Source organism: Peromyscus maniculatus, chromosome 9 (assembly GCF_049852395.1).
Source record: "Peromyscus maniculatus bairdii isolate BWxNUB_F1_BW_parent chromosome 9, HU_Pman_BW_mat_3.1, whole genome shotgun sequence".
Taxonomy (NCBI): Eukaryota; Metazoa; Chordata; class Mammalia; order Rodentia; family Cricetidae; genus Peromyscus; species Peromyscus maniculatus.
The window spans coordinates 104,740,270-104,812,358 of record NC_134860.1 but is presented as its reverse complement, the minus strand read 5'-3'; the positions used below and the strand labels follow the sequence as shown (position 1 = coordinate 104,812,358).

Below are 72,089 nucleotides of genomic sequence, written 5' to 3'. Positions count from 1 at the left end.
ACATGTTATATGAGCTTAATGAACAGACATCCTGCAAAGTGGCTTTGTAACAGACTGCCAAGGTTCAGTCTTCTTTTCTCCTCAAAACTATTTTATGTGATGCTTAATCTCCAAAGGGAAGCACAAAAGAAAATTATGACAAGGTTTTTCACAACATACCACATACTGTTCTGATGTTTGAAAGAATATGTAAGTGCTACAAATTTTCACTTTAATTCTACAAATTAAAAATATGGGGTAGATTAGTTTCATTGTTGTCATTTGTTTGTTGACTGCCTTTGTTTTATGAGATCGTATCTAATGTAGCCCAGGGTGGTGTTAGCTCCTTATCCAAAATGATCTTGAACTTTTGATTTTACCCAGCTGTACAAGTGGCAGAGTTATGGGCATGTGCCATCATGTTTAATGTTTAATGATGGCACATGTTTACATAAGTCTATTTATTTTAATATTAATTTTCTTGCTTTCCTGCCAAGTGATATAGTTGGATGAATAAAAGAGAGATTAATAGGAAGTAATCATCAAATGTGCCAGTCATGATATTGAGGTATTTATCTTTGTAATACATTGCATAATGCAACATCCCTGATAACTTAATTTAATGCATAACAGAGACAATATCATGATAAGATAAAAATAGTACATAAACTTTATTTTTGTGAAGCAGAGTATCAAAAATATGCACTGATCAGTATTATTTCTCAGCCAGAAAGGGTGTATGTCCACAATAGATGTATTATTTTGAAAATACTTTCTTTTTCATATATATATATATTGTAATAACTTAGATAAAATGCAAATAATATTCAATGCAACACATCTATTTAAACTGTTGGATTTTATTGGTTTAGCCTATTCAGAGTTGTGCAAATGTCACTTTGATGAAATATAGAACAATTTCATCAACAAAACACAATAACAACCACTCTCCACTTGTTCCCAACAAGCCTAGCCCTCACAATCACTAACATGCTTCCTGACAATATGCCTTTCCATATTCTATACATGTCATAAGAATGACTATATGTTAACTTAGTGATTGGCTTCTTTCACTTAGCTTGTTTTCAAGGTTCAACAGTCTTACAGCATGTTGCAGTTCCTTTCAAAGACTAAATTTCATTTTATCCCTTGAATATGGCATAGTGCTTATCGGCTGAAAGCTGTAGATAAAAGTTTTCTTTCCTCTTTTTCTAATTTAGATTACCGTGAATAATGGTATCTTTTTCATCTGTATGAGGTGTATTAATAATAGTGTAATATCTGAGTCTTTGCTCTTTAATTTTTTTTTCTTTTTACAATACAATTCAGTTCTACATATCAGCCACGGATTCCCTTGTTCTCCCCCACCCTGCCCCCCTCCCCTTCCCCCAGCCAACTCCCCATTCCCACCTCCTCAAGGGCAAAGCCTCCCTGAGGACTGAGATCAACCTGGTAGACTCAGTCCAGGCAGGTTCATTCCCTTCCTCCCAGGCCGAGCTTAGTGACCCTGCATAAGCCCCAAGTTTCAAACAGCCAACTCATGCAATGAGCACAGGGCCCGGTCCCACTGCCTGGATGCCACCCAAACAGATCAAGCCAATCAACTGTCTCACCCATTCAGTGGCCCTGATCCAGTTGGGGGCCCCTCAGCCGTTTGTTCATAGTTCATGTATTTCCATTCGTTTGGCTATTTGTTCCTGTGCTTTATCCAACCTTGGTTTCAACAATTCTCGATCATATAAACCCTCCTTTTTCTCGCTAATTAGACTCCCGGAGCTTTGCTGTTTAAATTTTAAACAAATGTCAATGTTTTAAAATTGCATCATTTTATACTTCCAATAGTCATATATTTCCATTGCTTCAGAGTTTTGCTAGTGTTAAAGATTGTTAATAAGCCACATTTAACAGTTATGCTAAAGAGGGAAAAGTAGTTATCTCTTTATAGTTTAATTTGCAATTTCTGGATAGCTAATGATATTGAATATGTCTTCTTAGTTTACATTTCCTTTTACATATCTTCTTTGGAGAAATATCACTTCAGATACTGTGTCTTTTATTGTACTGTTACTGTTTTACTATGAAATTCTAGAAATTCAAGTTATAATTCCTGATCAATATGCTGATTTGCAAAGAATTTTTCTCATGATGTGGCTTTCCTTTGAAGCATGCAAAGGTTTTAATGAACATAAGTATAATTTAGTTTATTTTTATTCTTGTTTCTTTGACTTTTGTTGTCATTGATAAAGATGCAATATTCAATATATAATTTGATTAACATATGTACTCTCAAAACTTAAATATGTTAATGTGTAATATTCCAACTAAATTCTAACATGACTAGATTATGGACAAGGAGTATGTCCTTTTGTTGCTGTTATTGTTGAAAAATGTCATAGGAATTTTCTAGTGGGGTCAATTATCTATGCAGAGAGACTTCAAAAAGAAGGAATTTTCAGACTTATGTTTTGATAGTAGCTTTTAAACATAATGTAAAAACTGCCTGTGGCATCACTCAGCAGCAGCAAATTTTGTAAACCATTTGTTGGTTGATGGAGTGAATACTTTATCACTCCAAATATTTATCAATTCCTAATTATTTGTAAATAGCTTGACTAACAAATGCTGTTTTAAAATGTACACTTATTAATTAATTGGTTTTATAAATATGTGAGTGAATTTGCTTTCACTGTAAATTATAGGAACAATTGAAATATTTAGAGACCTTGCTTGAATTTTGTAAATAATTTTCATAGTTGTAAGATGACTTTGCTGATAAAATATCCTGACATAATAAAATCACACTTAGATTATATTTATAATGTAACCAAATATATAAACTAAGATATTTTAGCTTCATGTTAAAAGAATTTCTATTATTTACTGAAGTATAAATTCCAAAGCAAAAGCTATAAATAATATTGTTTAGGAAATGTAGACTTCCATAATAAAATGCTTTAATATGTGATAAATATGAATTTATATTAAGGTCTTCAATTGTCACCATGAATTTTTTTTATGTATTTTCCTTTCAAATCTCATTCAGTATTTTTACATTTATTACATAATATTCAATATTTTTACATTTCTGTTTTCTTATTGAAGAGTTTTAACTAAAAAAAAACCCAAGTTTCCTTTCATAAATTCATGTAATGAATAAGGACAACAGCAATAGATATACTAATGTGGAAGCTTCAACCATAAATAAAATGTTATCGTGAAGCTAGGAGGTGGTTGTAGGGAAAGGGGGACTGCTAAAGAAACCCACTCTGACCCTGGAGCACAGAACCACTGAAAGAAACACAGCCTAGATCTGGGACTTGAGCCAAAGAAAGAAACACTTTAACCCTGAATGCAGATTAAAGAAACATACCCTGACTCTGAAACCAGTGCCAAAGAAACACACTTTGTCCCTGGAGTCAGAGCCAATGAAAGAAATATGCCCTGGCCTTAGAATTATAGCCAAAAAGCTAAGAAAGGCCAGTGAAAGAAATAGTTTGAGATCAGGACCATCTCTGCCCCTGATCAACAGACCAGTGAAAACAACCAATCACAGATCAGGAAACCAACCAATCCCTGAGCACCCTGACCCTGAAACCCAGAACTAGTGAAAGCAAAACACAGCCTAGATCTGGGACCTGAGCCAGAGAAAGAAACACTTTATCCCTGAACCCAGAACTAAAGAAACATACCCTGACTCTGAAACCAGTGCCAAAGAAACACACTTTGTCCCTGGAGTCAGAGCCAGTGAAAGAAATATGCCCTGGTCTTAGAATTAGAGCCTAAAAGCTGAGAAATGCCAGTGAAAGAAACACTGTTTGGCTCTGAAATTAGGGCCATCTTTGCCCTTGACCAATGAACGAAACTAACCAATCCCTGAGCAGGAAAAACTAACCAATCCCTGAACAAAATATCTTCTCACTGGAAAAACTCCCCCCTTAAGAAACCCTACATAAACCACCTTGTCTGTTCAGTTCTTACCTGTTCTTTCTCACCCTGGTAGAGTAAGCCACTCTCCTGGACTTCTCTTTGCCAAATAAATCTTTCTTCAAAGAGTCCTTTCCCCTAGAGGTGCAACACTGGCTCCCTTACAGTGGTGGCACATCCCATTAATCCCAGCACTCAGGGCGGCAGAGACAGGAGAATCTCTGTGAGTTTGAGGCAAGGCCATCCTGGTCAACAGAGAAAGCTAGAGGACAGCCAGTGTGGTTACACAGAGAAACCCTGTCTTAAAAAAAAAAAGAAAGAAAGGAAGGAAGGAAGAAGGAAAGAAAAAGTTATCTTGAAACAAACTATTGAGGCTATTAATTGGAAGCTTGTAGAATCTTTCTAAACTGAAATTTCATTTGAAAATACTGAAATGGACAGATAAAAAGAAAAAGAAAAAACATATTAAAATAGGAATATTTTTAATCTTAATTTTAAGGTTTGAGTTATTAGTATGTTATATTGGTTTCCAGATGAAGCAATTTGACTAGATTTTACACAATATATTGCTATTTCCAATGAATCCCTGATACAAATTGGTCAAAGTGTGGCTCTCTAAGCTTTTTGATTACTCAGCCCCATGACTTTCAGAGTGCAGACCATGTTTTGTTTCTCACATTGTAGAAGCAGGCCTGTGGCAGTCTAAGTCAACAAGGCTTGCTTCTGATTCTGGAGTTCTAGAATCTTGGAGTTCTAGAATGTCTAGGATCTCAGAGAACCTGCATTTCCTGTACACTGCTTAGACACCACCCTAGTGGAGACATTTTGTGGTGACGCTGCAAGTGACAAGGCTCTGGCTGGGAAGGAGGCATCCCGTTATATCTTCTAAAGTCCAGATGGAAGCAGTTACATGTCCTGTTATGTGAAAGTTTTAGGGAGATTAGAATAAAATGCTCATTTATGTCCATAAGGGTGCTGGAAATAGACCAAAGACACTACTACACTATTGGTGAAATTATTAAGGCCACTCCACGTAGTTAAAAGGGAGGTTTATTTTGTGGGGTGACTTACAAGTAAAGGGATAGGTTACAGGGTCTGGACAAGGTATAGCGCATTCCGGCGGTGTTCTTAAGAACTCTACTCATTCTACTTCCAGCGTCCAGCGTCCAGGAACCATGAGAGCTGGTGAATCCAGATCTCTGATCTTCAGGGTCCTCTCTTGGCCCTGCCTACAAGGTTACTGAAGCCTCAATGGGGGTTGGAACTTCCAGATCAAGGCTGGAATGGCTACCCACTACACTATACCTAAGTCTAACTGAAGGAACCAAGAAGTTTAGTAGAGTCACTTGAAAGAAAATGGGTGATAGATTACTTACAGGAACATGGAAAACTCAAAAGGGAAGCACATCACCAAAAAGCTTACCCCAGCATGGGAAATGATTCATCAAAGCTGCTTCCTTCAAGCCTCTGAACAACTTGCAGATAGCTGTTCAGACTGTCAGCTTCCTGCCACAAGCATCCCCACTGAGATAGCCTTGAAGAGTGGTCTTGTGGGTCATGATTGCCTGGGTTCCCTGAGCTTTTTCAGTTACATGAGCTTTATTCTCTACAGAAGTGATGATTCAATTTCAGAAATTGGCATTAAGGCAACTCCCCAGTTTGTGTACTGTGTCTGTATTAGTCAGTACTACATGATACCTCCCCGGCTTGACACTATTCTTTCTGAAGTAGAATCTTGTACAGCACCTAAGACAGCAAGAGCCACATCTGAGGAAGTCAAGGAACACTAAAAGCAATGGATGTAGAAAGTGGAGTCAGAAGGCAGGAAGTGACACTGGAAGTCCAAATAATTCCCTGGTACCCTTGCTTGAAACCTTCTTCTGTGAAGGCCATGCCTCTCAAATCGGTGATGTGAGAGGAAGTTTCGGAAATCTCCAAAATGCCTTTGCGCTAATCATCTGTCATCTTCATAAAGAGTACACTTCTTCCATTATATTAGCCTCCCTTTCAAAGGTTTTCTCAGCTGTCCATTGGCATTCTCACCAAAGCAGACCTTTTCATTTTTCTATGGGGCAAGCACACGCATCTTTGATTCTGCTTTGATTTGGCTAACACAATCTTCCTTTATTTCATTTGATTCATTCTGAATGTTATTACAAGCAAGAGAAGTATATAGATGCTCTGTGCTGTTTAGGGCTTTAATCTTGTTAACATTACACTTTATCACTTTTAAATCTGTGATTCCAGAAACCAACAGACAAAATTTAGCCATTTCTCCACCATTTTCATAAACAAAAATGATTAATCTTTCCTCCAATTTTCAATAAAATATTCAAATTCTACCTTATCATGACAGTCATCACCATTCTTATTTCCACAGCATTTTGATCATGTCCACTTTGAGAATAAAGAGACTGATTACAGCTCTTATTCTCTAGACTCTCACTAGATTTCCTTTCTTTAATATTTGGTTGATAGCATTGTAGGATTTCTCTGGTGTTCTCTTACAGATTCTTCTTGCATCATCTTGTTTCCCAGTTGAAAAATGAACCTTCATTTTAACATCAAGTCTTCTTTCTTCTACAGTGATTTCTGCCTTTGTTCCAATCTGCCTCCATAGCATAATGTCTGTGGATGAGTGATAGACAAAAAGCAGGAGTTTATTTCCCACAGATTGAGAGTTAGAAATTTGGTTGCAAATCACAGTACTGGTCTCTCTGATGAAGACCATTCCCCATTTATAGTAAAGTCTAGCTGTCCTCAAATAGCCAAAGGTTAGAGAACCCACTATGTGTTTTCACATGGCCGAAAGTCGGTAAACAAACAAACAAAAATCCTGAGTAAGTTCTCTCCAGCCTTTCTGTAAGGAATTAATACCATCATGACATTGGAGCTCTTGTGACTGAATTACTTTCACTAGTCCCAAGAATTATTAATGGAGCACTAAAGGCTTTGTTACATGATTATTAATTCTATCAGACTACAGGAGCTGTGAAACCGTGTCATATGCTACTTTCTAATATTTCATGTTGAATTTTACTTAAAGAAGTGTGATTTATCTATTACACACAGAACACATTATTTTTTGAATTTTCTGTTGTGTGGAAGCCTTGATGAAATATAGAGAGGTGACTTATTTCATGTATATGCACATTGTATCTAGATTGCACTCCCTTCCCTAGATACACATTTGGAGTATAAATTTACGTAGTGTAACTGCCACAAAATCTTATATCTATAACAGTTATTTTATCACTCATAATGTAGAATATATCAAATAAATCAGAAAGACTACAAATAAACATTCCTATTAACTATTTGCTTTTTACTGAGCTTTCCTAAATCACATGACCATTAAATTAATGAGAATGGAAGCCCTCATATGTACCTTCAGATATCTCAGTGGAATTCTTCATATTGCATTAAATGTTTGGGAAATATTGGTAAACTACTGGGGAGAAAAATCTAGATGGAGTAAAAGCATTGTAAAACTCAAACTATATTTCTGTTCGTATTTTCTTTTTCTTCATATTACAGATATTTCAGCATTTGATCGGTTTGCATCAAATCATGGAGAATGCAATTTCATTCCTCCACAATAAATCTCATTAAGTAGAACCAGATACAGTTTCATGCAAGCTCAGAATACACTTGGATGTGCATGATGGTCTGGAGTTTCTGGCGGAAATTTGTTTTAAGCAGGTTGCAATAATCCAATTTTATTTTGACAAGTTTCTGCTAAATGTCACTCCAAAGTATTTCCAAATATTTTATTTTACTTCAGCAATACAATTTTAAAGTAAGAAATGATAGCATATATCATTTATGTCAAAACCATTCGTTCTAAGTCAGAAAAAGCTGCTGCACAGAGGGGGTAAGTAACATGCTTAGTGCAAGAGCTAATGGGGATAGGAAATTGGAAAATAGCTTTGATGTAGCTAAATTTTAGTATTTTAAATATTACTTTCCACCAAAGTCACATAAAGAGGAATTTGGAAGTAGAAGTTTCTTTTATGTGTAGGTCTAAAGGAATGTTTGTAGTGAAGTACAGGGATATGAAAAACTTCTATTTTCCTTTCTGAGTTTCTGATTCAGGCAGTTTGTCAGCAGTTCTTATACATCCATCAAGTCCAGATTAAAGGAAGCTGTGTGTCCATGGAGTTACTCAATGAATAATAATATTACAAATTCTTACCTAGTCATTAGGGAAGGCTTTGAGCTTGAGGGGCAATCAAAGAATAGCAATGAAGGAATATTTCTCCTCGTTTGTTTTCAGAATGCTCCTTTAGCTTCTGATACACGTAAATTGTATTTATGAAGGAAAATAATTGTAAACACAATGAAGAGGAATTATTTCAGAATTGAAACACTTCAAAGCTTGTAAATAAGAATAATTTAAGAATGGCCAACAAAGAAAATTTTAAAAATCAACAGAACTTTCAAAGTACGTATATATACAGAGAAAATGCAGATCATAAAATTTATGTAAATTATTTAAACACTTTTAAGATTTGTCAAATAAATAATGTAGGTATAAATACTTACATTTTATACTTGCAGTTATCTATTCCAACTAGTTTATTATATTCCATAGCTTACTAATATTTTGTTTATAATGTAGAGAAAAAATGAAGAAACATTATTTTCCTCAACAATTTCAAAAATGCATAGGAAATATTTATAAATAATCAGAAATCATAATTAGTTTTTTCTAATTTTTATAACTTCATATTTACTTATCTTTCATAAATATGTGTCTTTCTCTCGTTGTCTATATATGTATGTGTGCATGAGCCATGGTACAATGTGTAAGTCAGAGAAGCATTGAAGGGAATAAATTCTTTCCTTCCACAAGTTAGTTTCTGGGGATCAAACTCAGGTGTCATGCTTGGCAGCAAGCATCTTAATGCATTGAGCTATCGCACATATCTTATCATAAAAATTTTAATGAAATAAAGTGGATACTCTAAAGGATAAAATACAGAATAAGTGATAGACAATGTTTTTGATGAATTTTAAAAGCACAATGTGAATTTTCTTAGTATATTATAATAGTGGAAATCAACCTTCAATAGCATAGTCAATGTACTTTTGCACATTGTGGATAACAGGTAAAGTTCAGACATCTTCATAGACAAACCACAGCATTTCATCTTAAATCACATGTTTTTCTGAATGCTGGGAATATCTAGGACAGTTTGAATCTACAATAGTATCTGAAGATATTTTTGAAAATTTTTAAGTTGGATACATGTGATATAGTTTTTTTAAGATAGCTAAATATCAAAAGGGGGGTTAAATATTAAAAGGTAATACAGTCCACATTTTCCTATGGATTTTTTAGACCTTTTCTGATTCTGTTTCCCATTCAAAGCCATGACTGTAGTAAACAATTAGGACTTTCAGCCAATTTTAAATTTCCATCAATTCTTCCAGTCACTGTGGGCTATTTGTACTCTATTTGTTTCCTTTGGTCAAATTGTGTAACAGATTGTTACCAGATAGTCCTGTCAAGTACTGTCCCAGAAGCCAGATGCCATGATTATCCCAGATGTCACTTGCTAGTGCCAAGTAGCATGCATATTTTGTATGTGTGTTTCCTTTACAATTGGATTATTATTTCATGAAGCCTGTTAGAACACATCTCTATTTCTCCTCATAAAAGAGAGTGGTATACATATTCTACAAATGCCTTGAATTGCTGTACCTGGGATGCAAATAAGGTATTTTTCACACAATGAGGCGTTAAAGTAGGTATTCTATCACATGCTGATTTATGTTACCAAACCTTCTCATTTGTCTGTAAATTCATATCCATAATTTTAATAAAATATCTATTTTTGAATATTTTTACTTTTTATTTCCCCATAATTATTTTTAAAATGACATTCTGTCCTTACTTATTTATTACTTCAATATTAAAATATGCAGATATTTTGAAATAAGAAAGCATTACTTATTACTAGACATGTGAAAGACACAACCATTGTCAAATAAGTCAATCTTTACTGTGAATAACTTAACAATCAGTTATACAGGGTTGTTAGTAACAACCCTTGAGAGTGAGGCAAAAAATCTCTACACTATGGAATAAATAATTTTTGTGTGACTCCAAACATTGGCACAGTTATACATTCAGAGAATAAACTACATGGAAAAAATCCTTTTATTTATTTGTACCTAAATACATAGGAAACATGTGATCATTAGAATTGTTACGTGACTTGCACTTACAGCCTCAGACACTAAGATCCTTTTTGGTGATTTTGATTTTATCTTTGACATTTCATACAATGATCTTTGACTGTGTTCTCCCCTCCTAGACTCCTCCACATTCACTTCCCTAGACACCCAATTTTGAGTTTTCTTTAATAAAAAAAAAAAAAAAAAAAAAAAAAAAAAAAGGAAACCGATTAAGTCCAAATGTGCAGCTAACTATCCTTAAATGTGGCTCCTGATGTGACATGTCAACCTATCAGGTCACATCCTTAACAATATCTATATGTTGCTCTTCCTCTGCAACTATTAAATTCCAATAGCTAGTGGTAGGACATAATGACAACGTTCTCACTTCCATGCTCAGATTTTGTTTGTCTTAAGCTTATGTAGGTTGCGTGCACTCTCATGATCATTGTGAGTTCCAAGGTGCAACTACCTCTTTTATCTCAAAACACAGCCCTTGTAGTCATTCACATCATCTGGTTCATATAATCATCCTGCTCCTCTTCTATGAAGATCTCTGAGCTTTGGAAGGGAGAGTGCGTATGTATGTCCCACTTAGGAATGTGCACTGTTGCAGTCTCTTATTTTCTGCATTTTGAGGGTCTCTGTTCATTGTAATCTATTTCAAGAAGAAGCTTCTCAGATTAGTATTAGTAGATGCACTAATCTGCAGTTGAAGAAATAAGTAATTGAGAGCCATTTTATCATCATTTCCATTTATAAGAATGATGGTATTATATTCTTTCCTGGGGCCTATGACCAACTTGTAATTTTTCATAATACAAGCAGAATTCAGGCATGAACACCAAAGGTTCATTACTTTATTACAATGCAAAATAGATTCCATACATCATACAGAACTCCTTGATTCCAAACCATTTGACAGTTTCTCAGAAGTTCAAGTCAAAGGTCTCCTTTGAAGATATAAGGCAAGCTTGCTTTTAAAACTCAGAATGTTAGTAGTTGGAAGACAGAATAGTAACAGCGACAAGGAATAGAGAATACCATTCCCAGCCACAAAAGCAGTATAGAAAGAAACAGGGCAAAATCAAGACAAAAACTCAGCTGCTGTAAATACTAGATCTTAAAGTCTATGCAGAGCATTTGAGAAACACTGAACTTAAATACTGCCAGGCGAAGGCTTGGGCAGGCTCCTCCCTTTGACTGCGGTGTTTGTTGTCCACTTCCTTGGCTTGGTATAGCACATGACCTATAGCTTTCCGTGACAAATTTTGGGTATTCTGTTTGCCTTTCTTTCCCCGAGGGCTACCTTAAAACCTTTTTTTCTGTTTAGGTCTTCTCATCACAGTACTGTGGGCTTTTTACCTGTGAATCTGAAGCAAATAGCATACTCTTCCATTCTTTCCTTTGACATCTTAGGGGAAGCTGATATGATTCCATGATTCTTGCAAGTCAAATGCCTCTAAAATTTTCATAACATAGATGACACACACTTACTAGTAAATCTTGAACCTGTGAATATATGAGCTATGGCTGCAGGGATATTTAAATGTATTTCAGGCTGAAAAGGAGAAAATGTTCCCTGACATATTTTTGGACATGTAGAAAACCAAGTGAGTCTTTTCTGAAAGGATTCTCTGTAGAAACTCATTGAAAAGAAAACTCACATACTGCTTTTCTGAAGCTGTGATGGGTGAGTGATCTTACAGATTTCAGATATAAGCTGGACACATTTTTTTGCTATTTTCTGAATGTGTGCTTCCTCTTTTCAAATGATGATGCACCATTATTAATCATACCACAATAGTCCACATGGCCCCTCATGGGATGTTTTGTTGTTGTTGTTGCCTATCTTCACTGTAAATTCACCTAACTTAAAGCATTTTAGGCTTTGCCTAGCCTGCTTCTCCAAAATTTTAAAAATTCCTACCAAGTTTTTGGGCACAATTATAGTGATTGGCTTTACTTCCCTATACTAATTTCCTTTACTAGTCAACTTTCGTTTATATAATAAAATGCAATTGACCTATAAAGGGAAAGAGTTGATTTGGGCTCTTACCTTTTGAAGTTCTAGTTAAAGGTCATGTAGAGACATCCCTTTGCACTGACCACATTGCTGCTGTAGTCTCAGAGAGGCCTCTTGGCTAGTCGGGTGTGCAGACACTGGACTGCCACACATTCCTGTCTTCCTGCAGTCTCAACCTTCAGGTTGAAACCAGTAGTGTCTTTGATGGGTCAGATTCACAGGTTCATTATGGCCACGGGGAGATGCTGTCCTGTGATGGAGTTTATATCCCTACTGAAGTTTCAGATGTATCTAGAACTGTGCTTGTTGAAGGGCCCTGGGGCCATGGATGTAACTGAGCCTACTAGATGTTTACAGCAGAGAATCAGACTGCTATCTTCATGCCCAGTAAAGAAAAGAGAGAGGAAGATACTATGTAATTACAACATTATATGAATGAAAGACTTAGATGACCTAATGGTCTCCTAGGGTTACACCTCCTAAAGTTTTCCCCACCTCCCAGGGGAGTCACCCTGGATATATCCTGCCTCTAACATATTGCCCTTTGGAAAACAGTTATTCAATCCATAGTAGTGATTAAATAACCAATGCTGGAAACACATATACTCGATACAATTATTTATTTATCCAGTTTCATGTGTGTATGTATGTGTGTGTGTGTGTGTGTGTGTGTGTGTGTGTGTGTGTGTGTTTCATGCATATACTTGCAAATGCAAGAGAAGCCAGAGGAAGATGTCAGATAACTTATTTATTCGCCCACTGGCTGAAAGTATTGAGACTGGGTCTGTTATTGAAACTAGAGTTTTGCTGGCACACAGGAAACCCTGTTGATAATTATATCTTCCCCCATGAACAGTGCTGGAGTTACAAGTACTCAGTGACCAGGCCTGGCTTTTAATACGGGTGTCAAGGATTCAACCTCAGAGTCTAGCAAGCTCTCATAGCTATTCAGATAGCATATCAGTCCCAATCATGTCTCCTTCTAAAATATCTTTTGAATGCTCTGTATGTGTTGCTCTGATTGGTTGATAAATAAAACGTTGACTGGCCAGTAGCCAGATAGGAAGTATAGGCAGGATAAACAGACAAGGAAAATTCTGGGAAAAGAAAGGCTGAGTCAGGAGAAACCATCCTGGGGTCCAGGGAGCAGCATGTAATGACACACAGGTAAAGCCATGGAAAATGTAACAATTTATAGATAAACAAAAATGGGCGGAGATTAAGTGTAGGAGCTAGTCAGTAATAGGCCTGAACTAATGGCCAGTTTTAATTAATATAAGCCTCTGTGTGTTTACTTTGGTCTGAGCAATAATAAGACCAGACAAGACACAAAATTTTAAATGGCTGAGAGACCTTGGTGCCAGACAAACACAATAAAACTTTCAGCTACAATCTTTAGTGATAAAAATGTATTCAAAACGCAATAATGACATTATAGCTATTTTTAAAATATTTTTGTCATGATGTTTCATAGATAATATAAGTTCTCAAAAATAATGATTTTCAAAAAATAAGAATAAAAATTATTAACTCCAGTGGTAAAATATAAAAAGTACAAACCATAAGACATTAACATATTAATTCATTGAGATTCAACCTCTTCATTTATCTTCATTGTATTTACTCATGGATCTATAAAATTATTCATTTTTCAATCCATTACTATTTGTCATATCAATAAGGGTAATATCAAGAACATAATAATTGATGGGACTTTGTTTGCAATAATAAAGTGAATTCCATTAATCAATTTGGAACTCACTGTCATTTGCTTGTTGTGAATCCTCTTTTCCTCAAGTACATACCACTACAGTTTTACTAGTCTGACTATGAATGGATTTATTTTGTTAATTACTGCAATACAACTTTCTTTTTCTGGTTGTATCCACATTTCTCATGTGTGTTTCTGTGTTCTACTGTGTTGATTTGAACTTTCATTTTATTTTATTTATACTTGCTTTGATATTTTTGGTTTTTTGTTATTTAATTAGGTGTCAGTTATAACAGCTTTCTGTCTCTATTTTTTTTTTTAAATTTCATTCTATTGTTTTAGAAATGCTTTGCAGGCTAGAACTGGGTACAGTGGTAATTAAACACTTAAAGATTGAGACAGGTGGAGCTCCAGGAGTCCAGTTGTCTAGAGAGAGGAGGGATTATATGAGCAAGAGATATTGAGACCATGATTGGAAAAAGCACAGGGACAAATAGCCAAACTAGTAGAAACACATGAATTGTGAACCAATAGCTGAGGAGCCCCCATGTAACTGGACCAGGCCCTCTGGATAAGTGAGACAGCTGATTAACTTGAACTATTTAGGAGGACCCCAGGCAGTGAGACCAGGACCTGTCCTTAGTGCATGAGCTGGCTTTTTGGAACCCAGGGCCTATGCTGAGACATTTGGCTCAGCCTTGGTGTAGGGAAGAGGGGACTGGACCTGTCTCAACTGAATCTACCCAACTGAGCTGAATCCCCAGGGGAGAACTTGCCTTGAGAACATAGGGAATGGGGGGTGGATTGGGGGGGAAGCTTGGGGGGTGGGAGCAGGGAGGACAGGGTAATCCGGGGCTGATATGTAAAATTAAATTAATTCTAAAATAAAAATTAAAAAAAAAAGATTGTGACAGGAGAGATTCACAGCTCAAGGCTGACTTGAAATACATACAAATTTTCTATCTCAAAAATCTCACTAATTGCCCAGTTAATCAACAAAATACGCAGTTGGTTTAGTTCAAAATATTTTCAAATTCAATTTTTGATTATTCATTTGATCTACTAATATATGTGCTTCATGTTTTGTTCATTTTTATTTCTCTCATTGATTTCTAATATAATTTCATTATATCCAGAAAAATGTACATGACTTTAAACTCCTTAAAGTTTTTACATCCTAATCATATGATCTATGTTAAAATATAACTGATACATAAATGAGATATATATGTATCCTGTAGTCATTGACTTATTCCATGTGCGTCAATTGAGTTTTCTCATAATTTTCTCAAATTTTTCAATATTCTTTTTCAAAATTCAGATTTTACATAAATTACTAATACAAATTTCTGAAGATTTAACTATAACTATTAAATTTTCAAATCCCTTAGTCCACAGTTTGGTCATACTTTAGAAGAAATATTTTATACTTAATTTATTATAGAAGAAATATTATTCTTTTTATACAATTAGGAAATTTTCTCTCATTTTGTCAAATCATATAATTACTTTTTAAAAAATAATTCAGTAGATTACAGCTAGAAGTGATTTTGAGGCTATTTCACATTTTTGTCAACATAACCTGACACAATTGCTATATAAGTATTTTTAATTTAATTTATTGCTGGATACAGCTTTCTGAGTCATAAAATTTGAAGTGTAATTAGAGATCAGAGTGTATTACCAATTCCATATGTTGTTAACATATCTCAATATCGACATGCTCCTTTATGAAAGAAGGTCAGAATCCTGTTTCATTGAAATAAGTTTTTATTTTATTCTGTGGCATATATATCTTTCACTTGATTTTATGTTAAGAAAAATTCCTTAAAACAAATTGAATAATCTGTGCTTGTGTACTTTCTAATGCATTTGTAGTGTAGTAAACATCAAATGTGAATACAAAATGATACATTATAACATGCCCATGCATGCTGTGAAACTTGGAAATTCAGCCTAAAAACAAGTTAAAATTGTCCTTGGAGGGTTTTAACTCATTTCTCAAGCTGACAGTAATTGGCACTTAGTCCATTATTGTGTCTTCTCCCACCCCCACTTTGCCCCATGGTTGCAGTTTTGTATACAGTTTATAAAATTTAAAAAAGTAAGCAATATATATCTTTCAGTGAAGAAACTATTAAATAGATACATATGTGTGGTAAAAATATAATATTAATAGATGACAGTGCAGACTGCCTTTTATATGCAATGGTATAGGGAAAATGAATTATACTATAATTTTAATATATAATTATTTATATATTAAGTTATATATGTATATATGTGTATGTATATATGCATATACATACATATGTATATACATATATACTTATATATATGTATATAAAGTCATATGTTAACTGACTTCTTACCTGGGTAATTCTAAAACGTAGAAAAAGAGTTGAGTGATGTCAGAAAGATAGAAGTGTGAGATCTCAGTCATGTTTCCCCTCACAAAGAACAATCTGGCAGCTTTTCTGAATGAAAATAACTCCAGAGGTCTGCCATCCACTTAAGAAGGTGCAGTAGTAGTACAGTGGAGGAAACAGGAACGACCACTCAAGCAATGGGATGGAGAAAAGCTTCAATGCGCCTACATCATTCTGTCCTTTGAACCCAAGTCCTGCAGTGCAAGGATGAAACTCCCTAGGTAACTGCTACACTCCAGAGTACAAAGGAGAACAAAGAGTAACACAGATTGTCTTCAAGTTTGGGCCATTACTCCCATGACCAGTCTGAGCCTAACCTAGCCTGATACATGGAGAGAATTGCTCAGCTGAATTGCCTAAAGTAAGATAAGAAAAAGAACTGTGTGGACTACAGGTATAAATCCGACAGCAGGAGTCAACTTTGAACCCCAAACCCTGCATTTCAAGAATAGCTGTCATTTTTGATGAAGGTTCCAAGTAGCTACTATGTATTCCTACATAATTCATGTAGGAATGCTAAAATAATCCTCACTATAGATTCCAATAACATCACCACACAGAAGGGAAAAGGTAACATAGATACAGTGCACCTAGTGTCTTGCACACATAAAATCTCTTAATTATCCATTTTCTTTTTCTTTTTTTTTTTTTTATTTTATAAGTAACTTAATTTCACATATCAGCCATGGATTCCCCCTTCCTCCCTCCTCCTACCCCCAGCCCTCTCCCCGATCTACACCCCCATTCCCACCTCCTCCAAGGCCAGGTCTCCCTTGGGAAGTCAGCCCAGCATAGTGCTGTTTGGTCCAGCCTCTAACTCCCGAGGTTGCTCTGGGAAATGTTGCCTAAAGATGAAGCACAGACGCCAGGCACAATTCCACAAACATGACTGACCTCTAGACCATACACTGTGGATTGTGGTACCTCACTAATGACATGGGTGACTAATGTGCTGGCATCTAAATAGAAACAGTGTATGAAGATGAGAGGCAATAAGTACCAGTACAAGTATACAGTCCCACCCACCTGGGTGCTAGGTCTCATTATCAAACTTGTATTCCAAACTGGGCCTGTCTATACTATAAAGCTGTGTAGCTTCATATCAGAACTACAGTTGTGCATATAGTCATGGCTGATCTAACCCTTGTTGCTAGATCCCAGATTATCAGCAGACCCTTTAAGGTTCTCAGACTGCAGCCTTCATCACACACAGAAAGTCACAGTTGTTCTTAGTCCATGACTCTTGCACTGGTCCTTGCACTGAGAGTGAGTGAGCTGATTTCTTTAAGCTGTTGCTAGGTACTCAATTGAAAATGGCCTTTTAAACTTAGAGTTATGTAAAAGGAGGCTCAACTCCTCACTGCTCCCTTCCTCGGTCTCTTTGTACTCAACCCAAAGATACTGCAGGAACAAGGGGGCCCTTAGTACCACTACCTACTTCCCACTATCTCGAAACCAGTAAATGCCCTGTCACACACAGAGCAGAGTTCAACTGCCTAAGACATTTCTCTCATAGGACACTCAGTACCTCAGTGTGAACCCATATCTAGCACCCAATGCAACTACATGCCTCACTGTTATTCAAGTGACAGCTTTGACTTAACTTGTCAGTGCATTTGGGGAAAAGTGACTAAATCTTAAAAAGTATATGCATTGTTGCAGGTGTTTGTTATTGAATGTACTCACATATAAAGAGTTATTAGCAACCAAAAGGTAAGAAAAAATATAAATTATCACAGAGAATTCTGAGGAAATAATGACAAAAATCTGAATATCTACAAAAAGCCAAATGAGAGTTCAACATCATAGTAGTAAGGAAACTCAATAAACTATAAAACTACAATGGAAGATATGAACAATTTAACACGGCAAGAAATTCTACAAATACCTGAAAGTATAAAGAAAAGCAAGTAAACCTTTTGCATCTGAAAATATTTTTGAAATAAATATGAGGATCTTCCAGAAAAAGATGATGAAACAAATAAAAGTAAAATAAAAGTACAAGGACAGTTATTTAAATTCATCCAGTGAGGACAGAACACAGGGGAAACAAAGACAGAAAAACAGAAAATGCTAAGCATGCTCAAGACACTGTCAAGTAAACAGAATTTTAAACTAAAACTATGGAAGAAAAGATAAACTCAAGAGATAATTCCAAGAAACAAGGGCAGAAACTATCTTTAACAGAGTGCCATTATTTTTTAGTCTGCTCAGCTAATAGAAGAGACAAACATTTTCACATGACATGACTAGTGTCTATAGAATCTGTAATGATGACTCTACATCATTTCGTTTGTGTCTCCTTTCTGTTTTTTCTTGGTTTACACAGTTGGAGCTTTATATATTAAAATTATTGAGTTCTATTTAAACATTTTAGCTTTTTCTAATTTTCAAATGCATGAATTTCCATTTTATTTATTCTGTTTAACCAATCCCATATCTTTCCAAAGTTGCAATCATACATATTTTATATTTTAAACATATATACATTAACCACCATGTTTTCTTCACTGTTAAATTTTTTCATTGCACCCCATACATTTTTAAATCATATACCCATTTATATTAAAATGTTTTTCAATTTACATGAAGACTTCTTGTTGATGCTTTTGTTATTCCAGTTCAGTCTCCAATTTTCTTCTATTACTGTTCTCTAATTTAATAGTACTATGGCTATATAATTTTATTTTAAAAATTAGTAAATAGTTAATTAGGCCCTGATATGTTTGATGTAATGCTCATGTGATCTTGAAAATAATGTTTATTTTGATGGTAATGGATGGAGTTTTATATAAATGTCATTTGAGGACGTGCCTGCATTCTTTCTGATTTCTGTCTCATGTGATTATCACAGAGAGAAGAGATTTGAAGTGAAGTAATAGATTTTTTGCCAATAGTTTCTATACATTGAGATTACTATTTAATTTCGTTGCTTAGGTACAGTGTTACTAAAATACTGAACTCATACCTTCAGGGAAAGGAAATGTTTATTACCTAGAGTGCACTCAGTGTTTATAGCTCTTTGGGCTTGAATGCATAATACCAACCATTTCCAAAGTCAGCAACATTTTTTTAGTCACTCATTCAGATCATTTTCATATATTATTCTTCATATATTCCATACATACTAAGATTTTCTGATCATGACCATGATTAATTTAACTCATATATTCTAACTAGATTTTTTTTCATGCAAGGGAACCTGTGAAGGTTGACAAAGTCTAATATGTATCTGTTATTATAATATGAAATAATTTTGCCATTCTGAGCTATGATGTGTGATCACCAAGAGTTGACTAGGTATTTGATAATAAACCACTGCAGACATTGAGTATATCAACATTTGCATTCTCAGGCTTAGAGTGAAGAGACATGAAATCACAGTACCAGTACATCACAGTTTTCTGCAGAAGCCTCTTGTGATGTCTTCTGTAGCCTTGGGCCCACTGCTGCATCCTTAGAAAGTATTCCTCTGAGCATATGCACCACTGCTGTTTCCTTGAATGGAGCAATACCATGTTAATTTTATAACTACAACCTTCTAATTAGGCTAATGTTGCAGGGCAAGAAAGCATCATGGTTGCTCCCCCTGTATTTTTTCTAAAGACATTTTAGTATTAAGTCAAATTTGGTCTCCTTAATGGAGAAAACCATGAATAACTATCAACTCTATTTTAGGTACCCTAGGTCAAGTGCTAACTTATTTTACCTTCCGTTAAATTGTTTGCATATGCAAAACTCCCCCCTCCAATTACCTGTCTATCTTAAATTCTTTTAAACTTCTAGCTTGCTGAAACCAACCCTTGCAGCTGCTGAGTGAGATACAAGAATGTGTTATTTTGTCTTTAAAAGCCCTTTGCTCTAAATGCTTGGGGCTACATTTGGGTTACTGTAGATGTAATTTTGAACGGTTTTATTAAACAAGAAACACAGAACCAAATGCACACTTAAAAACCCAAGAGGTCAGAGCAGTAGTTAAGAGCTGAGACTAAACTGCCTTATTCTTTTTTTTTTTTTTTTTTTTTGGTTTTTCGAGACAGGGTTTCTCTGTGTAGCTTTGCGCCTTTCCTGGAACTCACTTGGTAGCCCAGGTTGGCCTCGAACTCACAGAGATCTGACTGCCTCTGCCTCCCGAGTGCTGGGATTAAAGGCGTGTGCCACCACCGCCCTGCCTAAACTGCCGTCTTATCCCTCGCTGCTACTGTCGTCCTTACCCTGAGAAAGAGACCTACTTCCTGTGTGTCTGTCTTTTTATTGACTTTCTGTTCTGCCTTCTCATTGGTTGTAAACCCAACCACATGACCTCCGAGTCACTGCCTGTCTATATAGACCTCAAGGTCTCTATGGTTGGTACTGAGATTAAAGGTGTGTGTCTCCAAGCTGGCTATGTCCTTGAACATACAGACTCTGCCTGCCATGTGATTAGATTAAAGGTGTATGCTACCACTGCCTAACCTCTATGTTTAATATTAAGGCTGTTCTGTTCTCTGACACCCAGTTAAGTTTATTGGGGTGCACAATATATCAACCACATTTCCCTTTTTTGTCTAAAATTAAAAAAGCTTATAACTAATACAAGAAAAACTATATCCAATAAGTATATGCAATATACACAGTCAAGAAGTACACTACGAAGAGGGACTGTTTTGCTCCGGGATGCCACCAGCGTTTACCAAGATCTCTGGATGTTCTTCTTTTACTCTGCAAGACTTCTCTTGGGAGGCAGATGCCTTTCCTTCCTCACTCTTCCCATCCATTTCATCATCACTTCACTCCCAATCTCCACCTTCAGTTTTATGGAGGTGAGCACTTGATCCAGGAACTAGCCGTACTGAGCCGAACAGAGTAAGTGATGGACCATCATGCATCCAACAGCAGCTGAAAACAGGACCTTCTTGGCTCTTTGGCCTATGTCTGGCATTCTCATAAGCAGCTTCTCAATCATGTAGTCTCTATTCTTGGCTTTCTGGAAGAATTTGCATTTTAAAAGTTCTGCTGCTTTGGGCCTTTTGGAAGGATCTTTCTGAAGACACAATGAAAGTAACTTTCTGAAGGACTTGCCATATTTTGTCAACATTTCTTACACACACACACACACACACACACACACACACACATATATATATATATGATTATATATATTGATTTTTTGAGACAGAGTTTCTCTGTGTAGCTTTGGAGCCTTTCCTGGAACTCATTCTGTAGCCGGCTGGCCTCGAACTCACAGAGATCCACCTGCCTTTGCCTCCCGAGTGCTGGGATTAAAGGCGTGTGACACCACTGCCCAGCTTCTGCTGTGGCTTGCTATTAGCTCTGACTCCCAGGCAACTTTATTTATTAACATAAAAATAAAATCACACTTCAGCACAAATAAAATATCACCATAAGTCCCAAATACCTGAGTGCAGTCCCAGCTGGCTAAAATAAAGACTTGCAATTATGTACAAACTCTGTCTGAGTGATCATCTCTGTGGGCTCTCAGTATCACTAAAGATTAGCTTTTAAACACTTCATAGTCTAATTGTCTCTTTTTATTTCCTTATCTCTGAGTTTGTAATATAATTACATCATTTTTGTTTTCCATTTCCTCACTCCAAACTTTTCTCCCATATTACCCTCAACAGCATGACTACCTAAACTTTGCTGAATGAGGATAACAATAAACATGTCAAAGTTGACAAGGAAAGACTACAACACCTCAACCTTCCTAAAACAACTAAACGACAAGGAAGGCTGAGAATGGGAGAAATGGTTTCTCCCAGGGAAAAGAACATCAGTTGATTTTCTTGTATCAAATGGATTTCCCCAAGAACATGAATGCAAGTAACAGAAATTGCCTATTTATCAGCCATCTTTCCAAATACAGTCACATTCTGTAGTAGAGAAGTATAGGGGTTGAACACATTAATTATAGGAGATAAAACTGAGGCAATTGTAACCCCACACCCACAGTAATCACTGACAGCTTTTGTAATGGATTTAAAATTTCCAGAATACTTTGATAATTGGACTCATAAATAGGAAGTTTTGGTAAACCATTTTCTTTCACGCTGCAGCAAAAATTCTGAATCCGTGCCTCCATGTTTGTGGCTTCTGAGTTAGTTTATTTTGCTATGTTTAAGAGCATAGATATAGCTAAATTTGGCAATCTATTTGTCAGTTTTAGGTTGCTTTCAGTTTCTCATATGTGTGAATTGAATTGTATGATTGATTGGTAACCTTTGCAATTATGTATATTCTTATAATTTTTTTGGTCAATGCACAAAAGTACACAGTATTTTAGTATTTAAAGCAAGATGTTTACATAGAGAACATGATGATAAAATATGTGCTTTGTTAGTAGTGGCTATTTTTGTAATTTGGAAATGATATGCAATTTTTCTGTAAATTGTCTGTGCATAGTGCTATTTCCCCAACAAATATTTTTGTGATTCAAAAAAAAAATATGTTAAGCAACCTCATAGATTCTCATAGTTTTTTCTACTTAGTTACTCTATTACATTTTATTTAAAATTTATCTTAATATTATAAAATGAGTGTTTTAACTAAATGCTCTAACATAGCACTTAGGAGTATGTTAGTGTGGTTTTGTACTCTAGAGTCTTAGTATTTTTTCTTCTAGAACACTACTACTATACATTTGAGAAATAACTGCATTCTATGGATTTTCCTAAATTGAGCTTTTGATTTTTTCATTCCCTGAGATTACAAGATAATATTGCATAGTTAACTTCTTGCATTTAAATGAGCTCATTCAAGAGATGATGTTAAGAAAATATTGTGTGATATTTTGTTTGTGTTCAGACAAATAAAGATTGCCTGGAGACAAGAGGGTGGAGCTAGCCACTAGTTGACCACAGAGGTCAGGTGATGGTGGCTCATACCTTTAATCTCAGTACTTAGGAGGCTCATGTTTTTGATCCCAGCCTTTGGAAGGCTCATGCCTTTAATCCCAGCACAGTCAGGAAGCAGAAACAGGAACATAAGGCTGGTGGAGATAGGATCTCATGCTCTTTTTCTCTGAGGATCCGGATAGTTAAGAAATCACTCTGGCTGCTCCTTTGCTTCTCTGATTTTTCATCTTTTACCCCAATATCTGTTTCCTGGTTTTTATTGATAAGACTAATCAGGATCACCCTTCATCTGGCACCCAACTTTTGGGGCATTAATTCATGAAAAAGTTGCTTGCCTGTGACTTTACAGCAACCGACACATGCCAGAGCTACATAAGGGGGCTCCATCCTAAGTCATAGCCCCACTGGCTAGGTTTTCCTTGTTTACCCCAAGCTTTCTGAACCAGTCCAGGAATTTTCTGTTGTGCAGCAAACTCTATAGGTGCTTAGGCTCCACATGCTGCCAGAGTTATCCCCTCACCACTGGCCAGCTCTGCCTTCAGGCAGCTCCTGCCACACATGTGTGCTTCTTCCCCCATGTTTTCCTATGTGTGCTTTTCAGACAGGAGCCTCCCTCTCCTGGGGCAGGGAGGGGTTGTGGGCTTTCCCTGGACCCACACTAGGTGACTTCCTTGACACTTGTTCAGGCTTCAACTATTCTACACAGCAGCAGTCAGCCTCATACTTCCCTGTCTTCGTCACCATCATCAGCAGATTTGGAAAGACAATTGTGAATTGCTAAATGGGGAAATTAGTTTTAAAAAAAAAAGAGAAAGAGAGATTTTTTTCTCACATTAAAAATGGGACATGCTATAATGATGGAGGGAGTTAGGTCTCTGTATGATTACACAATGCATGGTTTAAAAATGGAATAGTTAAATGAAAGGATAATTAACTGGGATTGACATAATATTAATTATCATTTTGATAATTCTTATTATTGTTTTGATAATTCTTGATTTATCTCATTAATAAGGTGGCTTATATGAGTGCCAAGATACAGGCCTTAGAAAATCGTATTAAAATGGATCGTAGAGATATTTAGACCCAGACAGAGGAATTTAAAGGAGAACAAATGTTCTCCTTTACATTATAAAATTAGAGAGAAATAGCCCAAGGTTTTCAAACAAACAACCTAAATTTATCTAGTCATCTTATAGGAACAATTGTCAAATGACAGATATCCCAAGGCTGTGTAAGAGCTGACCAGATTCATGTTGAAATGTTAGATTTAAGGGGATTTAAGGAAGCAAAAGTCTCACATGGCATGCATTCATCTTTTGTGAAGCAGATGATTAGCAGGTGTCATAGTCAACTAGTAACAGAATTGTACCTCAAGACAGGAGAGACTTGGATACAACAGTATTAGAACCTGGTCCTCAATTACAGTGGAGGAATTGGTGAAAAGATGAGGTCAGGACCATTGAACAATGAAGTAGGGCTAGAGGTATTGAAATCTCCCAAGACCAAATTCTTGAAGAGGGTGATTATGCTGATGTACAAAGACTGTCTCTATTTGATGACCATACCCTGACTGTATGCCATGTAGCAGCTTTGAATGCTTGGGACAGAACTGAAGAAGTCAGAAAGAGAACTGAATCATTTATAAAGTTATACAGAGCCCAAAAGTCACCTTTACTGTTTTTTTTGAACAGATATTAACTTCAGCTATAAATAGAATGAAACCAAATTCAGAAACAAGACAAATAATACTTGAATTCTTGGCTTTTGAAAATGCTAATTCACAATGCAAAGTGGTAATTAGTCCTTTAAAGGCAAGATCAGCGCCACAGAGGAATGAATCTGAGATACAGTCGATATTGAATCTCAGAACCATGATGATGCTTGGAGAGGAGAGGTGATTCAAGAGGCTTGAAGAAAAATCAAGATGTCGGGGGTTTTAATTGGAGCAAACAAGGTCACCTAAAAAGGGATTGTAGACAGGTCATTCGTAGAAAGAATTTGTTTCCTAGAAATAACCCAAACAGAAGACCCCAGCCTTTCTGGAGTATGCAGAAGGTGTGGCAAAGACTAGCAATGGACCAATGAATGCAGATCAACAAGGGACAGACAGGGTAACTCTTTGCCTTTGGGAAATGCCTTGGAGGGGCTCTCTAAGGCCTTCATGTCAAATTTTGTTCAATCATTCCCTATTACCATGGGGAAACTCCTCCCCAGAGCAACTAAAAGATTAAATTTGAATAAGAGAGACCTCTTGATTAGAAGAGGTGATAGTTCATCAATCAGTGTGACCATTCAATCAAAACTAACTTATAAGACTAACAAATACTTTTGTTATAACTTGCCAAAAGAGAAACTCCCAAAAGTTAGGGTTGGGGCAGGGTTTTTTTTTTTTTATCCAGGAGAATGAAGGATCCAGCTAAAGTATCTGAAGACCATTGGACAAATGAGACACCTGAAGAAAAAGGATGAATCATCCAGAAAAAAAAAATGCGCAAACTGGCCTATTGGTGTATCACATTTCTAACAGGATAAAATTTCATAAATCTTCCCAAATGTTTGTTTCTGCTGTTCTCTACAGATATGTTATGCAAATGGTCTTTTTCTAGTACCAGTTCAATAAAAAATTCAATGTGCCTTTGGAGTTGGAACATGGCTTTCTCCTTCTCTAAATTGAAACATGTTCTTAAAAGAAAATCCAGCATCTATGTTTCAGGCTGCATTATTCTATATACGTATATCTAGTTTTCTCAAAATCATTTATTGAAGAGATCCTTACTCTTTTATTAACACTATAAAAAGCCTAAGCGAATATTTTACACTGAACTTTTGAAAGTGTCTTTGAATATTCTCTACAATGTTAGAGATGAATCCAATATTTTAAGTGGCCTATGACATTGCTTTATGTATAATTCATTACATTAGGGTAAGTTCCCCATCTGTTAAGGTCGAATACTTTTGTTCACATATATCCACTGAAAATACCGTATCTAAGATCCAAGAAACCTCATCTCAAATCTTGGGAATATTTCTATTAACATCAGAGATCTATAAAAAATATTTCTATTTCAGAATCATTTTTCCTATCCACAAAATATGGCCATTATTGAAAGTCTCCAACCTGTTTCCTGAAATAAATGATTCAGTTAATAACTCATGAATCAACATAACTTAAAGTCATTAGCAAAAACAGTGTTGGAAGGCCATGCTGGCTGGTCGAGTTGCAGTCCATCATGGCCTGGTGGCTTTTTACAAAAGCTTGGCAACATGAAAACTCCCTTCCTGCCTCTACATGCCCTTATATGGAGAATGTCCCTGGGCCTGAAGGACTGACATTATCTGAAAGCTGTCTCTAAGACAGATGCCTAATTTATCTTTAGCTTGACCCTAGGTACAGATTCCTGCTAGAAGACTTGTACTAGGTACTCTAGTGTAAGACCCACTGCCACCTAAGAATCCATGTGATAGAACCATGCCACTTGATACAAGTCAGAGTCTGTCCCCAGCCTCCTCAATCCTCTATATTCATTATACTCTGGAATAAAGATGAGCTGATTCACCGAAATCTGTTTTACAGAGGACTGTCTCTGTCGTACCCACAGCCATCCTAACCTTCTTCCCCACTTCTGCTCCATACACACACACACACACACACACACACACACACATATATATATCACATTAAAATAAAAACACACTTGAATGCATTTTACATGGGTTTAATCAAATAAAACTTAAAAATGACTAGTTATTTGCATGAGCAGAAATTTTAAAATACACCTACTTCATCTGCAGTATTCTCTCTTTTCTAAAATATTTCAAAGCACATTCTGAATGAAGCAACTTCCTTGAGTCATGGTTATTTTTTGTCTCTGAAACAGAACTTTTTTGTTCTTTTAATTCAGTACTCAGCAGTACTGTGAACATATTGATCTGTAATCAACTGCTGACACAGCTGTTTGGCTTTAGACATATATTTACCGAACTGCAAACACAGCATTATGACAGGCATATATAAAACTGTTTTCTACTCCACACAAAAACTCATTGCAAACACTTCATCTAAGTGACAATTTTATCTTCTGCTTTCTTTTTTCAATTTGTTTGGTAAAGAATGTGTATGTTAGCCACAATAAAAATAACAGCACAATGAAACTTTCCCAAACAAAAAACTAATTACTTTTGTGTTTCCTCATTTATAATAAAGACTTTGATAAGATACAAAAACATGGAAAGCATTTTGTTAGCACACAGACCAATTATAGAGGGCAGTGTTTGCAGTATTTAATTTATTAGGAGTTTCTAAATATGCTGTGGTGAGTTACAAGTATTATAGACTTATTGGCTTAATAACAAGTATAGAAATAAAAATATTGAGTTAAAATACTTAATAATGTAGTACTTTATTTGATATGTGAAGCCATCTAGTTGATATTTTAACATGCTAAGTAATAATAAATTATCAAAATAAATAACTGAAATAATTTCACAGTATTATGTTTCATACTGTGTGTCCTACCTTTGGTTCATTTTGGTGTGTTACTTTTCCAAGGCTTAATTATAGTATTATCAAACAAAGGCATTACATGCCATGTATCATGCTTGAATGTTATAGATACAAATTTTTTAAAGTTTCATATATCCACAGTGTCATTACTACAATGATTAATATAAGCTGAAAGCACAAATTGGAATAGATAAAAAAAATCTACTCACTTTAATGTGTAATGAGTGACACAGAGCAATAAATAAATGCATGAAATTATTGAAAAAAATGGCAGGCAGGCAGCTATCACATAAAGTTGTTTCTGTCATTATGGACACACATATGACCATAAGGATATTGTTTAATAGTGTGGTATTAATATCTAGGGTAAAAAGAGATTTAATGTTACTGATATGAATCTCAATGGCTTCTGTGTAAGGAAGAAGAAATGACATTTTGAAAATAATGTGAAATCTCAGAGAATGCCAAAAAACACAAGCAGTATTGAACTATTCATGATGTGAGAGGTCTCACCTGTCCTGATTAAAAAGCCAAATGTAAATACAGACCGAAGACTAATAAAATAGACAATACAATACAAAAATAAACCTTTGAGTGTGTGATTGATTGTTTTTTGACAAAGTTGTGATGGGAAAGTATTTGAATCAATATTCAAAAGAATAAAGTATGATGTGTTTCTTATGCTTTTACAAATATTAATCCATAGCAGAATGCAGGCCAAAACATGAGGTTTACATATGCATGGACATTTAAAAGTATACATAGAAAAAATCTTCAGGGCATTCAGATTGGAAACAAGTCAGTAATGAAGAATATTGAAAACTAGAAAGAGAATTTAAATGGTAAATTATCTTATATGTAAATGACAAATAATTATTAAAATACACTTAACATTATTAATTATTTGGAAAATGAAAGTCAAAGGCACAGTGGTAGACTTATCACTCACTGTGATGACCATTATCCCAAAACAAACAAATAAACAAAAAACAGTAATGAAAGTCCCAGAATAAAGCAAGTGTTAACAATAATGGAGAGAAATTAGAAATTTTTCTCTACGTTTGGAGAAATGTCAATCAGTCAGCTCTATCTGAAATACTATGTTGATGTCCTACATTGTGAAAAAAAGTAATTACCTTTTGTCAAGTCTTTTCACTTTGTAAATGTATTGAAATTATTTGCTGCAGCTGTTTGAAGGACATTTGTATGACTTTGTCATGGCAACAATATTCTCCAAACCAAGAAACGGAATAAGAACCTCAACATTAAATGAAAGGAGAAGCAAAATGCTTCTGCAGTAAAATATTACCTGACCTTCCAAAACATATACGGTAAAACATTACCTGACCTTCTAGAGCTAAAAGGTCCCAGAATATGCTACAAGGTTAACAAATGTTTTGGAAAATATTAAGGACAATATTTACGACATTGCCAAGTTTAAAAAGGCAGTCACAATTTGTAGGCAAATGGATGGAACTAGAAAATAGTCATCCTGAGTGAGGTAACCCAGATCCAGATAGAAAAACATGGTACATACTCACTCATAAGTGGGTATTAACTGTGAAGGATAATCATGCTACGTACAATCCACAGACCCAGAGAGGCTAGGTAGCAAAAAAGGCCCAAGCAGGCATGAATGGATCTCTGGGAAGGGGAAATAGAAGGGATCTCCTGGGTTGACTGGGGCAGGTGAGAATGGGAACTTGAGGGATAGGGTTAGGGGGTAGATGGAGAGGGAGAACACTGAAAGAATGCCTGGAAAGGAGTCAGGTAGAAACCTGATGCAAGGGAAGCTCCCATAAAGCTAAGACTCCTGCCAATAGTGGATAGGTAGCCAGAACTCACCCTCTTCTGTGATCAGGTTGGTGACTATCCCAATATTCATCAGAAAGTCTTCATCTGGTAACTGATGGAAAAAGATGCAGAGACCCACAGCAAACATGAGGCCGACCTAGTGGAGTCCTGATGAAGAAAGGGAGGATGAATTCTAGGAGCCAGAGGGGTCAAGGACATCACAAGAAAGCCCACAGAAACAACTAACTTGGCGAATAGGTACTCACAGAGTCTGATTCAACAACCAGGGAGCCGGTATGGGACCAACCTAAGCCCTCTACGTATATGTGACAATTGTTTAGCTTGGTCTACTTGTGGGACACCTAACGGTGGAAACAGGGGCTGTCTCTGACTCTTTAATGGCTTTTGGGACCCTACTCCAGATACTGGATTGCCTTACCCAGCCTTAATACAAGGGGAGGTACTTAGTCTTACTGTAACTTGATATTTCATGCATGGCTGATACCCACGAGAGTCATGCTCCTTTATGAACAGAAACATAGAAGTGGGTTGGAGGTGGGATGGAAGTGAGGTTGGGGGAGGGAATGGGAGGAGAGGAGGAAGGGGAAAGTATGTATGGGATATAAAATAAATAAATTACTCAAACAATTAATTAATTTTAAAAATAAAAAAAATGCAGTTACAGAAAGACAATACTCTATGAGATGATGTATATGAAGCTTGTGGAGTAGCCACTGTTATAAAACTAGTAAGAGGAAGGACAGTGTCAATGGCTTCGGAAAATGAATTTAGTATTGTTTCCATGGTGAAGAGTTTCGTCTTTGTCAGTTGTAAAAGTTCTATAGGTGAGTTACAAAACAATTTAAATATAAGCGTTTTACTAAAGTTCGTTCTTTAAAGTCTGCAAGCTGGCAAAATTTATGTTATGTATATTTTGCCATGACTAAATTCATAATGTAATATGTCCTAGGGACAAGCAGCTTACAAATGACATTGTGAATGAATGGGTAAAGAGACATAATAAATCTACACAGTTTAATATGATTAATGCAGAAAAACAAATTATAATTTAAATCGTGGAGGAGAAAAGATCTCATCCTGTGTCTAACATTTTTGTGGGTTACTAAAAACAGGTGGGAATCATATGCTTTTATACTTAAAGAAATCTTACTTTTCGTTCTTAATTATTCAGTATTTACAGCTTTGGTCCTGTAATAATATCACATTACAAACTTAAATGTGTAGGAGGCAAGTTTCATGTTAAGCATTTTATCTCAATCAAAAAGAAAAACAAGCATAAACGTCTTTTGTAATCTTCACATCTGCATTTCAGGAAATTTTTAACCAACATTTTAATTTTCATTTTACTTTACAGCAAATAAATACGACATGGGCATAATTTTGTTTGGTGACAGGGGCTAATTTTCAACTGTATTACCAAAGCAATTGCAAAAATAATATTAATCACTAGAGAGAAAAATATTTTCAACATTCAAATGTAAAAATAAAAAGCCTCTGATGATAATAATTTAAACAAAATATTAATGGATTCAGAACTATAATTTTATTCTTAAAACTATCATATTCTTGTCACTATTCTACTTTTGAATTTGAAGTAAATTTGCTGTTTGGGGCTTTATCTGACTTTGAAAAGTAGCCTACACAAATGCAATCACCATTGTTACATAAACAAAGAGTATTTTGATAGTAAAAGACAATAATTCATCAATCACTGAAGTATAAGTCCATAATGCCCCTTGTATCAAAGTAAATCAAAACAACTCCTTGTCAAAAGACAGAAATGTGCATTTCAAATTAAAGAAAACCTGAGCCCTTTAGAAAACTACAGTTTGGTTGATATGCTAACATATTTCCTGTTTCTCATATCATGAAGAAAAACTAAAACTGTGCTGTAGCATGTTAACACATAGTTAAGATATGTTTCACATAACAATTATTGTCCATTTACACTTGTAAATATATTACCAAAAATAATATAAAATACTCTGATTGTTAATGCATGAATACAGCCTCTAAACGTAAGGTGTAGGTGACCTTTTGGAAGACATGACAGAAAGATTGTAAGAGTCAGAGGATCAGGACAACTGCTGTAAGAAAGTGTCTTTACATATGACAAGAAAGATATACACATTAAACCTTATTATTATGGTTGCCAAAAAAGACTTGAAAATGACAACAAAAGCTGATATACCAATGGGGATAAGAGAAATCTCACAAGGTCATTCTCCTATGTGAAGAGGTATAGGCAATTAGTGACTGTGGAGAAACTGAGAATCAGGGACAACTTCAAAGCAATAATTAAAGAAAGAGCTCTTAAATCTGTGGTCTTGGGTAAGGGAAGAAGTTAGATTGGTGTGGTGGAGGAGTAGAAATGATGTAAATGCAGTGTTGACATGAAATTCTCAAAAAGATGTTTGAATAAACCAAAAGAAATATCCATATTTATACTTATTTTTTTCTGAGATAAATGAAGCTTTCTGAAAGGTCAATTTATGTTGTCCTTTTTTCCAGTTTATAGAGAGAGTCTTGTTATGTGTTCTTGGCTGTCCTGGTAATCCATAAGTAAATCAGAATTCCATTTATTCATAGAAATATATTCATATATCAACTTTCTGAGTAAGAAAATTAGAGACATATGCCAACATGCCTTGTGATTTCTTTGTTGATGTAGAAACCATTAGATAAACAATGTTATTTTATGTGATCAGCCCAAGAGATGGAACAAGTTCACTAAGACAGAACAAGAGCCACAAAACTGGTTCACTGACAGAGCAAGCTTGTTCATCTTTAGACAAACGTATCTTAAAATTGTTTCATGATTGACGTAGGTGTGTGCATCATGTGCCATGAACTCTTCAGGCTACTTTGAGGTTTGCCCTCACCATTGTCCAAAGTCCTGGCACAGATGTAGAACCTATCATGGTCTTAAGAACTGAGCTCATTCTGCTGATTGCTGGGGATTGAAGAGGAGCTACCACTACTTTAGGCCCCTGTGACAGGACCAACTGTAGCTTATCTAACTGTACATAAAGAATGGAATTCACTTCTGTGCTCCTGGGTGCCTGGATGAATCCCTGCTTGTCTGGTGACCTGGCAGCACCTATGGTTACTCACACATGATAGCAAGCTTGTTCATTGTAGACTCAAGTGCAATAGAAGATCCATTGTCTAAAATTAAACCAGGTTCCAGCACCAAGCTGCTATATATTTAGGTCTAACTATAAATATTCCTAGTTCAAAATCTAGATGCCTGCTCATGAAAATAGATGCATATCTCTTCCTACTCTGATAGTTGGCTTGCCCAGACATTAGGGAAGCCAGAGAACCTAAAATCGTGCTGAACAGTGAGGTTTTTTCCTTCGGAATCCCACTCTGAAGAATATAAGAAGTGACTGTTCCATTAATAAGCTTTATATATGGCCACAATGTTGATGAAGAATGAGGCAAACAAGACAACACTAAAGTAAGAAATCTCCAGCTATAAAGTCTAAGGAAAAGGGGAGCTGTTACAAGTGAATACCTGTTTTTAAGTAATTGTCTTCTCAGAGGTAAGAATTGAGCAATAAAATCAACCGTTGAAGCAAAAGTCTGCTTAGAAAAGCAAAACAGCCTTACATTTCAGAAAGAAATTAAGAGGGATGTGATCTGAGAGAGGTTGTTGAAGAAAAGAAGTCTATTGTATCATGTGTTGCATAATTTTTTTTAAAAAGGCTGATGAATATAGCAGTAAGACGTTATCTGAAGCTTTTTTGAAAAGAAATTTCATGCAATGTATTTCCAATTTTGTGTTTTTATTTGTTTTATGTGCTTGTGTGTATGTGGTTGTATGTGTATGTCATTCTGTGTGTGTAGTTGTATGTGTGTGGTCATGTGTGTGTAACTGGTTGGAAGTCTGTGGTTGTGTGTATGTTTGTGTATATGTGCTTGTGTGTGTCATTGTGTGTGTTTCTGTATGTGTGTTTGTGTGTGTGTGGTTGTTTGCATGTGTGGCTATTCATGTTTGTGTGTGGCTGTTTGTGTGGCTGTGGTATGTGTATGTGCATGTGTGTGTACCTGCATCTTGGAAGATATTGAACCATGAAGTTGAAGTAGCCTCCTCCTAATCAGGAGACATAGCTATTCAGAGACAGGGCAGATTCCTTTGTCCCCTTGTCTTTCCTCGCCTACTTTGCCTCATATGAGTTGCTTTCCAAAGTAAATTAAACAGGTAATGAATAGTCTAAGCTACAAAATTCCAGATACTGTTTAAAGTATTCACAACAAATTATCTTAGAGAATCTTGGAAACAGTTAAGGGAGAAAGTCATATACTTGAATGAAAGTATCTCTCAGATCACTTAGATTATTACTCTAAAAGACACAGAGTAAGCTACTATTGCAAATTAAAATGTCATTTTTGAAAAATAGCAAATTAAATATTTTCTAGTATAACTTTACCTTTGTGCCAAATGGAACTGGAGATTAGCTTTCCCCAAATGAGAAATTGTCTTATACCAGCTTTAGGTGCACTGCATTACTGAGGATATAAGGAGGAATAGCTTGTTCCTGCCCCTCCACCCCCACCCCGTCCACTCTGGCTTCTTCCTTTCTGCTGTGGGTGAAGACCATCCAAATGTGTGGAACCAAGAGGCAACTAATTAAATATTTTCTCATGTCAATATCAGTTATCTTTTCACAATGATGTGAAATGAAGTAAAAAACAAAAAGACTCAACGGATTATATTAAATATAGTACAGAATAAAAGAAATTTATGCTGTTTTGTACTATGTTTAATGTAGTTCCGATAGTCTGATTTTTAACTAACACAGCTGGTCACTACCTGCATTTCTTGCTGCACTTGGATGTTTCTCCATGAAATTCTTTATAGAAATGACATACAAGTCTATAACATTAATTCCTACAGAAGGGAAACAAAATTTGGGACAGAGTGGCCTCAAGATGTAATGACTTGTCTCTTTTACTTTTTGATGCTAAAAGATAAATCAAGTGAGCCATATGATCACAAGGTTAGATAAATGACCTTCTATAATCACTGTTTTTCCAAGTGACAATGCAACACTAAACCCCTTTGCACATCATCAACACCAGGCACTTCCTACCAATTCAGCCCCCAGGATGGAGCTGGGCAGGAAAATCTTTTATGCTTTGCATAAAAGAGCCATTCGAGTATGTTGTTTACACCATTGCCCCACTATACTCAGTGCTGTGAAATGACTTTTAGCTGTCATTGGGGGCTAGTGCACTTGTCTGACACCTTGATGCACTTGAAATAACTGAGGTCAAGGCAGTGAGTTGGATGATTGCAGAACATGAGAAGAGATAGAAACTCAATAAAAACAAGTAAATCACTGAGAGGCTTCATCAGGATATCCATGCAAATACAAGCTATTTTTTCTATCAGTGTATATGAATATTACACTTGTAGAGAAGATAAACTTGTTTTTTAATCTTTCCTGCTTTGGCAGACTTTTTGTGTAGCTTTTAAGCTAGTATTTCACACCTTCAGTCTACCACGCCTCTTTCCTTCTGTTAATGCCTATTCCTTCTGGAGATGTGAATAAAATAAAATAAAGTAGTAAATGAGTTTTTGTGGCATTTATTTCAGATTTTTTTCTTTTTCTTTGTCTGTCTCTCATAAAAAATATCCTGGCCACAGCCTCCCCTCCAGCCAATTCTTCCAGTCTCCCCATACACCTCTGCTCTCCCCCTGATCCACTGCACCTTCAGAAAAGATCAGCCCTCCCAAAGATATCAACAGAATACAGCATAACAAGATGCAAAAAGACCAGGCAAAAGCCCTCTTCTTGAGGCTGGATGAGGCAACCCAGTAGGAGGAAAAGGGTCCCACAAGCAGGCCAAAAAGTCAGAGACACATGCCCCCACACTCCCACAGTTAGGAGTCCCACAAGAAGAGCAAGCTACAAATCTACAACATATATGTAGTGTAACTAAGTTAGACCCATGCAGAATCTGTGATTGCCACTTTAGTTTCTATGATCTCTGTGAGCCCTAATTAGTTGATTCTGTGGGCCAGTTCTTCTGGTATCCTCAATCGCTGTGGCTTCTGCAATCCTTCCTCCTTCTCTTCTGCCAGGTTCCCTGATTTCTGCCTAATGTTTCACTGAGGAGTATTGTATTAGCTCCCATCAGCTACTGGAGGAAGCCTCTCTGATGATGACTGGGAAGTGGCAAGGCACTGATATATGAATATATATGAGTGTATCAGAATATGATTAGGAATTGTTTCATTGACATTTTCTTGTCAGTTGGGCTTGGTTCTACCCTAGGTTTCTGAGCTGTCCAGCTACCAGATCCTGGCCATCCAGGCAATATTGGACATGGGTTTCTTCTTGTGGCTTAGGAGTCAAGTTATATCTCGCATTGGTTGGTCACTCCTACAAGCTCTGAGGCACCATTACCCCAGCACATCTTCCAGGCAGAACAGATTGTAGGTTGAAAGTTTTGTGGTCGAGTTGGGGTCCCAGTCCCACCACTGGGAACCTAGCTTCATTACAGATAATGGTCAGTTCAGGAAAGTTATCCTCCATTACTAGGAGTCCTTTCTATGGTAGCCCTTATAGGTCATGAGAAGTTTCCATTGCACTAGGTTTGTACATTGCTCCCTAAATTCTCACCTATTCTAGTTGTCTCTACCCTGTACTGGTACTCTATCCCTCTGTCTCTCCTCCCCAACATCATCCCTCCTCTTCCTATCCCACCTGCCCCACCCACAAAATTTATTCTGTTTCTTTTTCCTATGGAGATCCATGTGTGGACCCTAGATTTCTCCTTTTTTTTGTTTTTTGTTTTTTTTTTGTTTGTTTGTTTGTTTTTCGAGACAGGGTTTCTCTGTGTAGCTTTGCGCCTTTCCTGGAACTCACTTGGTAGCCCAGGCTGGCCTCGAACTCACAGAGATCTGCCTGCTTCTGCCTCCCGAGTGCTGGGATTAAAGGCGTGTGCCACCACCGCCCGGCTAGATTTCTCCTTTTTATCTAACTTTTCTGGGACGGTGGGTTATAGCATGACTATCCTTACTTAACAGCTAATACCCACTTATGAGTACATATCATGTTTATCTTTGCCCTTATTAATTTGTTTCACTCATCTTATTTATTCAAATATGTTTTACTGGGAATAAAATTACATTGTTTTCCCCATCCATTTCCTTCATGCAACCTATCAAAGAAATCTGTACTCCAATAACTCTTATGTGTCCCCCACTCAAGATGATAGCTTCTATTTATTTGATGTTGTTGCATATGTGTGTGTGTTCACAAATATATAATAAGTATATCCTGTTGAGTCCAATTATGTTGTTTGTATATATATGGTTTCAGGTCAGACTCTTCTGCATTGGGCACTAAATAAGGGGGCTTATCCCTGGGAGAAGCTAAATTTTCTTTTCCCAGCAGTCATTGGTAATCTGAAAGTCATTGTGTAGGCCATCCCAATTTCATAAATGGTGGAAGAGAATGAGATGGATAAGTCAGAAGCAAAGGGCATTATCATTCTTAGGACTGTGAATATTATTGCTTAATATGCAGAGTCATTCCAGTTAGAAGAGTCCAAAGATTCAGATACATTCATTTTAAAATGGAATTGAAAGAAAACATTCTAAACCCTTTCCCTGAGAGGGGGTATTATCTTAACTATACTGGGTGTGGAAGAAATTCAGTAAGTCTTAGAATCACTTTATCTAACCTTCAAGCTTATTGACTATGTAAACACTGAAAACAAGAGACTTCTAGTCCCCTGCTTGTGGGACGTGGAAAAATGTGTGAGAAGTAGAAATAGGAAAACCTGGAGTAGGAGAGGTGATCTTCCCTAGGGAAGAGCATACTCTTTTGTTGTCTAATGCCAAAAAGTTCAAACCTGAAGACAAACACATGCAAGTAACATTGTGTGTACTCAACAGATTATATCTAGGAATGCACACACACACCCATATATGCACATATATTTGAGTATGTTCATGTGTGTGTATTTCTGTGTGTATGAAAAGAGGCCATATGTTTGAAAGAGAGCAGGAAGGGATATGTGGAAGGATCTAGAGCAAGGAAAGGGAAGGAGGAAGTGCTGTAAAAATATTACAGTTGCAAATGATTCTATATAGTAGAAACAACATTCTCCTAAAATTAGAGCAAAGCACACTCAAAACAAAAATGTGAGAATACTGATTTAACCATTAAAATTAACAATGGGGAACTTTAATAGACCTAGCATGTGTCACATGCCCATGTTGAATTAATAAAACCTTTATTTGGACTTTGTCAGTATGTATTTTTTCCTAGGTATGAAGGAATAAATGTCTATTTGCCCCAGATGAGACCAAATAAAAAATTTCACCCAATTGTACCTTGTTAATAAAATAATGAGTTCATTGGAGTTACAGGGAAATGGACCAGGAGTTACTTGCAGGATTACAAACAACTGAAATGCAGCTTCTTCACTGAGAAAAAAATTCACATCAGCATGTGTCACCACTCATGAATACTGTACCTGTGGACTCTGCTTAATATGAAATGAGATCAACAGTAGATAATTGCCTTTCACCCAGTAACCACTTGCTGTTATAAAACAGTGATGAAGAGCTGTGTGAATCCTGTAACTTCCTGGGCTTCCTGAACATAGAAGTGTCATGGGCATCCTGAGTCTTTTAAATTTTCTTCCTGAGTTTCATGAACCTGCACTCTCCCTCCAGGAGGCAATGATTCAGTTCAGAGGAAAGGGGCAGACAACAATCATCATTCACCTTATCACTGTCCATAGTCATGCTTCCACTTTGACCTTTCAGCTACTGCCACTAGTAAATGCACATCAAAACGTGTACTAAAGCTTTACTCCTAGAGATACATGCAGGGGCAAGTGACTGGTCCTGTACGTTATCCATGTCCTATGTGGGAATTCTGCGTGTTTTGTTGTCTGTTATCACTCTGCATTGCACTTTCATGTCCTCAGAAAGTACTCTCAAGGAAACCTTGTTTCCTCCTCAGGTGACCTATGCATGAGTTATAATGTATAACCCAGTCTTTATTGAATATTTTATGCTTATTAATCTAAAGACAAGGAAATACAACATACAGCTATTTCATTTTGTGATCTGATTTTAATGTATATTTTTTCCATTTTCTTAAAGTCATATGTTGATTTGAATGAGTAGAACTTAATATATCAATTTATTGTTTTGCAAGAACTAATGCATTCTAACACTGTGTTTCCATGTTTATGAAGATCTCCACCTTTCAATACATCGAAGCACCTGAAATAAGTTAGTATTTTCCTCTTTATTCTGTGTTGTTTTATTTTGTTCTGTGTTCATTCCTTGTGGTAACAGACTCTTGTTCTGTGATTGTGAGACCCACACCTGCAACTGTGCATTCCAACCTTTGTATACCTTCTCACTGCTCTTCTATCTAGAGCCAACTTTCGCCTGAGGTCTGTACATCCCCAAGAAAGAAGCAAAACTTGTCTCAGTGGTGTTCTTCTTAAAAACTGATTCATTTCAGTCTTCTTTTTGTCTTCATATTCCAACATCTGTATCATTATGTAACATAGAAATTTGAATTTATCACATTAAAAGTTGAATATAAATGTTCGTTAGTTAAATTCAGATTTATCATTTTATTGAAAGACTCAATAATTCAATACCTTCATTGAATACCTTAAGATGTATATACTTTTGAATTTAAACTATTTTACAGTATATTATAAGATATAAAATAACTAATTTGTACTCTGAAGTATTCCTCAATAAAAAAAAAACATGAATTCTGGACTTTTAAGTAGTTAAAATAAAGTTGTATTTTAATCATAATCCTCTATTGATTCTTCGGGAACTTCATACCATGCACCCTAATCCTACTCACCTCCCAGTACCTCCACATCCTCCCTCGGACCTCTGCAGTATCCCCCCTCAAAGAACCACCCCCAAATCAATTAAAAGCAGAAGAATATACACACAAGAAAAACCACCTCACTACTCCATGTTTCCAACACCTCTTCATTCATCCCAGTGGCATATATGCTGGCGTGTGTCATGCAATATACACCCTTGCATCCAATCAGCCCAATCCACAAAATGTTCATTGACTTGAGTCATCGAACTGGTTCAAGTCCTCAGGCACTCCATCATCACTGGACCACCATCAAAACTCCTCCCAGACATCCTGCCACCTCCCAGAATCATGAAGAACCTGTGACCACTGTTCCACAGAACTAGTCCCCTCATGAACCCCAGCAGGTCATACACAGGCAGATGTAGGTGTGGTCCAGTCGTAGGTTTGGTGGTAGCTGATCAGTCCAGGGCCACAGGTACCGCCTCCCTTAGGCAAGATGTGGAGCCAGCCCTTCTAGGTACATGCCATAGGGGCCAGCTCTCCTGCTGCAGTGTTCAAGGAGGGGCAGGGCCAGCCATCCTAGGGACAATGAGGGGTGGAGCTGGCTCAGCACAGCCCTCAGATTTCAACATCCTTGGTTCCTATGACATCATCACAGACCCCAGCTACTGCAGGACCATGGACAGACACAGCCCTCTGCAGTGGCTCTGGCCCAGACATCACTATGGCCCCAGTGGCAGCAGAGGCCTTTCAGAGCAGCATGGTTCTTGGATGCCAGCATGGTCTTGGGTGTCTGTCCAGACTCTGGGCATTTGTACAGCCTTCAATGACAATAGGAGCCATGGACATTAACCCAGAACCTGGCTGTTCCTGGGCCATAAAAAATAGTGTTTTAGAGAATTCCTTCTTAATTCCTCATACAATTCCTCATTAAGTCCTAGAAATATACTACTTGTTAATACTCAATTATGTTACACTTTTTTTTCTGTGAACATATTTCTGAGAACAAAAAATAAAGTGGCAAATTAGTGTATCTAGAGGATGGTGTTAGAATGATTTAAGGTAGAGATTCTATATTAACAATTCTTTGTTAGGGCTAGAAGCCATAATCTCACCGTTTATCTTTCTAGGCAAGCAGCATTTAAACTTAAATTGTGTTCTTGACACATTGTGTACAGAGGTTTACATATGCTATTGTCCAAAGTGCAAAGAACATTCTTTATCAAATTGATAGAAAGTCCAAAAAATATCCAATATCCCTTTGTTTTAGCTTTGACTACAAAGTTGAGAATTCCAACCCAACAACCCTGAAGTAACATAAAGCAGTAAATTAGCTGCCACTAAAACAGAATTACAGAGAGCAAAGATGCCAAGGGGTGTGATAACTTATGTCCGTGACTGAAACACTCAGGAGTCAAAGGCAGAAGGATTATTCACTCTGAGCCTGAGAGGAGCAAGTTCTGTAATTTCCAGTGGAACATGGGACACAAAATGAGACAATCTCTCAATAAAACTGAAAAACCAATTGACAAGCAAAGTTACCATGACTTATCTGAGTAATTTATTCTGTATTTGGTTTGGTATTCATAAACATAATATAAGCCATGCTTTGTACAATAATTCTTTTTTATTTTCGAAATTTATATTGATAAATCACTTAAATTAAAAGTGCAATCAATATGATATCTTCAAATTTGTATAATATGAAGTATTACATTGCTATGTATGATCATAGCTGATAAGATTAAACCTCATTTTACTTGTGTCTATGACATTAAAACACTAAATAGGTCACTCTGCTACATGATAGTAAAACCACCAAGTTCCCCTTAGCACAGTGATAGGTTTTGAAAGTCAAGTACTGAATTACTATCTCGGGAAAATTCCAAGGAGATAATCTCCCACAAATATTCAGTAACATTTAGGTCCAATACAGAACATGTGAGAGTCTAAAAAAAGAATAAATGTCAAACTGGCAGGTAAGCTCCCGAGACTCCTACCCAATTCCTATTTTTAGCCATTGTAAGAGAGATAAAAGGCTGCTAAGATTAGATCCCTGCTTTTGGCAGTCCTCTCCTTTTGAATTAGCTAGATATCCCTGACCATTTTAAGTACATGGTAGGATTTTGCTCTTAGTGCAGTTTCTTTTGTAATGTAAATTAGGATCCACTGGTGTATAATAGGTTTGCTAATTAATAAATGAGGAGGAAGACTTTGGAGAGAGGTAGCTGGCTATTCCAAACCAGTTAATTTTTGTTTTCATCATAGATGTCTGTATCTTGAATCTTGTAATTATTTTGCATCATTTTAAATATATTGTAAAGACAAATAAAAAGGAAACAAATAAAAGCAACAGACTTAGGTCACTGTGACAGTAATATCCTCATTTCCACTCATGAATTCTCATTTGCTTCAATGCAGCCAAAATTTAGCTAATAGTATAATTTCCCATTTGTTACTCTAAAATCTTGCTTACAATAAGATAAGAAGTAGAAAATTTAAGAAAATCACTGAGGCAGAAATTAGAATCAAGTATTAAATAGGTAAATCCAGATGTCAATAACTGTGGGAATGAGATACATAGCAACTGTGAACCTTGGGAGACCAGGCTTCTGTTGATGGCATTCAGAGTTGTCCTCCTTGTCCATGGGTTCACATTTCACAGATACAGTTCCCTGCAACCAACCACTCATCTGCAAATATTACATGGAAAATTTCATCAACAAGCAATTTCCAAGTTTTAAGTTGTATTCCACTGTGTACAGCATAACATAATTACCTTACCTGCTGTCTTTCCCCACGTGTCTCTTCAGCTACTATGACCAGCATGTACATGTTGCATATGTAACCCCTCCATTCATCACCGAGTAACAATTAAGTTGTCAGACTTTTATAGATCACAGAACTGATATTCCAGTCACCCTTACCTGGCGGCCAAGTGCTTTGACACAATGGCTATGTCATTCATTTCAGGTGGCTATATCATGTAAGCTCTGCAATATCTCATATAATTGCAGGAATTATGATATACTGTTACATTTTATAAGGCATGCTGTGGGACGGACTGTATGTCAAATTGCTCTGATTGGTCAATAAATAAAACACTGATTGGCCAGTGGCCAGGCAGGAAGTAGGTGGGACAAGGAGAGAGGAGAATTGTGGGAAGCAGAAGGCTGAGGCGGAGAGACACTGCAGCCGCCGCCATGACCAGCAGCATGTGAAGACGCTGGTAAGCCACCAGCCACGTGGCAAGGTATAGATTTATGGAAATGGTTAATTTAAGATAAAAGAACAGTTAGCAAGAAGTCTGCCATGGCCATACAGTTTGTAAGCAATATAAATCTCTGTGTTTACTTGGTTGGGTCTGAGCGGCTGTGGGACTGGAGGGTGAGAAAGATTTGTCCTGACTGTGGGCAAGGCAGGAAAACTCTAGCTACAAATGCAAGCATAGAGGTCATATTCATGCTACATTTTTAAGCTATCTGTTGTTGCTTTACTCTCTTATTTTTCTGAATATAAACAAGACTTAATCATAGGTGTGTGTGTGTGTGTGTGTGTGTGTGTGTGTGTGTGTGTGTGTGTGTTTGAGTGTTTTCCATAATTCAGACATTTAGTAGACATCTAGGAGTATTGAAATGCATTCTGTACAAGAAAAGGGAAATTATTTTATTCCTTGCACTCTTCATACCCATACTGGTTTCAAACTCATGAGTAAACCTCATTCTTTTTCAAGAACTTTATAATGCTGCTTAGCTGTAGTACCTTGCCCTGCATCCTTTTTCTCCTCATTGCCATCCTTCTCCATGTCACTCCTTAAGTCAGTCTGTGTAGCTGAAGTTTTCCTGTGCTCATTTGGCACCAAGGTCCCACAGCCATTTATAAAATTTCTGTGTCCCACCTGGTCCTGTAACCACTCAGACCCAAGTAAACACACAGAGGCTTATATTAATTAAAACTGCTCAGCCATTAGCTCAGGCCTACCACTGACTAGCTCTTACATTTAAACTCAGCCCATTTCTGTTAATCTATATGTTGCCATGTGTTCCATATAGATGTGTGCCATTACATGCTGCTCCCTGGATGGCGGGCTGTCCAGCTACAAGTGTATATTTATTGTTAAGACTTCCTGACTTGTGGCCTCACAGCTCCACAAATTCTCCTTACCAGGCTGACACAAATCATTTAAAAAATTGCAGATACATAATTTTACATGAGCACTCTTTGTATTGTTTCTCAAGAACACTGCATTTTTACCTGTCATTTTACACGAGATTTAGTGCTTGTTAAGTACTCAAATTCTTGAGGGCAGGAAACATTCCATGTATTAATATCTACATAATTTCTCCTATTCCATATGAGTTCAAGAAAAGCCAAGGCTGTGTGTAAAATCAATAGATATGTTAATCACATCAGTACTGCTATTTTTAAGATTACTTATTCTGATATTACTAATATGTTGAAGCAGATGATAGGAAGATCAGAAAACCTGAATTCCCTAAACAACATTTAAATCTTAAAATAATGAGAGACTCTAGAAAAATAAAATCATGCCAAAGCAGAAGAAGATAAACAAATACTAATTTTTTTAGTAGTAGCTATTGAAAAAGAAAAGGTGGGCTAAGGAGATAACTAAGTTTGTAAAGTACTCGCTGTGTTAGTGTCAATCTGAGTTCTGGTTCCCAGAAACCAAGATTACAGTGAAACACAGTGTCAGATGCACCCTTTGGCAGGGGTTGGGGTTTGGTGCATACTTTAAGATCCTGTGTGACTAAGGAAGACAAAAACCACAACTCTTTTTCTTGTCATGAATGAATACACATGTGTTCCTATACCTACCATATAGCTGCTCATGAAAACATATGAGGAGAAAAAGATATTTAATGTTATTCTACCTTAAGATGTGAAATTGGTGAGAATAAAAACAAACAAGCAAAATATCTGAGTTAGTCTACAAAAAAAAAAAACATTTCTAAACTCTGCAAGTCTTAATTTAAATCTTTGTTAAAATGGAAATATTGAACAAAAATCTTATCAGTATTTCCAATGTGATCCTCTCATGTGAATTGTATGTTACAGCTATCATTCTGTTTTATTCTTATTAATTTTTAAATTATTTTCCCAGCCCTATCACAGTTTGCTATCCCTCCTTCCTCTACCCCAAGCCCCTCCCTCCCTCTAACATTCCCTCTCCCCCACCCCAACCCCCTCCTTCTCCTTTATCTTCAGAAAAGGATAAACCTCCCATGTATACCAGTCAGCCAAGACATATCAAGATGCAGTAAGACTAGGCACCTCTTCTCCTATTAAGGGTGGACTAGGCAACTCAGTTGAAAGCAAAGTGTCCTGAAAGCAAGAAACAGAGTCAGAGACAGGCCCAGCCTCCCACTGTTAGGAGCTACACAAGAAAACCAAGCTACACAAGTATAACATATGCACAGAGGACCTAGATCAGTCTCATCAAGCTCTCTGGTTGGCAATTCGTTCTCCGAATCCCTATGATGCCAAGTTAGTTGATTCTGTGGATTTTCTTATGGTGTCTTTGGCTCCTCTGGCTCCACAACTCTTCTTCCTCTTCTGCCACAAGAGGCTCACCTAATACTTGGGTATGTGTCTCTGCATCTGTTTCCATCAGTTGCTGATGACAATTGGGCTAGATATTTTCTCATTCTGTAAAATCAACTACATGATTATCTCATTAGATGCTGAAAGAGCCTTGACAAAATCCAATAGGCCTTCATCACAAAAGTCTTGCGTGGAGAGTTCAGGGAAACAGGGACATACCTCATCACAATAAATGCCATATACAGCAAGCCAATAGCCAACATCAAATTAAATCGACAGAAACATAAAAGAATTCACAAAGCTGTCTACTCTCTTCAAATCTATTCTATATAGTATTTGAAGCTTTAGCTACAGCAATAAGAAAACTAAAGGCAATAAAGGGGATACAAATTGGGAAGGAAGAAATAAAAGTATCGTTATTTGCAGATAATATGATAGTATACATAAGAGACCCCAAAAATTCTCCCAAAGAACTCCTATAGCTTCAGCAAAGCTGAAAAATTAACTCAAAAAATCAGTAGCCCTCCTATATACAATCGATAAATGGGATGAAAAGAAATTAGGGAGACAATATCCTCCACAATAACTATAAATGTTAAAAAAAATATCTTGGTGTAACTTGAAACAAGCAAGTGAAAGACCTATATGCCAAGTACTTCAAGTCTTTAAAGAAAAATATTTGATAAAATGTCAGAAGATGGAAAGATCTTCTATGCTCATGAATTGGTAGTTTTAACATAGGAAAAGTAGCCATCTTACCAAAACCAATCTACAAACTGAATACAATTCTCATCAAATTTCTTTATATAACTTGAAAGAACAATACACATTTTCATATAGAAAACCAAAAATCTTAGGATGGCTGAAAAAATCCTGTAAAATAAAATAACTTCGGGAAGAATCACCATCTTTGATTTAAAGTTGTACTACAGAGCAATAGTAATAAAAAAAATCTGCATGGTATTTATTAGCAAGGGACTGATCAGTTGAATTGAGTCAAAGAGCCAGATATAAATCCATATACGCCGGGCGGTGGTGGCGCATGCCTTTAATCCCAGCACTCGGGAGGCAGAGGCAGGCGGATCTCTGTGAGTTCGAGGCCAGCCTGGGCTACCAAGTGAGTTCCAGGAAAGGCGCAAAGCTATACAGAGAAACCCTGTCTCGAAAAACCAAAAAATAAATAAGTAAATAAATAAAATAAATAAATCCATATACCTATGGACACCTGATTTTTGATGAAGAGGCTGGAAATTTATAATGGAAAAGAGAAAGAAACTTCAACAAATGATATTAGTCTCATTGGATGTTAGCATGAAGAAGGATGCAAATGGATCCATAAATATTACCCTGAACAAAACTCGAGTCCTAGTGGATCAAAGACCTCAATATAAAACCAGATACACTTAACCTGATAGAAAAGAAAGTAGGGAAGAGCCTTGAACACATTGACATAGAAGACAACTTCCTGAACAGAACACATATAGTGCAGGAACTAAGACTGACAGTTGATCAATCAGACCTCATGAAACTGAAAAGCTTCTGCATGCCAAAGGATGCCAGTTATCATTCTTAATAGATAAATGAATAAATTAAATTTATTATTATTATTATTTTTACTGAGGAAGGTCATTGTACTGAAACAGCCTCTAAGAAAACAGAAAGGAATGTAATGTTGAAAGTCCTACCACAAGCTACAGCTGCAGGAGCTGTGCTGCTTGCTGCTGAGTTTTCAATGAATTGGTGATCTACGTTTCATGCAGGTGTGGTTTTGTGTAATGTTTTCCATTGGCTGTATAGGGAAGCTTCTTGGAGGATGATGGAGGACTACAGTTATCTGTGGTATGAGGGTAAGATTTAGATGGCATTAGAAATTGTGCTGGTCTAGAACAGTCACAATATCTGATTCTCTTCTAATATCAATGATCTCACTAACCATACATAGGTGGGTTGACTGGATTTCTAGCATCAATCATGACTTCCTCATGTTTAGTTAGGCCTTAAATCCAATTAAACACCAGTGTGTTATTGGCAACATGTGATTACCTCTACTATACCTTTAAGACTATCTTGCCATGCTGGTCATTACTGTACATCAGCATCACAGTTTGGTAGGACTATTCATTTCTTTCCTTTCTTGGCAGCTTGCACAATACTATCTTGTACTATGGGAGCTAGACCACAAGAATGAAGGTTTAGAAGTAGATCATCCCAAAGCATGCAAATCTTGTATCCTAAATGTGCTGTGCTTTCAACAACAGGGACTTACCCTCAACCTCTGAGAGGCATCCATGAATGACAGTGATAGCTTATTTTATTTTCAGAGTCATTTAGACTAACTGACCAAGCATGCAAAAGGAGGTTTCTCACACACAGCACTGGGAGTTTTATTAGTTTATCTCCTTGTTAGGGAATGTTTTCAGCAAACGTTCATAACCTAGTAAGGAAAACTATTTATCATAAATAATTTTAGATTAATATAAAATAATACGTTCACTTGAGACCTTATCAAATATTCTTGGATTAATTTGTCCACTTCCCTCCTTTTCCTTCCATATTGACCTCATTTTTCCCTTCCTAGTTGAAGACCTCCTTCCCGTTTTCATTTCCCCCTTTATATCATCTGTATCTTACTATTCCTCTTTCAAACCCCATACTACCAAGGAATATATATCCAACTGTGTGTCATTTATTTAAATTCAATAAGAACAACTAAAGTTATTTCTAAAAGTGTAACTCCTAAAAAATAGACCACACTCCAGTGGAAGACTATACATCTAAGAATATTTGGTTAGTATAAAATTCTCTTAACTTTATTGAATTGATCAAATCATTAATTATATATGCCACACACTTGTGATAACATTTACATAATTTTCCATTCAATCATTGAACATATTAAAACAAAGTATACCTCTGAATTAATTTAATGGCTTTTCAATATCTTGAAAAATATTAATTGTACCATGCCTGAGATTATGTAATATGAATAACCATTATGACATAAGATTGATGTAATTTATTGTTATAAGAATAAGTCCAGCTGTATTATTACCAAAACAGTACAATGATTTTTATGAATCTATTGCATATGATTTTGTCATTGTGCTGTACTGTCATTTTATTACTACATTTTTTATAATGAAGCATTAAAGGCTAGGTAGCGGCATATAGTAAATTTTTATATTTAAATTTATTTACATTCCAACTCTGGAGGTCCAAGAGCTTGGTACTAGCATGCTCTCCAGCCTGGGGGTAGCCTGGATATGGATTTCATGGCAATAGTAGTGACTCATTCAAGCCAGGGATATAAACCAGTGAGATGACCCAGTGGGTTAAAGCAATTACTGCCAAGCCTGACAAATTGAGTTCAATCCCAGGAAGGCACAAGGTGAAAAAGAAGAACTGATTTCTGCAAAATATCTTTTGTTTTCAACTTAGGTGTCATGTCATGCATGTTCAATCACACACATACAGAGAGAGAGAGAGAGAGAGAGAGAGAGAGAGAGAGAGAGAGAGAGAGAGAGAGAGATTAAAAAACTGGGAAATCACCTAATGCAAGAATACCTAGATGCCAGAAAAGTGATCTTTATTGTAACACTAAGGAAAACTAATCAGGGTCATACAAGGCTGTGTCAGGACAGCATCCCAAGGTATATAAATATCTTCCAACAAGACATATCTACCCTTAGGGGACACACTCAAACAATATCCAAAAGACAGAAGTCATTTTCAACAAAAGAAAACAGTATTTATTAGTGTTTTGCTACTAAATTACTATGTGAATAAATATTATGTATCATTTTCTTCCTCATTGTTATGGTTTGAATATGGGCTTCAAAGTCCTATGTCTTAAATTAATCCAAAATTTATATTACTACAATTTCATGTTAGGACTTCAGGGATATAACTAGAGTTAGATGGCATCAGGATCTGGTGCCCCTATGACAGAGTTAGTAATTTTATATATATATAGGGAGTAAGCTGCTACACTTCTGTTGTCCTGATATGTGTTGCCTTTCATCTGGTTATAATGTAGTAAGATGTCCCAAACTAGAAGGTGGAACAGAAGCTGGTCTCATGCTCTTAGACTTCCCAGTATTCAGAGCATGAAATAAAAATTTATTGTTCAATACATGGCTCTTGGTTTCAGATAGTTTAATACAGCGATAGAAAGAATAAGATAGCAACTAAATTTGAAGATACATAAATGTATGCAAATAAACAATGAAGAGAAAACTCACTAAGTGACTATATGATAAATATTGGAGCTTAACATAATTTTCATAAAGTTCTGAGTGCTAAGAAAATACATTCATTATGTCTAGCAGTATTCATAAATATATGATGGATATTTGGAAGTTGATACTGTTGTCCTCAAACACATCAGAAGCCAGCTGGAAAGAACACACGGGCAAATGAAATGGAAATGGGGCCTTTTTCAGATTCAGAGAGGAATTGCATTTTGCAAAAGCTGGAGAAGCAAGGGAAATTTCATGATTTTTGAAAACTCCTTTTTGGTTACTGCCATCTAGAGGATGCCCTAGACATGTGTGGGCAGATTTAATATTTTCAGATTTCAGTTACCTTCATAATCTTCATGGTCGCCAAGCTACATGAGTTTCATGAATAATTTCTATATCTCTTGTCCACAACAGGGTATTAGTTACAACCAAAGTCTCAGATCAAAACATAGGCAGAAACCATTCTAGAACTGCCCCCTCCATCAAATTAAGATTTAAAAATTGTACTTTATTTTAAATAAAAAGAATACTTTTTGAAGACTCAATATTTACTAGCATTGTTTGGCAAAAAAGAGAGCTTTATAAAATACAAAAAAATTATTCATTATTTGGACTATTTTTATACATAATTAGAAAATAACACCATAATATCAATTAAAAATGTCTTAGTAATTAATTATAGAGGCATGATGTTGGACTAAGTTTCTGTTTATGTTGCATATTCTGTAATATGTATTTACAAGCACATTAAAGCATTATATAGCAAATGATTCAGTAATTAAATATTTCATGAGACTTGGCTTAAGGGAGATCTTTATAACTGAGCCCTAACAGAGTTAAAACACATATTAAAAATGACAAAACCATCCAGTTTCTCAGAATAGCTCAAAATGAATAAATTGAAAAATTTGAAGAATGAGATAGATATACAAATTGTGAGAATACAGAAAGTTCATCATGTTTGTGTTTAGATCACAAAATATATAATAAATGTTGTATATACTACTTCTTGAAAAATTAAAGTCTACTGAAAGAATTTTGGCAGATACCAGTGAAGGGATTTCACCTGTTCTCTTTTTCTAGGCACCACTCAAATTTGAATTTTACTTTATGAAGTATATAGTTTTCTAGGACTTTACTATAGAATTCAGCATAATTTCTCAAGAAGCAGTAGCATTGTAAGAAGATATAGATCAATAACTCACAACTCCTGATAATGGCAATCTGCTAGGAAAGTGCAGATAAGTATCATCATAAGATTGTTGCAAATTGCAGGCTCATTAACTACATCGTATTGTTCAGTGTTCAGTATCCCCTGGACATTTCATAGCAAGTTGTAGAACATTCCGGACTGTGAACTCACATACACAATGTTCACTGTTTTTTTAATTAAGTTGACCACATTAGAAAGACAAATGGCACAAAGGAAATGAAAGGGAGAAAAGAGTCATAGTGCAAATGTCCGTTCATATAGGTTTATCCTGAACATGAAATTAGTTCATTTCCTTTTTGTTTTCTGTTTGGTTTGCATATTAATTATTTAGTGCCCATGTCTATTTAATGAATTATTTGATTTCAGTTATTATAGAAACTTATTCCCATATATTTTTAGATGAATGTAAAGAACAGAAAGCCAGGACATACTGAGTGCACCGCTGTTATAGAGATGGTAAAGATGACTTGGAAATAAACTTATGAAGCACACTAGTGGAAAAGTTGCTACCAGGACAAAGTCTGTGGATCCACCAAAAGTAATCAGTTCCTATAATGAGAAGGATACACATCAGGTCTTTATGACAGTCATATCTAGCTGTTGATTGTTGAGAAATTAACATGAATTATCCTAATATGAGCCTCTGCAGTGCAGACGCAATGAAAACCATACTGTACCATCCTTGTCTCTGAAAAATGCACAGGAACTGTGAGCAACCTCAGCACACCAAGAGAGGTTACTTCAGTGTAAATTGCATGTTCCTTCTAAAGTTTTTCACATATTAAATTTTTTTCTGTATTTAAAACTCTCCATCTCTAAGTGCTCCTCTTTCTCTACAAAGAAATGAAAATGAATAAAAATATTCTTATCTTTTAAATGCACTGCTAGTTTGTTACTTTATCAGTTAAATTGCGACTTCAATAGCATCAATAGCAATCAATAGCATAGGCAGGTATTGATTGGGTCTTTTACATTTTACTTTCTAATAAATATGACATTGGATTTTAGCACTCGTAGGTGTGGAGTCTGCTCTCCACTGCAACAACCTTTTATGCTAGGAAATAAGAGTCTGCAAGGAACGAAGAAGCTGTATCAAATTGCATATGGACAAGTTTGAAGGGAATCTACAAATTCAAATATAAGACAATTGAAAATACAAATAAAAACTGTTTCTATATAGTATTATCGCCTACAGAATGAAAGGGTATTGTGAAACCATACAGATAATAATGACAGCTAGTATGGTACACATGAGGATATATTGCGAGAAAAGACAGATGTTGAGTTGAGATTTAACTATTGCAGATTGCTTACCTAATATGCTTAGAGCTATGTGATTTATCTCCAGTACCATACAAACCTTCATGTAATGATACACTCCTTTAATCCAGGCAGTAAGGTTAAAAAATTTAGTCTTAGCCTTGGCTCCATAGTGAGTTTGAGGCCATCCTGAAGTACATGAGAAACTGTTATCTCAAGACACACACACACAAACACACACACACACACACACACACACACACACACACACTCGTGCGCACACACACACGCACATGTACACATACACATACACACATACATGTGCACACACACACACAAACTCAGCGAGAGAGAAGCAAAGAGGACCCAAATAAGCTGGAAAGGTAGAAGGAAGGAAAAATTAAAAATAGCTATTATTATTTATTGTAACATAGTACAATATAAACTATGGGAATATTAAATTTTACTCTGTTTTTAAGCAGAGTAAAAATTACAGATTTACACAACAGTCAATGAGTGATAAAATCTGTAGAAAAAATTAATGATGATGAAATTAATTATATAGTTACTAAATATATGACTATATAGGATGGAATAAATTAACAATGTAATAAAAATGTAAATGATGGTCAATAAACATTTTGTTGTCTTGACATTTTTATTAGGTTTAGAATGACATATAAACATTTACAAAGTCATCTAGCGAGCTATGCTCCCTTTCATTATGCTATAGTAGTGAGTGTCTAATTATTTAAGGAAACACAGAGTAAAAAACAGCAACATGTTTCTGTCAACTAGAATGAGTTTGACTAAGTTCCTATTATGCTCTTTGTCAGACATTTTGGTATTTGAATGTTATCTATGGACTCTCATGCTGAGTAGTAAATGAAAGATAATGAATTAATACATGCTTGCAACAGTGGTCATTTATTTACTGAATAATTAATAAATTATACTCACATATTGTATATATATATATATGTTATGATCAAAATAATCCATGAATTATTTCATTTTTTACATGATAAATGAAATGATAGACATGTTTCGTGTTTAACAAACAAGTGATCAAACTGTAGTCAGATAGCACTTTCGAAGGAAACACTGTGTAGTACACTAAGCACAGGACTCTGGGTACAAATTTCTGCAGCTAGCAAACACTCCATCATTATATAACAGACAGATTCATATTGTGTTAACTCTAGTCCTCATCAGTTATATTTTCATTTTTTTCTTGAGCTAAATGTTTATGTTTCTTGAATCTGTATATTATGTGCTTTTTCCATTACATGGCTTTATATTGTTATTTCTTCTCAGATTATAGCTGATAACTTATTTGCAAATGTCTTTCTTGATCCAGACACCTCTTGGAGATATATTTGTAGAAAGATCTATAAGCACCTAGTCTGTTATGTTTTATTTCAAGTTCATTTCACATTTTCCATCAGAGTTTATGTATTCTACACATATTTTCGCTAATTTTAGTAACTGGCAAACTGCTTGGCAGATTGGGGAGATAGCTCAGCTGGCCAAGAACCTGAGAGCAAGCTTAAGGACCCCAGTTCCAACCCAGGTGCTCATGTAGTGAGTTATGCTTGTGTGCATTTGTGATAGGGATCAGAGGGTATGAGATCTGACATATAAGAACCCTAAAAATTGAAGACCAACAATTAGAGCCAGTTGGTGAATCTGACTTCATTGACAGACTCTATCTGAAAAGATAAGATGGAAGAAACCCATTGTAACCTCTTGCCTCTACATGCACATACATGTGCACAATGAGACACACACACACACACACACACACACACACACACACACACATACCTATACTACATATACTTAACACAAAATGTTTTTTTATGAAATCATAAAGATAAAACCACCTAAATAAAAAAAAAAAAAACACGTGATTATTTGTGTGACAACGTCCCTGTAGGCTCGGATGTTTGAGGACTTGGTTCCAAATCAATAGCACTGGGGGTGTTGGGAGGTATGGCTTAGTGAAAGAAATATGTCACTGGTGTAAGGCTTTGAGATTTCAAAGCCAGGCACCATTTCCAGTTAGCTCTGTCTCCTTTCTGCTTGTGCGTCATGACTTCAATCTCTCCTATCCTGTTGGCCATGCTTTACTACTACTGTGCTTCCCTGTTTTGATAGACACATTTTCCTCTGAAATATAAGCCAATGTAAAGTCCCCCTTCCATAAGTTACCTTGGTCATGTGCTTTATTATGGCAACAGAAAAATAACTGAAGCTATAGATAAACATTCATTAACTGTGGTAGTTTGAAGTAAAATGAACTCCATAGGCTCATAGGGAGTGGCACTACTAGGATGTGTGGCCTTGTTGGAGGAAGTGTGTCACTGGAGGTTGGCTTGATTCTTGACCCATTTTCCTTTCAGCACTAAAATAACTTTTCACTTTGAATGAGGTTTATTGCACTGAATCCTTACCGATATGCTAAAATATACCCATTATGACCATGTACTATCAGATTATCACATAATACTATCAAGCAAGTCTTTCTCACTCTCAAAAGTCAAAAACATACTTAAATATCTCTTTCAAGTCTATTTAGATGTGAACTGATAATCACTGGTTTCCTTCTAAATGCTCAGAATTTTGGGTGAACTGAAGAAATAAAATGTACTTGACTACAAGGCTTTGACTTCATCATATGTGTTCTTTCCTAACCAGTGGGGTAACCCAGAGTCTTCATTGCATTGATAGTATTCAAAGGACAGAGAAGACATATGAAACAAGCTTGTAAGCCTTTGCTTGTATCAAATTTGCTCATCTTTACTGACCAAAGGACATGAAAAGGTTGAATTCATACTCATTATCATAGGAACACACTCCCTGCACACACACACACAAAGAGAGAGAGAGAGAGAGAGAGAGAGAGAGAGAGAGAGAGAGAGAGAGAGAGGAATATAGACACAGTTGAATGAAAAAAAAAAGATTCATATGTCCTATGAGAATATTATAGTCCTTTACTTGACATCTTTAAATGCATATTGCTAAGAAATTAAGGTAGAATCACCAAATGCTAAAATTAAATATTCTGTTGGGCCTTTTGTTTGAGATTCAAATAGCCTTCTGTTGCATTTACAGTACTAAAAATTTAAATTACCTAGCATCACGAGTTCATGCAAATGTAGGCCTTCTACATATGCAAAGAGATCCTGTAGATCTATAAAGTGGGTGAAGAAGTAAATAGACTTATCCTGTCCATGGCACGAACATTCCAAGATAATGCAGGGAACAACTTAGGGCAAAGATGACTAAAACAGAAACAAAAGAAGTGAAAACAAAAACAAAAACGAATTTTAGCTTTCCCAGAAAAATACTAGGTTCTGGAAATGTGCCTTGCAGGTGAGAAATTAGTAAAATACTCTATCAGCTATAGCTACATTTCTTTTCTTAATGTAGAAAGGTTCTCTTTACGTCTTTTCAAGGCCTTTAAGCACATTCTAACAGTTAAATACACTGTTATTTGGCACCATCCCCAGATAAGCCTCACTGCATGGTTTTTCACCTAGAATACGAAGATTCTAAATGCCAATTAAGTTAAATATAACTTATTGTCAGATTAAGATAATAAAGGTCAGCATATGGACCCTCTAATAACATTAATGACACAGAGAACAGAAGCATCTGTGTTTCTTGATTGTAAAATGAATAAATAAACTAAATAAATGTTCTGGAAATAAAGAGTCCAGGGTAAATCAGCCGTTATGGTTTTATCCAATATTAGTCTCAGGCAAAAACATTTCTCAACTTATCATCTTCAGTTTTCTTAAACCAATTACATCAGTAATTCTGAATCAGAATAAAACCATTGGACACAATGTGTGAAATCACAGATCTAGTAAATGGAATTGAAATGTGTTGGTATGCCAAATGATAGCTTTCTATTGTTTCAAACTTCAAATCAAGTACATCTAATAAATGTATTCACTAACATCAGTAAGAAATTGAATGCCATTCTGTAACTTTTTTGTTATAACCCATTATAGCCAGCCCATTTATTTTTATTCCTCTCCTCTGCCCTTTTTCCTGTATGCAACCCAGCATTTCTAGAACTCTGGGAAAGCTTCTCAACAACCCTCTATAATGTTCTGCATTGTTTACACGGCTTTCACAGTAATTTCAAGCATTCTTTTTACACATTTAATACCCAAGGTGCTTTTTACAACTGCAAAAGATAATAAGGCTATAGAGATGCACAGTTCTAAACAGAAATGGTTTCTAAGCTCACTGAAATATGCAGTGTAGCCTAAGTATTTCTGTTGTGTATATCTGTGTCATGCTGGTTATTTGCTATTTCTAAGGACAATGCTACTGTGTTTGTGTGGATTTTTTTCTGTTGCATATCAATTAAACAGGTAATAAAAATAGTATTAATATTAATATGAGAAGCACTGGTGAATCATGTACTCAGCTTTAGTTTTATCATAACCCGAATTTATGTGTAAAGAGAAAGTTTTAATACACTATAGTCAATGATGTTAATATAGGATTAGTTCGACAAAAATTATGTTATGTATACAAGTAGTTACCATTCTAATGTGGAAGGTAATTGGAAGTGTTTACAGTATTGATACTTGAGAGAGGCTGGACAGAATGTAGAAAATTGCTTAGCCAGAGGATATCTATTTTGGGAAAAACCGTGCCACAGTGTTGCTGTGAAAAAAAATTCAACATAATGTGAGTTGTTTCTGTGAAAATGAGAGTGGTGGAAATTTCTAATTTGGATTTAACATGGCATGTGTCTGCATATTTAAAAAATGACCAACAAACAAAATTAGCATTATACATTTTATATTCTTGATTTTACAACCCAAGCAACAACTTGACCAAATGGCCAAATTAAATCAACTCTAAATCAGAGTGTGGAAGTAAGTACATTTAATGACTTCCAAAAACTTCAGCTAATTTGATTTAATGACTGAACATCAAGGAAACAGAGCTTGGAAAGTAAAAGAAAACAAAACCACCTATTAATTAGAGCTTAATTTATAATCTATGATTAGAAGTACACGTGCTGTTTGGACATTTGCAATACACTTACACATTTCTTGTGTAATTCGTTGAGAGTAAATAACAAGTAATTGTTGTACCAGTGTCTTTAGAGTAAAGAACACAGAAATAAAAAAATTACCCATAGCAATTTAGGCATATTATATTTCCTCATTAATGCTTTTAAAATATAAAAATAACTGCAAGAAAATAAAATGCAATAATACACATGTAAATAAGGAAAAGTGGATTCCTTAGCTTTGATTTCATGCAAGTTTATTGTCTGATGATTTGCTGCCTGACAAACAGGAAAGCATCATAACTAACTGTACTGTCAAAGCCAGTGACAGCTTTATTGGTTCCATTGATCCCTCCAATCGTATTGCTTAAAGACATTTAGACTTGGGAAAGAGCTTAACATCATTAAAACGGGTTCTGTTTTTGTACAAATTGTAATCATGTCTACAGCATTAACAACAGAATCGAAACAGGAAAATGTAATACTTATCATCTTAATCTTTATGAGGAGTTAGACGAAAAACAGTAACACACAACTCAAGTTCCAACATACCTGTCTTAGTTAAGTTTTATTGCTGTGAAAAGACATTATGACCACAGCAACTCTAATAAATGAAAGCAACTAATTGAGCTGGTTTACACTCCAGAGGTTTAGTCCATTGTCATCATGGCAAGAAGCATGGTGGCATGATGCTGCAGAAGAAGCTGAGAGTTTGACATCTGGATCAGAAAACTGTAGCTAGAGTTTCCCTGCCTTGCCCACAGTCAGGACAAATCTGTCACCCGCCAGTCCCACAGCCGCTCAGACCCAACCAAGGAAACACAGAGACTTATATTGCTTACAAACTATATGGCCATGGTAGGCTTCTTGCTAACTGTTCTTATAGCTTAAATTCTTCCATTTCTATACATCTATACCTTGCAACATGGTTTGTGGCTTACCGGCATCTTCACAGGCTGTTTTTCATGGCCATGGCTGGCAGTGACTCCCTTTCCCTTCCTGTTCTCTTAATTCTCCTCTCTGTTAGTTCCACCTATACTTCCTGCCTGGCCATCAGTGTTTTATTTATTGACCAATCAGAGCAACAGATTTGACATATAGACCATCCCACAGCAGAAAACAGCAGGAAAATGGAGAGACACAGGTCCTGGCTCGAGTACTAGAAGTCTCAAACAACCCGCCCCCATTGTCACACTTCTTTCAAAAAGGCCATACCTACTTGAACATGGCCACACCTCCTAATAATGCCTCTCCCTGGTAACCAAGTATTCCAAGCAACGAATCTATGGGGACCATTTCTATTCAAAATACCACAACATCTTATGAGAGAAATACATAAAGGATTAGAGATTGAATGGTGAACAGCTGATATAAACAGCTAAATTCCATGTGACAGTTAAAAATTCAGCATTACCTACAGTCAACTTTATATTGAAAATTAAAAATTCTCAATTCCCTTATGTTCTCATCCCCCATCCCTTACCCTCCATTGCCCCCCCTCCCCTCCAGTTTGCTCATAGAGATCTCATCTATTTCTCCTTTGCAGGGTGATCTATACATTCCTCTTAGGGTCCTCCTTGATTCTGGAGCTGTTTGTTATAGTCTGGTTATCTTTTGCATTATATCTGATATGCACTTATGAGTGACTACATACTGTTTGTTCTTCTGAGTCTTGGTTACATCACTCAGAATGATATTTTCTAGTTCCATCCATTTGCCTGCAAACCACATAATATCATTGTTTTTTACTGCGGAGTAGTACTCCATTGTATATATGTACCACATTTTATTTATCCATTCTTCAGTTGAGGGGCATCTAAGTGGTTTCCAGGTTCTGGCTATTACAAATAATGCTAATATGAACATAGTTGAGCAAGTTTCCTTGTGGTATGATTGAGCATTCCTTGGGTATATGCCCAAGAGTGGTATAGCTGAATCTTGAGGTAGATTGATTCCCAAAGTTCTGAGAAACTGCCATACTGATTTCCAAAGTTGCTGTACAATTTTGTACTCCCACCAACAATGAAGGAGTGTTCCCCTTGCTCTGCATTCTCTCCAACATAAGCTGTCTTCTGTAGCTGGAGGGCTTTTCTCCAGGTTCCACCAAACCCCGCAGTCCCACAATCCATGCATAAAATAAGCACTCAGACGCTTATAATATTTATAAACTGTATTGCTGTGGCAGGCTTCTTGCTAACTGTTCTTATATCTTTAATTAACCCATTTTTATAAATCTATACCTTGCCACGTGGCTGACACTTGACCCAGAGGCTGGCTACATGCAATTTTGCAACAAACAGTAAAAATAAGAACAGTGGTTAATGTACCAGACAGTCATTTCCTTCTCACACAGCCTGCTCCCACCTCAAGACCCCTGCAGCCACCTAAGTTCCTCCTCAGCCCTCTGCAAATATGAAGCCCTGTGACTGGTGGGCCACAATGACTTCAGACAAGAAATTTGCCCCTGCAAATCAACGACTTTTGTCCTTCTTATCCCAACAGTTTCAAGGAAGACCTGATCCAATTTTCAGTTCTTCCATGAAAGGAAGCTCACCTTTCCTGGCAGCTCTTTTCAATCTAGGAACCCAATTAAACTTGCAGCAATCACTCCAACCATTGCCACATTATCTCCATACCCTGTCAGGAGTAATCAAAATATCAGGATTAAAGTTGCCATCTTCCTTTCTTGGTGGAGGCCACTATTCTCCTCCTATTCTAGGTTCCCATACTTTTAGTTTGTCATCCCATCTATATGTTACTCCATCCACAGTCTTCAGCCAATACCCTTAGGGTTTCAAGTTTTACACAATGCCCTTGGAATATCCTTAGAAACTGAATTATTCATCATGGCCAGTTTGAGTCCAGTGTGCTGATACACATCATACCACATGCTATAGTTGACCACACAATTTGTCCAAGCCTGAAAAGCTTCCCCAGGCTGCGAGTTCTTTCCCATGACCTGCATAACTGCCTTAATCCCAGCCTGGGTAATCATCTCTGTATAATTTCCTGTGAAATTTACTTCACTCCTTTCCTGTATCACAAAGCACCATTGATCTAGGAACACAGAACATGAAGATTAGATAGAAGAAAAGGACTAGCATTACAAGCAATAATTGTATGGAGAAGAACATGATATGTGCATGCCATAAAGCATGACCTCGGGACACACAGGCATTTCTGCCTTGGCCCTCTCGAGGCATGCTAAGCAGAAGATCTGAAGGGGACCTCATGGAAGGTTGATGTTCCACAATCTCTAGTCCCTTTTCTCCAATCTCTGCTGGCAGCACATCAGGCATCTTGTACACCATCCCTGGCAGTGGGATACCTTGTTCAAACTTGATACAGTGGGGAGGGGATTGGTCCTGTCTCAACCTGGTAAGCCAGAATTTGTTGACTCCTCAAGGGAGGCCTTACCCTCTCTGAGGAGTGGATGAGGGTTGGGGGAAAGGGGAGAGGGAGTGGGAAAAGGGGAGGGAGAGGGAACTGTGGTTGGTATGTAAAATGGAAAAATAAAACAACAACAACAACAAAAAAAAAAAGAAAAAGAAAAACAATACCTGTCTTTGGAATAGCCTTGTGGACAGTAAAATAATCAGAGGTGCTTCACCTTCACCATTGCTTATTCTTTCTGCTTTCATATATTCTAAAACAATCTATTAAGTTCTTGGTATAAATGCTGCCAAGTAATCTCAGTGGGATATACTATTCAGCACCTCGATATTTTAAAATAATTGCACTGTTCTGAAATGCTGAAAGGTTTCTAAGAGGAGTGTTTTCATTGTTGCACGTATGACATTTAGCTCATTTCCAGTATCTTATGAGGATAATTAAACCCCTGGGCTTAAGATTTTTTTTATTAAAAGTCAGAAGAATATGTTACATGACATTTCTGCACATGCACACAAACCATTTGAATGCAAATTTACTGTAAAAAGAAAAGTTTTGAAAGCTGATATCATCACTGAAAATATTTTTATCATTTACAATATTGAGAAAAAAACATATAAAGTTAGTTACAAACTTACATCTCTTATTACATTGTATACTCTAAATTATTTTAATTTTAAAACAGTGAAAATCACCATGTGTGATACTAGCGTACAATTAACACCAGAGATGTATAATCATTTTTTTTAGTTTACAGTTACTTCCACAAGGTAATATTTTGTTCCTTTTACTTTCTGTTCATTTTTCTCTCTGTACCAGTTATGAAGCCTCTGAAAAGTAAGTTATATTATGAGTCATTTGACACTCAAAGATGACATGTTGTGAAATGTCCTAAGGCATTTTTCTGTCTTTTAAAAATCTTACTTTTTATAAATACTCATGAATTTCAATGGAGAAAAATAAATGCATTTCATAATGAGCTTGTTGCCTTGTTCAGAATTTTACTTTCAGCATTCTTAAAGTCCACCACCAATTTTGCTTTACATTCAGAAGCCTTCATAGCCTCTATATTATGTGAGAGCCAACTGTGACTCATACAAAAGCATGTAAAGACTCTAGCTGGAGTATCTTCATTTTATAGTAAAATTGATTTACTGTGTTTAACTAAAATTTTCTTTTCATATATATCTATAGTCAATGTAATAATATTCACAGTTGAATTCATCATTCACTAACGAAAATCAAACATGTGAGAGAACATGTGTTAGCTTATATTGCTAAGCCATTCATTCATTAAAGGGGATTATTTTAATCTGTAATCAAATGATCTGTCAGTATGAGACACAAAAGTTAATGTAAATGACACCACTGAAATAAAAATTAATATTCCAGTAATATTTAGTGACAGCAAGGGAAGAGAAACAGTAAAGCATGATCAATCTGCACAGTGAAATTTAATTTACATTAATTTTTTTTTATTTCAGTAACTATTTTCATAGTTCTATAACATATATCATGGAACATAGGACTTAGTTGTGCGTAGTAGGAAAAAAAATCATCTCATCCCTTCTTTCTTTAGAACAGTGATAAACAATGAAAGATACATGCTAACCTTATTACAACTATGATCAATGTTTGAGCAAAGATTCTAATGATCCCACTCAGGATATTATATAGAGGCCGAGGTGTCTAGAAAACTAAAAATGACTGCATAGATATGAGGTAGAAGAGTGTTTCAGGCACCCTGAAGACTGCTCTTCTGATTTACCATTGGACTGACACAATGTGAATTTTATTAACACTGGACTCTGCAAATGATAGTTAATTTGTAAATTGATAAATTTAAACTTAGTGTCTATCACATTCTATGTATTCAATAATTTAAATGATTAAATGTAGAGAAATGGAATAGTTTTCTAGTAACATTGAAAAGTCTAGTAGTAGTCTGTGCTGGAGAGAAGTCTGTGTTGGTAGTCAAGAGCTGTTGCTGCTCTTGCAGAGACTTGAATTTCCTTCCTCATATCAGGCAGACCACACCTGCTTGTAACTCCACCTTTGGGGTATCTCATACCCTCTTTTGGCATCTATAAGTTCCTGTAGAAATGTGGCATGCAAACATACACAACATGCAAGTGTATGTGTGCATAAACACACATACACACAAATTATATAGATGTATATGTGTGTGTGTGTGTGTGTGTGTGTGTGTGTGTGTGTGTGTGTGTGTAATTAAATAAATGGATAAATACAATGTCTTGTGCAAAACCAAGTGGTAGAGATAATTGAAAAGTTGGGGCAGTGAGAGAGAGAGAGAGAGAGAGAGAGAGAGAGAGAGAGAGAACATTTCTTAATGTAATGTGTCAAAAGTGGTTGTGCAGATTTTGCTTGTGCCTTCACGTTAGGATAGAGAATTCACAGATATTTCCAATTCCTTTGCCTGTTTCTAGGTTATTAAGGTTATAAGTTAGGCTCAGTTATCCTTCTCAGGACGGCATCTTTTCATGGAGTTCAGGAGGCTTTCTCTTTTGGTTGGCCTCTCCCTGTAGTCTGTGATCTGGAATCCATAACAAAAGAGCAGGACTTATTTGAGAGCCAAGGCTCCACTAAGTGTAAAACAGGAACCTGCCAGGCCTTCGGGCTTAGTCAGACGCCAACTGTGTTCCTTCTGCTTCTCTCTCTAAATTAAAGGTAGTTAGTTTCAAGGCAGGTTCCACCTCATTGTGGATCGGTGCCAAGAATGATTGAAACAGCAAGACATGTACAGTCAATATCTTGAAATACAGTCAGCTTGGGAAGTTTCTAGAGTCCCTTTTCACCACAGGCTCTCTTCTTTGACAGAAGTACACTTAGAAGTATTTTTGTCCTAGAACTGAAGTATTACTTTTCTATGGTTGAATGCACATGAGTTTTCAGTTTTTACAGGACTGTGACTATGAGGACCCCAACTTTGAGGGGTGTATTTAGCAAAACATAGGACATGTCAAAAAGCTGCTTCATACAAATTCTTACAAAAGGAACAATGACAAATCAATAAAAGAAAAAGGAATTAATACCCATTCTTATCCCTCTTTCACTTCCATTTCTCTCAATAATAGGTGTATATATCATGTACCCATCAGCAACTACATCATGTTTTAAATGGTGTGTTCTTAAGAGCTATCTTTGGCTAAAACTTAAACCGCTGTAAGCATTCAGCAGAATATCACGGGTGCTCAGTTTTTTGTGTAATAGATTCATTAAAAGTTAATTTTAGAGGTAATACATTTTTAACCTGAAAAATTTGTTCATGCATGCACAGGAACTAAATTTCAATATTGCAGTATGCTAATACTTATTTTCAAGTGTAAGTGTCCCAGTTTTCTGAAATAACACTTCACCCTTGATAGCTGTGTACACATTATTGTCAGGCATTTTTGATGACCAAATAAGCATAATGAGTCTTTATAACCACCCACTGTGATCTTCCTAGGCTGAAGAAAAGTAACACAAATGCGTTTTCTTCCTGGTAGGTTCACATAAAAGCAATTTGGTATCTGGAGTCCCCTACCTGAGACTACCGCTGGCTAATCCACAGAAGGAAGGGGAACCACAGGGCTATGCCACTGCAAAGGTGAAGTTCTCGGTAGGATGTGCTATTTTCTTTAAAAGTTGGGTGAGGAATTACACTTACATTGTTTTCCTGGCCTAATGTGAAAGGACAGCAGCAAGTGGTGACTGATGGAGAGTCTGACGTTTACCATAAAACAGGTTTACTTGTGGGACTCTTTCAGGAAAGTCACTTTGGTCTCAGATACGAAAAATGGTGTCAATCATAATGGTCTTTAAAGTATTATAATATTTTAGCGATGTTAGGAAGATATTTCAATTTACCTGCACTATTCTTATAATGAAAAAGAGGACAGATGAAGTGCCTCACACATGAGGAATGGCTATGCTATAACCACACCATAATGGCAGCACTCAGGAGGCAAGTGTCTGAGTTTGAGGCCCGCCAGGTCTACATACCTAGTTCTAGGCTAGCTGGAGCAGTATGAATAGATAAATAAATAAATAAATAAATAAATAAATAAATAAAAATAAATAAATAAATAGAACAAGGGATTAATGATGTCAAAATATGTAACGTTTTATCACTGCAAAAATAAAGGATATATATGTGTGTGTATGTATATGAGTATGTTTGTGTGTGTCATCTATTAACATATTTTTATGAATAGAGTAAGTGTCTCCCCCATATTTCATGAGTCATATTTCATTTTTTGTTTGTTTTGAGACATGGTCTTACTATGCATTCCTATTTAGTCTGGAACTCACTGTGCAGGCCAAGCTGGCCTCAAACTCACACAGATCCTCTGACTTTAGAGTGCTTGATTAAAATCAGATTCTATCACCCTACTCCTTGAAGCTGCATATTTGACTTCCTCCAGTTGGATTATTTTAGAAACACAGACACTATTGGGAGAAATGATAAATTTTCATTTGTTTTACTGAATAATGAAAATAAACTGAAGAGCAGAGATAACTAAACAATCACCTACTATAACAATGAATCCTAAATGAAAATAATAATTTACCATGCTTTCATTCATTTTTTAATTCTTTTTAATTTTAATACCAACCACCTCCCTCCCCACCTCCCTTCTACCCCCCCCCCCATCCACTCCTCAGAAGGGGTAAGGGGCTTGGTCCTGCCTCAACTTGGTATGACAGACTTTGTTAACTCCCCAAGGGAGGCCATACCCCATGCTTTCATTCTATCCAAGTGATTGCTGAAAAATTGCTATAAGCCTAATATTGTAAGAAAGACTTGGGATAAATATTGTAATGAGGTAAACAGAAGCCTTCCAGTAAGATTTTTTTCCGTGTGTGTTCAGGTATGTCTGGTAACCTGAAAATGTGCATGTATTTCACATCTGAGAGCAAGATACATATTGCAATTAAAAATAGCTTATGGTAAAGGTCTATGTGTAAGAACTTGGATTTAAATATGGTAGACATGTCAGGTCTTTTTAGAAAATGATCATTTGATGGGAAAATTGGGCACCACTGATGATTTGGGGGTAAAGAAAATTTCAGGAGGTGACACAGAAATTGTGAAGGATGGGGTTGAGTCTACCATGGTAGATACTAGAAGCAGGGAAAAAAACAAAGTTATGTGTCTTTGGGTAGATAAATCATATATTGTTTACTATCGTTGGCCTCATGTAACATAAATATTTAATAAATTATATTAGAATATGTTTGAGTCACATATCAGAGCTTGAATTTCTAACTAATAATATTCATTTAATTCAAGGATATAAATTCTTACACTAAACACCTTTCAGAATTAAATAATTCTTTATTATGTGTCTCATACTTACAGTATACCTGATAGCTCAAATACTATCTTCACACAATTTTATGCAGTATGAATTTTATTTTATTTTCATATTTTTATGTTCTATGGTTTTGAAATTAAACTCAGTTTATTTTTTAGGCAAAAGCTATGTTCGTGAGCTATATTCTGAGATGGGGAAGCATTTATAAAATCTTAAGCTACATACAAGCATATGTATCCAAGTGATTTCTTTTCCTGTGATTATTCTAAATATAATGTACAAACCCATAAAATCCTTAGGAAATATTACCTGTGGCATGCTTACTTTGAAGAAATGAAGTAAGTTTGTCCCCTTTGAAGAATTCATGCCACCATTTTACTTTCTATAAAAGCAAAAATTGAAAAAGAATGATAGAAGCTACCCTTCAAATTTTACCAGTGATATTATCTAAAGCACTATTGAATCATGTTCTGCAAGCTCTAAGAGAGTAGAATGTCTGGTGATTTTTGCAAGATGAAAAATAAATTTCAATTACACAAAGTTAATTTATTTTGTATAAAATGGGGCCTCTACCTTCTCCATTATAAAATGCAATAAAATATAATATAACAAATATTGATTTTTGCAAAAATAGTGGTAAATATGAACAGAAATAAATGCTGGTGTGGAACTGAAGTAGAGCAGCAGATGTGGAGGTGAGAGCTGCTGAGTGTCAGTGAAACCAGTATCCAGATCTGGGAAGAATCAGTCCCTTGTGCTATAATTGCTGACTGCTCTAAGCTACTGCTGTGGTGTGCTGTATCCTCTCTGGGGTTTCTGGCGTATCCTGAGAGCACCTAAGGTATGTGCTAAGTGGCATTTGTTATGCTTTACTTAAGATGCTGCAAAGACAAAATCATTTCTGCAAAGTGAATTGTTGCTCCTTGTTTTCCCCTCCCTCCCTCCCTCCCTCCCTCCCTCCCTCCCTCCCTCCCTCCCTCCCTCCCTCCCTCCCTCCCTCCCTCCTCTCTCTCTCTCTCTCTCTCTCTCTCTCTCTCTCTCTCTCTCTCAGCATCAACCTTGCATACCTAAAGCTGAGGAAAGCCTCTTAATTCTAAAAGGGTCAATCCTGCTCAAACTTTCTCTTGACTAAAATACATATTGTTCTGTAGAACTCTGATCTTAATTGCTGAGCCAGAAAGTGTTTCTTTAAGATGGTAAGAGCAGGGAGTTATGTTATATGAATCAGTAAAACCAGGGAAATACTTCTGTCTATCGCTGTGGAGTCATAGCTATGAATGTCACACTCAGGACACACACGCACACACACACACACACACACACACACACACACAATATTTTTCGCATAAGTCCATCTGTGTGTTCTAAAGGTAGGCTTATCTTACAGACCGACACTATTTCAGCTCAAAGTTAATTTGTTTTTCATAATAGACCTTACTCGAACTAAGCCCCCCAAAGCAAGGGGTTTTCTCTTATTATTGTCATTCTAGAACCAGAAATGGTTAATAATATACAAGGTAACAAAAGAGTGCTTAAAAAATATAGCTTCCCTCCTTTCTTCCTGTTTTCTGCACCTCTTTTCTTCTATCCACACCCTTGTGAACCAGGCTCTCCCTGCATAAGTCAAGCATTTCTTAATCTTATGGTAAAACAGTGTCAGGAGAGGAGCGCTGGGATTTACAGATACCTGATTCATTGGAGGTCTTAGCTGAGTGGATTAAAAAAGAACTATCTCAAACGGAAACAGTTATTAAATGTTCCTAAGTTATTTTATATTTAAAACCGATATTTCCTACTGTTCAGTTATTTATGTCCTTACCCTGTTTGTGTTGATGCGTACTAATTTTTAAAAATAATACATTAACTTATTATCTTTTTATATATGTGTCAATGTAATCTAATTATATGCCCACTTGACAATCTTTCTTGTCTACTCACACCCTCCCACAGGTCTCTCCTCCCATTCCAGAAATGTCATCCACAAATTTCATTATTGAATAATTAAAATTAGTTTCTTCTTATTAAGAAAAACATTTGGTGTCTAAGTCTAGTCAATTATGGAAAGCAGTGACATCATTGGCTACTTTCTTTCTTTCCTTTTTTTTTTTTTTCAAGATAGGATTTGTGTAGCTTTGTGCCTTCCTGGAACTCACTCTGTAGCCCAGGCTGGCCTCGAACTCACAGAGATCCTTTTGCCTCTGCCTCCCGAGTGCTGGGATTAAAGGGATGCCTCATCACTGCCTGGCTCTGACATTGGCTACTTTCATCCATTTTTTTTCAGAAAATGTTTTTGTTTGGTTTGTGAATGCCTCATTTTGTGTGGACACGTGCATATAACCTTTCATATCACTTCAACAGAAGAAATAAACCAAGGCTGATTCTATGATACTACAAAGAGTGACACAATTAACATAGGTGTGTAGATATCATTATCATCTGCTGACCTTGAGTCTTAATTTCCAAGGTGGTTTTACAGAGTTACATTCCCACCAGCCATGTTTTCTTTTTCTGGATGATATCCATTCTGATTGGGATGCTTTCACAGTTCAGTCTAATTCTGATTCATATTTCACTTATGATAAAATATGTTGGACATGGTTCATGTATTTATTGATCTTTTGAATTCATTTGAGAACTTATTTTTGAAGGACTTTTTCCATTTTTTTTCAGAGCTGAGGACCAAACCCAGGGCATTGCACTTGCTAGGCAAGTGCTCTACCACTAAGCTAAATCCCCAACCCCTCTAATTTTTTGTTATATTACCTTTATTATGTTTTTAGTTTACTGAGTTCTTTATTTTGGAAATGAATCTTTTAGTGTGATGGGCAGTGAGTTCCACCCATAGAGTCTGCTTTGTGTGCCTCTTAAGATATTGAATGAATCTTTTGTGAATTGCACATCAGCTGTCCCAATTATGTTCGCAGTACACAAATACATGCTGCACTAAAACAACACAAAAAGCCACTATAAAGTAGCATCAACGACAATGTCAAAATAGCTAATATTTTTCTTCTCCTAAAGTGCTTAAAAATTATCCTCAGTCATCTCTTTCCTTCATTTCTCCACATAAGCTTCCTTTACAAGCTCTCTGCATATACATTCTTGTTAAACATGGCAATATAACAGTTGGGTTTGTACATGTTACCATAATATATTCTTGTAGATACCTTATAAATATATAACCCCATCACTTTTGGCAAATTAATCTGTGACTGTAGGGGTGAATTTTTAGCGTTCTCTGTCATCACTTTCTTTAAACTTGTACCTTTCTAAAATATCTGTTCAAAAGAATCTTCACAGTTATAAAGAAGTCATGACCTATTATACCTTTCTGAGATTTTAATTTGTAACACATTTTAGTAAGCATTGGGCTGATAGTTTTAATTCATATTTTTCAATATGTAGAAATAAACATTGAAAATGAAATATTTCAGAAGATAATTTCAATTAATTTTAGGCTTTTGAATGAAACTGGATGTGATTCTGACTAAGAAATGCTAAAATACAATAAATAATAAAAAATAATTATTTTTGTATTGACATTTAATATTAATAAATATTGACACTAAAAATAAGGCAAGAGTTGTTTTTAAAGCAAAGAAAAGTATATATTTGACTTAAAACATAAATTTAATTTGATAAACTTATTATTGGTACCTAGTCATCCTTCCTTACAACAGAATCTAGAATTATGCCTCATAAGTGAACTAATTTATGTGGTGAAGGATTTTAGTGTCTGATATTCCTAAAATACTCCAGAAAAAAACCATAAAGTCTTTATTTTTTAGCATTTTCCTTAAATATACATATGATTCTTCTCTTACAAGTTGTCTGCTAACATCTGCTCATATTTCACTTCCAGTACCTTCAACACACATCAAATTCCTATTTGAAGTCTCTAAAATTTAAGAAAATAGATGTTATAATTGTAGTTTTCATGAATTGTTAACTCTTAGGTTTAATTATAGTTATATAAGTCTACGTCCATATTTTCAGTGACTATAATTTAGAAAAGAATGAATTAAAAAACAGTGTGAATTTGTGAGTACAATAGGGTAACTTCACAAATCTGTGCTCTCCAAACAACCAAAATGGACAATAAGATATATTCCTATGTCAATAAGTAATAATATGTATTTACAATAATAAGTAACATGGCCTGTTTAGATGTCTCAGAGTGTAAGAGTGTTTGCTATGTATAGCTGGAAGTTATTTTGTGTCCTGGCCTGCCGGCAGTTGGGACAAATCTCTCCCATTCATGTCCCCCAAGTAAACACACAGAGGGTTATATTAGTTATAACTGTATGGCCATGGCTCAAGCCTTTTGCTAACTAGCTCTATATCTTAAATTAGCCCATCACTATTAGTCTATGTATCACCACATGTTCTGCGTTCCATTATATGTTGCTCCATCTCTGGCTTGTTGGCGTCTTTCTTAGCCTTTTTCTTTTGTCTCTCCCTTTGAATTTTCCACCTGTCTCTAATCTGTTTTGCTATAGACTGAGTGGCTTTACTTATCAACCAGAGCAGCACATATTCACAGCATACAGTAAGACATTCTCCCTATCACTTCCCATTTTCTGTCTAAACAAAAGGAAGGTTTTAACTTTAATCTATTAAAAATTACATATAACAAAATACTTATCAAGTAAAAATTATAGTTACAATATTTAATCTATTTGTATTTTGTTAAATAATTATCTTATATTTGTGAGTTTAAAGTTTTGTATTTAATTTATCTTTTATCATAATTAAGGAAAATTATAACTATATAATCTTCAACTACATCAAAGACCTCAGAAGGATACAATAGTACCTAAGTAAACAGGAAGTGTATTGTGAGCAACTTTTAAAACTCTGGAAACAACAGAGACAGCTGTCTGCCTGGACAGTCATCCAAAGTTCCTTTGTAGCATTGGTGCATCCATTTTTAGCCCATAGGCCTAGTCTCTCAGTTATTTATGTGTATGTGTGTGTGTGTGTGTGTGTGTGTATGTGTGTGTGTGTGTGTGTGTGTGTGTGTGTGTGTGTGTGTCCTGTAGAATATCTGGCAATTTACTCTGTGAAACATGAACCTTAAGGACCATTTTATCTTGTAAAGTTTAGTGATGACCTTTTTATGGGTCCTGTATGTCCAATCGATGCAAAATTTTGTTAAGCAGTCCAGGTAAGAGCAGTTTTTGTCCGAATGGCTATCCTTGTCAAGATGAAGACAAACTCTACATGGAGTGTCCATGATGTCAGTCTAATATATTTTTAAGTATCAGTCTTGTCAAGAGCAGATGTGTCTCATGGTCCAGGAAAGTCTAAGTTTTTAAAACATTTTAAATATTGTATTTTGTAGGTCTTTGAAGTGTTTGAAAATTACTTACCTAATTGAATTATATCTATGTATAGCTAGAAAACTTAGCATAACTATAAGTTTGACTATCATAGAAGACTAATTATTAATTTGAATTTTTCAATTATCTTTTACGATTTAAATGAGTTACATAAACATAATACCTTAAACAAGAGTAGAAATGAATATATAGTATAACAAAATCAATTCTAAATTTGTATCAATAAACTAAAATCTATAGCAATGTAAAACAACTTGTTCTTAAAAGTAAGTTTAACAATCTACCCATTTATCCTATCATATCTCAATCCTACATTTTTATATCATATTTCCCTTCTTTCTTTTAGAAAGAGATTGGTTATGACCAATAACAATTTGTAACCAACAACCCAAACAAAGACAAACATCTATAATCTATTTTGGGGGAATGTGGATGTAGTATTTTAGGCTAGTGTTGTTGATAAAGGGTATTATATTTTTATGGAAATCTTGAGAAAATTAAGAATTATGGTTAAGTCCTCCCTGGAATAGTCTGTGAGGCTGCATTGTCTGAGCCAATTGTATTGAAACTGTTTTGGATGTTGGATCATCTAGACCATGGTGTTATCAGAGACCTTTCAGGGGGTCTTGGCTGGTCAAACCTGATGTATCTTAATCTGGAACAAAACTATAGTCTCCTCTTTCCTGTGGAAACAAAAGTAGAGCCTCTTTTTTAAATCAACATATCTTTAGATCTAAATTTTGAAGTTAAGATACCTTTAAAATATATGTATTGGCTTAATTTAGGAGCTTTTATAATCAAATGTCTTTTTGTAGTTAAAAATATTAAAGACAATATGATTTAGATTTTTTGTGTAATATTTATTTTATGTGGCTTATTTTTACATTATTTTTGTTGTTTCAAAGATTTTATTTCTAAAATTTTATATAACTGTTTATGGTTTTTTAAGTTTATGTATATTTTTATATATATTGTAAACCATTTAAAATCTTATTTTTATCTGAATGTATTTTATTGTGAATCTACTGTTTTAAATTCTAGTGGCTAGTACTGAAGTAGAAGCCTTGCCTTTAGGCTTCGTCCAGAACAACACATATTCGCAGCATACAGAAAGACATTCTTCCTTTAGCTATATGAGCACAAGAACTTTAGCATAAAATAGTAGGCCAGGTATGACTGAGAACTTCTGTAACCTTGTCATTGCTGAATGGAGACTGGTGTATCCTGAGAACACATTGGCAAGCAATCATAGCACCAAAGAAAAGCCCAAAGGCAAATAAAATAACATCACAAGGCAAGAAAGCAGACAGCATTAAAGAAAGACACCTAGTATCTCTGGTCACTGCATGTTTGTATCCACACACTCATAAAAAACTACCACATTCACACTACATACACCCCCTTACACACACAAAGTGACAATAACTGTCTGAGAAAAAAGAAATATTCATA

At 35.9% G+C, this 72,089-nt stretch overlaps 1 long non-coding RNA gene across 1 annotated transcript; it reads right to left on the bottom strand.

The window, feature by feature from the left end:
- Positions 1-38,697: 38,697 nt before the first annotated feature.
- On the bottom strand, positions 38,698-39,836 carry LOC121832128 (uncharacterized). The gene is made up of 2 exons (XR_006075669.2): positions 39,676-39,836; positions 38,698-38,962 (listed from the first exon to the last, which is right to left on the bottom strand). It is a non-coding gene; the product is annotated as an uncharacterized LOC121832128 (long non-coding RNA).
- Between the last annotated feature and the right edge of the window lie 32,253 nt (positions 39,837-72,089).